Source organism: Prosopis cineraria, unplaced genomic scaffold (genome assembly GCF_029017545.1).
Source record: "Prosopis cineraria cultivar Desert tree isolate PC_DT_omini unplaced genomic scaffold, ASM2901754v1 PC13, whole genome shotgun sequence".
NCBI classification, from domain to species: domain Eukaryota; kingdom Viridiplantae; phylum Streptophyta; class Magnoliopsida; order Fabales; family Fabaceae; genus Prosopis; species Prosopis cineraria.
In genome coordinates, this window is record NW_026555344.1 from 8,658,520 (window position 1) to 8,723,033 (window position 64,514).

Consider the following 64,514-nt stretch of genomic DNA (forward strand, 5'->3'; position numbering starts at 1 on the left):
CACATAATACTGATTGAAACAAATAATTGAAGCAAGGCAACAGGCGACAATTATATTATGTCATAAAAAAAATGAAAAGAAAGGAAAAGCGAAAAGCGAACATCTGCTTTGCTTTGCTTAGAGTAACACCAATTATTTGTAGTTAATCATTAGTAACTTAACTTAAAAATTCTCATTTAATATAAACATAAGTAAGTACTTCCACACGATCATAATTAGAGTAGATCCATGCATTTACACGGAATCCAAAATAAAAAATATTATTTAAAAAAAATTACACTCAGCGCTCTCTAAAAAAAATTAATTATAAATAAGGATTGATATGAAACAGATTATTATTAAAGTAAGAATATGACTTATTTTTTTCTTGAATAAAATTTATTGTTGAGTATTATTTGTAATGAATTTTCTTAAGAGGAGGTTGAATGTAATTCTCTCTCATTTAAAAGTAGCGTGACTTCATGTAATTTATATATATATATATATATACACGTATTGATAATGTTGGTCAAAAAATATATTAATATTGATAATGATATTTATTGTTGGGGCTGTTTGGAAAAAGAAAGAAGTTTTAAGTTGTTTTTGTCCTTCCATCAAGTTTAGAGTTTTTTTTGAATGTTTTTTAAGCAAAGATGGACTTCTTGTATTTTAAATTGTTGAAGTCTATATCATTATTGATTAAAGACTACATTATAGTGGTGAGTTAGGTTTAAATGCTGCAATTTTTACTATTTTTTAAGGAGAACGATGATAACGTCTTTGAAAAATAGTTTATTGTATAAAAAAAAAAAGAATTTACATGATTGTTAAGTTCTTGATAAAATTGTTTACAAAATAAAATTTCTAAAAAAATTATCATAGTCAAGTCTTAAATTCAATTAGTTGAAAACAGAAATTTCAATTATAAATTAAGATTTACATTTAGAATTTAAATATCTAATTTATAATTAAAATTTATGAATTTGCAATTATTTGAATTTATATTTACAAGTTATTTTTTTAAAAATTTATTAGGGACCTAACTGTTATTAAATTTTTCTTTTTAAATTTAAGTATATTTTTTATATTTTTCTATATATTTTAATTCAATAGTATTTCAATCCAATATCATTATATTTTGGTATAATTTTTCTTATTTTTCAAACTTTGTATAACAATAAGTATACTGATAAAAGAATTGCCTTCCACAGTTTGCCTCATAGTAAAACCTTTGACATTGATGAGTTCCATAAGGGAGCAGGCGCAGGAACGAACTCTATGAGTGGAAGCCAATTTACTCACCACAAATTTAACTCTAAGTATCGTTTGATATGATACATGAGACTGTAATAAAATATGAAAGCAGAGATTGATATAGAAATGAAGATGGAAACGTTGATTAAAAATATGTTTAGCATGATTATGAGAATCTAATTTAGTTTTTAATCAATATATACATTTAAAATGTGTAAACACTAAAATACCTTTCAAATTCAACAATTCAGATCTACTTTGTTGAGGAAGGTAAGTCACAAAATCAAACGAGACTAAAGAATAGATAAAGTTAGTGGCTTGAACGAAGGATACTATCGTCAATGGAGAAAAAGAGGAATCATGCGCCCTCAGCAATAAAGGTTGCTGTAGCTAAGAAGCTCGCATGGTGATTGGTGGGAAGTTTGTCGGCGAGAATCTTAAAAGTTTACAGATAACTATAAATGAGAGAGAAAGGTGTTGGTCAAAAAAGAGAGAAAGGGGGTAAAAATAGAGAGTGAAACACAAAATTAAACTCTAAATTCTATATCCATACACCTTAGGACTTAAGCCCTCTTTAATATGTAGGTATAAAGTTTGAGGGATTAAAATTAAGATTGGAATTGTAATGCGTATTGGACCTGAGATTGAGATTTTAAAAATATATTTTATATGAAGTAATATTTGAATAGAATACTTATATTAATTTTTTTTAATAATCTATCAAAAATAAACAAAATACCATAATGCCCTTTAGCATTAATTTAAAAAAAATGCACAATCGATGATGAAGATGAACAACTGTACAGTTAAGGGGAGGAAGAAGATTTTATTGAACTCCTCCATTCCTCTTTCCAATACTTTCATTCATTTCACAGTTCAGGGCAAGATCAAGTTTCTCGAGCTCTACACTTTGAATCGAAGCTGATTCTTGAGGAGACAAATAACATGTTGGAGCTTCTTGATAGTGGATGCGGGGGAGTTGGAAGAGAGGGCAATGGAAGAGGAGGAAGGACAAAGTTTTGACCAAAGCCACACATGCTATCGCCCATTTTAGGAACTTGAAACCTCGAGTTTTAACCTCATCATCTATGTAAGTGTTGCTGCAATTCCGCCTCATATTATCTCATTTGATTGTCCACACGCTCTAGTTCAAATGGATTGCAGATCTTAAACACGAGATAATGGTTAAAGATGGCAATTGTACATATAAGATAGAAGGGCGTGAGGACCTACTAACTTGAGACACGAGGGAGACAATGCTGGCATTGGTGGTAGATAAGGATTGAATGTTACCATTAGTAAAAGATAGTGTCCTTCTCGACAACAGATGTGGAGATTGGAGACTACTCAACGAGGGAGGGGCATGGAGTGAAAGGCAATTTGTCTATAACTTTTTAATATTGAGATTGATTTTTCAATACCAAGAGGAGGTGGTACAGGGTATTCCCACCTAAATGGAATTGGACTCCAAAAAAAATTTGTCACTCTCACTTACCAAATATAAAAGCTTAATATTACTCAATTTCACTTGCTCAATCTTACATATCAAATATATTTTTAAAATTTTGGCTTGTAGGAATTATACTACTACTAGTAGTAGAAGTAGTAATAATAAAAGAAATTTTAGTTTAGGTTAAATAACTATTTTCATGGAAAGAGGATGTGGCAACGAATGTAGAGAGAGATGGGACGCCACTTGTATCCTTAAAATCCAAGTCGACCATCCCACACAAAGACGTTTCATGAAAAGGCATAAGAAAACAGAGCACAAACCGCAACCGATTTCATTCATTTCGTTCCTTGTCTTCTTATAACTTCTTATTTCATTTTAGTAAGCAAAACCCAACCCAAACTCCTTCTTCTTCTTCTTCTTCTTCTTCTTCAACCAATTATCTACTATTTCCTTGCTTCTCCCTTTCCCCATTTTCCTTGGAAATTTCTTTTCCCTTTCTCTTCATTATCCTTCCACCCCACTTTTTCCCGTGACTTTCATTTCTCTCACTCTCTCTCTCTATATAAACGGCTATTCATCTTTTGGTCAACACAAGTCTTTCTTTCTGAGTCTTCTCACATGGCTTCTATTTCCCATGGTCTTGTTCTCACCACCGCCATGCTCGTCTCCAGCACCGTTCTCTATCTTGGTTTCCTCAGGCAGAAGACTTTCCCTCTTCCCAACCTTCACGGTATTTCCAATTCTGATTCCCATCACCCAAAGAACAAAGCTCTCCGCTCTTGCTTATGCTCAGGTTACTTCTCACTCTCCCTGTTTTTTTCTTTTTCGTTTTCCTTTCCGATGCTTCTTCTCGTCACTCGCCTGAGAAAGTTTTGTTTTGTTCGTTTTTGTTTGTGGGTTTTTCAGAGGAAAGGAAGAGGGAAATCAAGAAGAAGCAAAAGAGGGTGAAATTCGCGGATAATGTGAAGGAAGACGCCGGAACCGAGACGGAGAAGAAGGATCTCCGGGGAAAACAGAGGAAGAAAAACAGAGCATCAAGTAGCTGCAGATATGAAATCCCAGAAATCCGAGAAATGCCAGAGAACCGAATCGCTCTGTACAACGGGATTCTGAGAGATCGAGTGCACAGGCTGGAGCACTCTTGCTGATGGAGTCGTCATAGCCGTTACTGACTTCATCGGCGAAGATCGAGGAGAGAGAAAAAGAACAGGAAACCGGTAGAGACGAAGACGACGACTTGACGTGTCCGTGTGTGAAGCGTTTTCTGCAGTTGGGTTTAATTTAAGAATTAATTAATTACTTTGTGTGTTTGTGGAGAGGGAGGAATGAAAAATCTGAAAGAGAATCGTGTGGCTGTAAACAAATAAGAGAGAAGAAGCTTTTTCCAAGTCGAGGATTTTCTTGGAGTTGTCGAGCACAGTTTTGTATATCTTTCAATTTGTTTGTGTTTGTAATTACTGTTCCTCCACGACGTGACACCAGTTTTATTCTCACATTTCTTCGCTCCTAGTCTTTTCTTTACCCCCCTAATTAGATGTTCTTATTGTAAACGATCCTGTTTTTGATGGGATTCGGACATGAGATGTGAACAAATTATTAATCAATGTCCGTATTTATTGAGAAAAAGATCATTATATCCTTAAAATTGTTAAAAAATATTATATAGGAATTTAAATAATAAAAAATAAACAGAGGATAAAATTAAAAAAACAATAATTATTCTAATTTTGTTTTATACTCAAAAATAAAATAAAAATTCAAACTCTGCTTTACATCAAGATGAGTATGCAAATCTAAATTCTGTTAAAAAGATATCTTTATTGTTCTGAAATCTGAGGTCAATACACAATAATGGGCTGATCATACGATGACACTGCAACAGCGTATATTATTTATAATATGTATTAGTTACTCCATTCAATCCCTAGGATCCTTTTATAACGGCCTTGAATGTTTGTCAGGCTAATAGTCTTACATGTTTTGTCTAAATTATTTGTTTTTTTACTTTAATTTTTATTACTAATTATAAAACCTTTTAATTAATTAAATAAACTTATTTAAATAATGATTTTATTTAAGGTAATTTGAAAATTTTACAAGAAATAATTAATTTTATTTAATATTTTTAATTTACGTAATGTTGTTAATAGGTGGTTATCAAAATTATGATTATCAAAGGAAATATACAATATGTTTTTTTTGATTTATATTTGCTTATGTCTAAAACACAAGGTTTGATAATTACTATTTTTTGTTTTTTTTTAAACTGAGATCGAAATTTTAGTGGTGAGGGTAATCAATTTTTTTTTTGTTAATATACAATTTAGACCTAAAATTATAGGGTTAGGGGTAATTTAAATCTAAATTTTAAAAAGGTGTATTATGAATCCTAAACGATTAAAATTGAGGCAATTTCATCTTCACCATTAACTTTCAACAAATGTCTCCAAATGAATCTAATGAATGTTTGTTGAAAATTAACAGTTGAGGCAAAATTGCCTCAACTTTAATTATTTGGAATTTAAAATATAACTTTTTTAGAAATTTAAGATTCAAATTACCCCTAAACCTATAATTTAGGGTTCAAATTACATATTAATTTTTTGATAATATTACAAATTCCCCAGGATATAAGAAGAAGGAATAAAAAAAAGGTAAATAATAATAATGATGATGATGAAACTATATAAAAGAAGGATATAAATTATAATAATGAGTAAAATAGTTTTTTATGAAGATTATGTTGAGTATGAATGAGATCGTGTCAAGTTGATTATTTTTGTTCTTGTTAGGTGGGGTTTTGATAGGCCATCAGAGGGAGCAATATGAACATAACATAATCTTTCACTATAAATGTACTTTCATATTTTTTCCTGTTTGTTCTTTAACGTAATGGAATCTCATAATAATATCAGTGAAAAATACATTATCATTCTTTATTAGGAAAAAATCTAGAATAGATTCCTCTTCATATACTTCTTTTATCTCTTTATTTATTTTTCTGTTTCATAAATTTTCATATTCACCAATCAATTCAAATAAAAAAACTTACACAATCATTTAAAATTTTTTTTAAAAGTGATATAACATGCAAAATATACTTTTTTTTGTTACTATTGAATTATTATTAATTAAAGTGCATTTTTTAAAATATAAAAGAGTTAATATGTAATTTAGACCATCAATAATAGATCTAGGAATAATTTAAACCTTAAACTTTTAAAAGTATATTTTGAACCTTAAATAATTACAGTTGAGGCATTTCGCCTCTACCGTTAACTTTCAACAAACTTTTGTTAAATTGGAGCTTAAAGTATAATTTTTTTAAATAAATTTGACGGATGTTTGTTGAAAATTAATAGTGGGAGCGAAATTACCTCAATTGTAATTGTTTAAGATTTAAAGTACATCTTTTAAAATATAGAATTCAAATCACCCCTGAACTTATAATTCAGGCTCCAAATTATATATTAATTCTTTTTTTTCCTTCAATAAAGTCAAACAAACAAGTATTTACATTAAGACAAAAGAAATAAAACTGAGTAAAGTCATTCAGGAATTTTGTGGACTTGCATCAAGTAATAGTCTTGTCATTAAATGAAAGGACCAGAGTAGTTATCTCTTAGATTAAAGTGTTCGGCAAATTGCAACCAATATACTTAGCTTAGGTCATTTTAAACATGAATATTTTGAGAGTATAGTAATTATTAAGTATAGTAAGAGTCTAACTATTAAATACCTAGGATAATGATGATGCACCTGAAATTTTATTGATAGTGATTTCACGCATTTTGCAAATATTTTAACGATTCATTTATTACACATAGTGAATTTCAACACTTATTTTTACCCAAAACTATTTGATTCAATGACATAAATCTTTTTCTTTGATATAAGGAGCCGTGAGTTGTATTCCCTGTAGGCCCAAAATTAAGTAAAGGAATCATGTTAAGTGGGTTTATGTAGGTTAATTAAGTATTATGTGCTTGTGTTGTTAGTTGTGTGCTGAGTAGATGAGTGATATGTCCCTCACTCCAGTTTTTTTTTTTTTTTTAAGAAAATAGATTTTCTTGTTTTTTATTTTAATATACATACCAAATGAATCAAATCAATATTTCATTTATTTTTACGTAACATACTAAACATATTTTACATTCACTCCCACACTTTCATTTCATCAAAAATTCCTCTAGAACACTAAACGGGGTTCAAGAGACATTCCATATTGCAAAGATTGAGGCCAAATCAAAACGAGATGATCCGAAAATAAATACAAACATATGAATTGCAAAATTTAATGACCTATTCACTAACTCTCTCGGCAACAAATTTTGTATCCAATATGGGTTTTGAGTCTCACACAAAATATGATAAATGAATTTTATTATTTATGACTTATAAATAATATAACTATAAAAACAAAAAAAGAGGAGAGGATAGACTTGAAAAATGAACGGCCAGAATTATATGAACTCAAACTTAAAAGTTTTTTTAACTCTAAAATTGACAATTTTTTAAAGTTTAATATTTATTGATTACATTTAAAGTAGGGTTTCGAAAGCCCGTTTTTATTTTTTTATTTTTTTAAATTAAGTCTATTAACATTACAATATTACATATCTATGCTCTAAAATATAAATTAAAATGTTTTAAAATCTAAAATAAATAATATAATTTCTAATTTTGAAGTACAAATACATATTTTAAAATCTAAATTTAATCCAAAGATATAAAATACCCCAACTTTCCATGTTTCAAAATAAGTACAAGTTTAAGTGTGTAATTGAGTTTAACCCCATTAATTTTTCCAGGCTTAAATAGGACAAACTCAGAAGCCTTTCATACTAAAGTATCTTAACTTCCAAAATCCGAGCCTTTAAAAGACAAAAGCTTAACCAGGTAGTCCCACCAGTACGGCCTGTCTTGGAGAGAATGGAAGTCAAGCGAACGGTGAAGAGACGTAGAAGAATTTGCAGCCGACAATGAAGTCCGTGAAGGACTGAAAGGGTGGGGAAGAGCATGAAGGCACCACATGGGAAGAAGGAAAGCGAGATAGATACAAGAATCAAAGAAGAAAAATGGATCACACAAACCCTTATAAAGGCACCAATTGTGCGAGTACAACGATGAATACTTTGAAGATTCATGGAACTAGGACTGACCCAAGTCTGTCTCAAGCCAATCTTATTACATTACCTAACATTCACTTGATTCCTCACCACTAATCTCTTATCTCTTCAGTACACATTGCAGATATTTCATCCTTCACTTCCACATCTTCACGTGATCGCTCCCTGCAACTCTGGAGCTTGCATGTTCCACAAGTTCTCTAACGCGTTGCTGTCTTTATATGTACGATTAGGTTCAACTAACGCGGTTCTCAGGTGAATGTAAAAGAAACAAAAAGATGAGGCCAGGACTATTTGTTGAATGGTTCTGAGTGGCGTTGCCATGATTTCAAATCTCTAACACCGACCAAAAGACAATCAATAGTTAAGGATTTGATTCTTAATTTATAAAGTTGTAGATTTGAATTTCACCGACAATATAAAGATTTTATTGGTGAGTGATTTGTAAGTGCTCTTCAAAGTAGAGGTATTTACGTGTATATGTAAATAAAGGTAAAGAGCAAATTTGTTTTAAACTATAAATTCAGGAGCTTATGGAATCTTAAACTTATATTTGGTGCACTGTTTTTCTTTAATTTTTGAAAAATATGCAATTTAATCATTACCATTAATAAAAGTTAACTTTGATTGTTAGTTGATTTGAAAAAAAAAACCTCAAAATTATAAAAAAAATAAAAAATCATCAATAGAATTTTTTTAGTTTTATCTGTAATTTTTGGGTCATTTATTATAATATTTTTTTATTATTTTTTATAATTTTTAAAGTTATTGTCTAGTTAACTAATAATAAAAGTTAACTCTTGTTTACAGTAGGGTTATATTGCATCATTTTCAAAAATTAAAGAGAATATTGCATTATCCCAAACACACATGAACCTATAGTTTATGAATCAATTTATTCTTTTATCAAATATACAACACCTTGAAGACTGTATGGACCCACCTTCCTAAATTTTTTATTATGCACTAGTATCATTCTTCTAAAAATATTTTGTTTGAAATATGATTAAGATATCATGTTGTAAAGAAATAGTCTATTTTACCAGAGCCAACTCTCATCCATAAATACTAGATTTTTTGGGTGTATTGATGTGCTCTCCAATTGGGTGCAAGGTTACACATAACACTGTACCTGCCTACTAACTAGCAGAGATCATGGATTTGTTAGTATAATGAAACAAAAAGTACATCAACTAATATCTACACAATCCAATTCAAAATGGTGGTTGAATTCAGTCTTGAATGTTGAGTGAACCTTACTTATTAATGAGAATATAAATAAAAATCATAGTAATATTAATTTTGTTTTCTATAATTTGAGAGTAACAAATATTTCCCTGCACAACCGTCCTTGCAACATTTTATTTAAGGATCTAACAACGCATATGCAGGAACAAACTATCATCACAATCCCCAAACACCCATTTATTTGGGCGCAAAACGAAAACATGCACTTTCCTTTTTTTTTTTTTTGGTATTTTGTTTAATTTGAACCAAAATACCCATTCCCACTTGTATAATTTACACATTCACCCATTAAAATTTCGATCTGTTAAGCAGATACTATACATTGAATTTATATAGTTCCTCAACAGATTAGATTGGATTATATTAAAGATTGTGTGGTTTAGGAAGAGCATACATTATAGACGCCCTGTAAATATTAAACCCAATACAACTCTCAATAAATTCAAGTTTCATATTACTTTGTAAACTTCATCAGTAGAAGAATATCTCCAAAGGGGAGGAAAAGCACGGATGAACAAATCCATTTAAATATCTCAAAGGAATTTTCAATCAAATAAATTAAGGCAGCGTGAGAATGAAGACAGAGAAAGAATATGATAAATCAAGTACTGTTTAAACTATGGCAAACACAAAAGCTTGCTGCCATTCAAAATTCTTCAGAACTATCGTACAACAAACATGTTAGTGAGGAACTCCTAAGCTAAACCAAACTGAGTAACCAAAACTGGGGCCTGCAACACAAAGCTAGAATCAAGGTTTATGCTCCTCTTTCTCATATATTGACAAAAAGAAGGTATCTCAGGGTCAGTCTCACAATCACTTATGCTTATCATTCATCTTCACCAACTGCAACTAAGATCCGTGCTTGCTTTTCTCATCTTCGTAACCTGATGCCCTTCCTTTCCTTCCTATGAAATACGGCTCAGGTACAGTGTTTTCGTTATCAATATTCAGACCTTGATAAGATCTTGCAGCGAAAAACTCAGCTCCTGATTTAGCATCCCTTTTAATTAGAGAACTACAGTGATCCCGCAACTGCAATGCCTTCTCTGTAGCATGAACTAAAGCAAGGGCTTCTCTATCTTCCTCGGCGTTTTCTGATTAAGTCAGTTTAAATGATCAATAGTTAAATGGGATATGGATAATCTTTTTTGGGAAGTAAGAACAGGCAAAGACAACTAGATCAAAACCACACTTGCTTAATGATAAGTTATCAGCATTATAAGAGAAAAAATTATCAACAAAATCATTAACCATTATCATTCAGTTACAAGAAAAAAGCAAGGAATAGAAAGCGAGACACTACCGTGGCCATAGATATCTTCCACATATCCACCCTGCAGGAATGAAAACCGTGCTTCTTCCTGGTTCTTAGCTTCCACTTGAGGCAAATGTATTAGATCACGAAATTCCATTACATAGGATCCTGTCCATTGACTTCCCCTGGGAACATAAAATTACTTTAGCATAAAACTTGAGGAAAGCAGATCACAGTCGTCAAGCTTCTAATAACAGGCACATCACTTGTATGAGACGTTCAAGTATGGATATCAATAAAGATGGACACTAGATTCTAATAATTTATTCTATCTATAGTGCATGCGTGACTACATAAATCAAGATTTTTTGACATAGGGATATTTTGGTATCGTATTTTCCATTTAAAGAAAAAAATCTGTAGCATTTTATTACTCAAGCACAGAACCATCCCTTTTGACAATAGAGATGGACCTGAGAACTTGTTCTCGGCGAACAAGATGTCTTGTACGAAAATCTATAATATCTGAGAATTCAGCATCATAAAAAACATTAAATGGGTTTGAGTCTCAATCAGTTCATAAAAAGATAAACTACAGGAAGCTTGCTATTCCTAGAAAGAAAAATTTGTCATTTTCCAATTAGCATAGTTAAGAATTAAAAGATAAAATAGAAATGGTGTTGGTGAGGCTGCTAGAACGAAAGCAATGATTGGAATGGATGCCAGCACCCAAAAAAAAAAAAAAGTGTAATTGACAAGTCAATTTGACATATAACATGATAGGGTACCTGCTGAAAGCTATTGTTGCTTCAAATGGAGTAATAACTGGGGCTAGGTACTCTTTGCTATCCAGGAGAGCAGTTTGGGCACAGGAGACATAAACGAAAACATCACACTGAAGAAAATCAAACTGTTAATAATAGATACTTTTTTCAGTAATAAAAAAGCTATGCTTGAAGTCTCAAATGAACCAAACATCACCTCAGGAAAGTTAGCAAGTTTAGCTGGGTTTGGTCTTCCCATGACCAAAGTATAGGCCTTCTTTCCTGCACTGGTAATGAGTTCTTTCATCTGGTGTATCATGTGAAGATAACCAGCTGCATCAGTAGTTTCAAATCAAACCTCATTTTTGGTAGAATATACTAGTTTTTATACGCAAATACTTGAAACACATGATTTTTGTTAGTCATGTCATTGAAAAAGAGAGAGAAAATACGCAAGCGGTAAGAAGAATGAGAAGACTGATTGCAAAGCAAAAGAATCTAAAAAATGCTGGCACCAAAATAAAAGGAATACAGTCCAGTATAGCTAATACCATTACTTCAGCCAGTAAAGCATGGAAAAAGAAGTGAAGCATTTATAAATGGAAAACTAGTCAAGAAACTAGTACCAGTTTCAATACATAAAAAAGCAAGAAATGCAGTTTCAACAGTGTGCATTTTCAGAATTTAGTGAAAAGCTGAGGGTCATCGGTATTATTAAAGCATTCAGGAATTGGTTCGTCATGAAATGAAAATGAGCATATAGATGCTAATATCGACCATAACAAAGTATTAGCAATGAGTAAAGTAATGTGCAGCACACAAATTGACGAGCACACCTAAATAATGGATGCAACAATACAAGTTTTCATAAACTAATAGTGCTTTGGCAATATCCTTGAAAGGAAAACCAAAGTTCTAACAGTAAAACATACCAACACCAAGAGTTCCCACCAAAATCCCAATGATATTTGCATCTTTAGCCCTCTCAACTAAATAATATCTGCATAAATCATCATTCCAATTGGTCAACACTAGACTTAATTAACTAAGTATTATTTAAAATATGAGATGATTGTAGGTAAGGACAGCGTTTGATGTTGGGATATGTACCTACGTTTAAGAATCCTCCTCTGTTGAGACAAGTCAGTCATGAGTCGGTTCTCAGTTGCATCATATCTGACTACAACAACCAGTATCACAATTAAACCAATGATTCACTTAGAATCTATAGCAGAAAAGTGAATCTGGATTTACATTTAAGAAATACTAGGTAGACACCATGAACAAAGATTTTGCAATATTAAGCATAAGATTAGATATTATAGTGTTAGATTAGTGCATGAATATCATGAGAGAGAGCATGGATAAAGAAAGCCAGAGAAACACAAGAACATGAATTAGAGGACTTTTGATATAGGGTAAATTACCAACCTGTTTCACAGGCATTGAATGTGAGCACAACATTTGCAAATGCTGAATTATCAAGCCCAATCCAAAAGATCAAGAAGTCATCCATGCTTTTTCCCTCGGGTAATTTCCAAACCAATCCTCCGATGCTATACATAGGTCCACTAGTCTCATTAGAACTGCCATTATTGGTCAAACCATTAGCTGCTTCCTGCAGCCCATTTAAGTTTCTGAAATCTTTTGATGGAAACATAAATGAAGATGGAACATCAGCAAAATGAACTTCTGATTTCAACTCAGATCTACTTGACATTAATGCTTCTAATGTTGCTGATTTAATGTGTTCCATTGAATATGAGTATTCCAGCCCAAAAAGAACCTGCAATTGAGATGGAAATCAGACCAAATGATAGATAAACATTACAGGATAGCTATTTACATAATAAATATCATGCTTCATTTTCTACTCATTACAAATCCAATTACTCTTTCTTACAAAAAAATGCGATCGCATAAATATTTGATAATTGGTTATACCATGATAGGCTTGCTACACGAAAGAGCATATTTTGAGAGACTTTCAACACAGTTAGCTATGCTGATAGAAGCCTTCCCAAAAACAAAGAAAGCTGGTAGAGTTGTTGTCCTGCAAAGATCAAAGAGGACTTTAAGTCTTGAATAGGACCCAAAGAGAACAATGAAATTGAAAGGCATGCATCTCCCATTTCGCAGAATATAAAATGTAACATCCTAAATATTAGCATAGGTAACTAGGGTTTACCATCACCAGATGGGAAAATCAGATACATCTTGATAATAATTTATGCAGAAAGATACAGGATGCATAGCATTAACAAATCAAGGCAAAACCAAAGCTCGAATTGTCTACCTATGGAAATTTTGCAGAGATTATCAGGAGCACTTACGGGCTAAAACATGTCTGTCCATAATGAATGACACAATCAGCATTGATGTGTAACGCTGCAACTTCATCAACACAGCAACTACCATATGTTGTGTCTGCCATCACATACAACGCTGCCTCTGTCAAATCCACACTTCCTGTGACATCGTTTTCTCTAAGTGATTGAAGGCGTTGGTTTAATGCTGCAACCACTTTTGTTGAATCTTTTAGGAGGTTATCTGGAAACTGAGAAATTAATAAAGGAAGGTCAGTATAGCTGCAGAACAAGCAGATTATTTTTACAATTGGGTTTTTCAAAACAATTCTTTCCAGTGATATGTTTGATTGGGGGCATGTTTTTCCATTACTACTTGAGTAATATAAAGATTTGAACTTTTATCACAAGAAGGAACAAACTCTGAAGTAGTAGGCCTTACTTGCAAAGCAACTCTGGGGAAGTTGCGGCTGTGAATGAAGGCCGCAGTGGCGGAAATATCGTAGCTTGATTCAAAGTCCATGGCTTAACGCGACAAGCGATGAAGAAACACGCGCTGTCCTGGACTCGATGTTGAACACACAGAGAAGAACCAGATCAATGGAATTACGAAACTCAGAACTTTAGCGCCAACCTACAGCCGTGAAATTTCTGTGGCGCCGCACGTTGAAAAACTTAAAACTTGAATGCTTTGTGCCCACCCACAGACTAAAATTTTTGCTGCGATCAAAATCCTTTCTACTCGCAAACATGGAGACCGAAAACCGTTCCGTTTTGGGGCTGCAAGGAGGGAAAAAACAAAAAAATCAATAATCTACCCCGTTAATGGTTAATTAATACTTAATTGAAAAGTTAATTGCCATCAATTTAATTTTTCTAATTAAGATGAAAACTAAAATTAAAATTATTCAAATTAAATCAATGTATCTTTTAAATTTAAGTTGATAGATTTGTTTATTATTGCTTGAGTCTTAAGTAGTGTTTGGAATTTTTTTTTTAAATGGAATGGAATGTTCCGTCCCAATCCATCCAATTCTATTTTATTGATAACAATTTCTTTTCACTTTATCTTGTATTCTCAAACATGCCTTTAAAGCATTTTTTTAAGGGTCAATTTTGTTTCTAAATTATACATTAAAATTCACAAATAATTTTAAAACTTAACTTAATGTTAATTTTGTTTTTCAACTCTAAAAAATTTGCCGATTGTGCCATTGATGTCAACTTGTACCCTTTTTTAGTTTTGTGGGTCCCATATTTAAATTTTTAATTTTTTTATTATAAATATTATATAGTGAGTCCAATTTTAATATATTTTATAATATAAACACACGCGCTCTCTCTCTCTCTCTTTCTTTGCCTCATTGATTTGCTCCCTCTCACCCCACTCTCTCCCTCGTCTCTCTCTTACCCTGCTCTCCCTATCTCCTTCATTCTCTATTTTCTTCGAGTCCATGCATGATGCAACCTATTTATACATGTGAAGGAAGCTCTAGAGAGATGTTGAAGGTGAAGGCATTGCCAACGATCATTCTAATCTCTACCCTCTCTCCTTCATTTTACTTTGAGAAGAAACTGCTTCTATAATAATCCATTTTTGTTTTGGCTTAGCGTTAACATCGATGGCAACGACCCTCTCTTTACCACCATCATTCAACTCAAAAATGAAATGAATGGTCTTGTAAGTTCTTTGATGGTGGCTCATCTCAAAACAAGTTTTTGAAAAGGCATATATGTGCGAGAAAGATGAAAGAAAGCAAAAGATGGAGGCTTTGCTTTATGGAAACTAGAGAGAGATGTTAATGGGATCATTGATGGTGACCGAAGAAATTGAAAATACACATCAAGAATGTGAGATGGAATGATGGAGATTGAGTTAGCAGAGCTTACTCTGTTTTAGATTGTGAAACAGAGCATGCTCCATCTCCTTCATCACTACATTTTCTACATGGTCCCTCGAGCCTAGTCCTCTCTCTATCTCCAATTCTACCTCTCATTCTCTAGTCACCTCACCAATGTGTTATAAAACTAGAACCAATAAGAAATTGAAATGAAAGAAATGAAGAACACAAGAGAAAATTGAAGAAAAAGTAGGAGTGATTCTTATTCATTTTTGGTTATTACAAATGTGTATACATCACCTCTATTTATGGGAACCCAATAATGAAGACTAACCACAAGAGTTACAAATATATAAAGAAGAGAATTAAATGATGTAATTGTTCAATAAAGGTTATATAAAATAAATACTAGAAATCTTTCAATTAGGGTCATGGGATATAATGTCATTTGATATGGATGAAATGTAAAAAGTTGGGTGTTATGAACATCTACACCTAATTATTGTATTCATAACAGTATAGAAGTTACAGGTTAGCATGAGGTTGGCTCTTTTTTTCTTTTCTTTTTTTTTCCCTTGCTCAAACCACCAACTCCGGCCCCCCAAAAAATAAAAAAAAAACAAAAAAACAAAAGTCTAGCCTTATCAAAAATAAGGGAAAAATGCGTTAGGCTCTTCTTTTAACATCTTATAAGTAATGGGTGATCGATGCAAATATTTTTTTGTAATTGTATATAATTCTACATTAATCCTTTTCTTTTTAAAATCCAGGTATAATAGAAATTTCATACTCTTGAATTTCCCTCAATTATTAATTATTAATTTAGTCTATCAAATTTAATTTTTATTGATTATATTATTTAAGTTTACATCGATTAGTGATTTAATTTTTATTATTTAAAGAGAAAGTAACATCATTAATTTACTTATACAAATAACGGATAAGTTGGCATCCATGTATATTAATAAAAAAGAATTCCAATTATTTAAATAAAAAAGAAACAACTCATAAATTTAAAAAAAACAGTGTATAGGAAAATAAAGGTAAATAAATAAAACATGAACATTAAGGATGGGAAAGAAGAACATAAAAAAAAAAGAAGAAGCTAATTTTTGTTTATTTGGCCAAACATACATGTTGAGTCATCAATATACTTTACTATTAGATTAATTTCAAGGTCAATTTGTGTTTCAAAATTTTAAAAAACTAACATGATAATTTAAACAAAATATAAAATATTATATTGATAAAAATTAAACTTATGAAATTAAATTGACAACAACGCGAGGCATTAAACTAAATGTTTATATTATCGCTAAATATAACATCTATTTTAGGTGTATTGTTGAACTTGGTCAAAGCGGATTTGGTGTGAATTTTTGTTTTATAGTTTTGTTGGAGTTATATAATATAGTAAAATATGGGCATATAATTATGACCAGTGAGGTATATTAATATCAGGTGCTCCTTTCTTCTTTTTTGATAAATAAGAAACAAACAAAACAAACATCAAATGAAAACTAAACTCCTCCATGAATGAAGGAATAGAGTCACCAGCCACTACGTGAAGACCCAGGGGAGAGATAAGGCACGTTTCGCTAAGGAATCAGCTTCTGAGTTGAACTCCCTTCCAATGCATCTCATATCAACCTGCCAATCTTTTTGAAGTATTTGTTGAATTTTTCAGCAATAAGCTCTCGATCTTCATGAAGGTCGTAATTATTGGCTCTTAATAGAGACAGTGCTTCATGACAATCACTATAGATTCTTACATGCTCCTTTCTTCTTAATGAACTAAATGAGGAAAGGAAAATATTATATAAAAGCAATTGCCAAGTTGTGATGTGTTAGTTTTGTTGAAGAGTTGTGATGGGTTAGTTACTTAGTCACATGAATAATTAAAAAATTATGTGATTTGCAGAAATCAGGTCCAATTGGTCCAGATTAAACAAATGGAACTGAAATGTTTCGATTGACTTTAATTTATATATAATTTTCTATTAGATTAGAGGCACAACAAAGGATTTTAAAAAAACTAGAATCTTTTTGGCCTAAAAAAAAAACTAGACTTTGACTTTTGCGATGTATGTGACTTTTTTTTTTTTTTACTTGTACATAGATACTGTAAAAACTTGCTTGAACTATTTTCAAGTATTTATTAGAATCTTTAACCATTTGAAGGGTAAGTATAAAATAAAAAAAATGAAATTTTAAAATAAGTTATTTTGTGTAATTGTAATATGATACTTTATGTCAATTTAAATTTAAATAAAAATTTATTCTATTTTAAAATTGTTTTACCCAACTATATTAAAGGTACAAATAATAATTTATTTTTTACTTTAAAATATGTTTCTCCCATAATAGATTTAAAAAAGCAACACTTAAATTTGTGCTTTTCCTCCAATTGATGTGACGGAAACTTTAAAATTATGTTGAAGAAATTTTTTTTATTAAGTTCTATCTCATAATTAATTGAAGAAGAAAATTTATTCTACAACAAATATTATTAGATTTATCATTATTTGCTCTGTCTAAATTTCTAAGCAATATTTTTATTTTATAATGTATTACCCTGATGCATACTAAAAATTATAAATATTTTTTTAAATTTAGCGTATCATGCAAAATAAAATTAGCTTACTTTCTTTAAGAAATTTTTTGTCAATGCATCATGAGAAACATAAAACATGTATCATAATGAATTAAACAATATAATTTATGTCATAATGATATTTATAACTCATAATTATGGCCAAAAGTAAAAAATAAATATGAATAATGATTTTAAATTGAGCAAGTAGAAATATTAATATTATAGTACTATTATTAATCATATATATATATATAAACGTGCCTATAATGATAAAAATAATGACCAAGAGAAGTTTAGGATTAGGAGGTGTGCAATGAAAAAAAAAAATCATCAATCTCAAAGGATTAAATTTGAAGTACGTGATGTTGGATATAATGATTTGTGACATTATGTGTTAGTTTAAGTTTTGATGATGATAAATATAAAGAATTTAACTATACTTATGCTTAATGCTTTCTTATATATAGGTTTTTAACTATGACTATGGAATAAGTGTTTTAAAGTGTATTTACTTATAATGTTTCATATTTTATGAGATTTGAAAAAATAATTTGTGTGCGTTAAAGTTATTTTATACTGTTATAATTTTTCTTATCTTGAATTGATTCTATATTCAAAGTGTTCATATATTATCTTACATAATTTGAATATATGCATATTGATACTTGGACTAATAATGTTGTTCATGGCATATCATTTAAGGTTGTCTAATGTAAAGATGAGAGTAAACATGAAGAGGAACAAAGTTAAAGTTATTATTGGCATACTACACTCATGATTGAAAAACATAAAGAGAAGGATGATCCAATATGAGCTTAAAAAGAATGAAAACATCATATAAGCTTAGATTACCTTGAAAGCCTTAGACTTGATAGCTATAATATCATTAGGCTAGAAGTTTGATAGCTATAAATATCATTAGGTTAGAAGTCTTTGTGTTAAACTCAGTGATTTAGATATAAAGTATTGACTCAAGATATCTTAAATCAAAAATACATTTTAACTCTTAAGATAAAAAGTGAGATATAGTTTTCTATAATCATGATTTTCATCTTTCATCACATATATCTCACAAAGGTTGAAATGTTTTGATTACTAATTCCATAAATTTTTTTAAATTTGTTCTATTTACTTAAAATAGATTTAAGTTAAAAAATTCATGAACACTTGAAGTCAAAGCTTTGAAACATGAATTGTGTAGAAAATTAGTTTTGACCTTTTACCATGTTTCATATCATATCTCTTACTTCAAAGAAAATTTTAATGTAAAATATATCTCATTTGAAAATAAACTCCAACAGCTTTTCAATAATAGTTTATTTGTTCAAAATGGAGTTTTTTCTTAGAAAGATATGAACTTTAGAAGTTGAGTGTTGAGATATTGATTCTGCACAGATCTTAGTCTTGACCTTCATACACTTTTTTAATCATGTCTCAAAATATATGTTCAATTTGAATGTGAAACTTATTCATTGAAAACTAAACTTCAATATCTTTTCAAAGATATATAATTTATCAAATTGAGAGTTGTATTGAGTGAATTAGAATATTATGAAGTTGTGTTCAGTGGAGTTGCTAAACCACGCGTGAGAGCAGCAATCAATCACGCATAATTTAGCACCAGTGCTCAAACTTGTGTGAGAGCACTTCTGGACCACACATGAAAATGCATCCAAAAGCTCATTGTTGCATTAAATAAGCTCTATGTGCTAAACCATACGTGATTCTACCTGTCCTACACGACAATAACCTTTAGGAGCTTTAAATAAGCTCTATAAATCAAATCACGTGTGATATGTCATTTTTGCTTGAGAAACCTCCAAAGCACGCGTGAATTAGCACTTGACACTCACAAGAAAATGCACTAATAGTTATGTTCATTGTGTAATGTTTCCAAACGGTCATTTGATATCTCTAACACATATTTCACTCCATAAGTTATAAATTCAACATTCCAAACTGATTTTAATATGAGATCAGCCTTAGAAACTATTGAGTTGTGAAATTTATGATCATATTACTTTTGTTATATAAAAAGCATCATTTTTGAGCCAATATCATTTATATCTTTATCTTTTAAGTATTAGAGCTTCATTGTACTCATTATTATTCTTAAAAAAGTTTCAATTGAGTAATTTACATATTTAAAACCTTTGTAAATGTGAGGGAGAGATTTTCCTTATAATCAATAGAGGTTGTTCTCTTGTAAAAAAAAGCTCACTAGTAAAGTAAGTTATTGTAAAGGCTTACAAGTGCTTTAATTAAATTTGTGGATGTATTGAGGTGACAAACACCCACTCAAGCTTGTGTTATAGTAAAGAAATCTCAAATAGTTACTTGGAGACTGGATATAGGCTCAAGAAGAGGAGTTGGACTAGATAAATTATTGTTTGCAATCTCTCTTCCCTTAACTTTTTATATTTTCAGCAACCTTAGTAAATGCTACTCTCTCTATTAAAAAATGTAAGGCATTTTTAATCAAATTTTACCCCTTAATAAAGTAATTATCCCAACTAACCCTATCTTTTTTATATTTACCTTTATTAAACACCCTACAATAAATATAAAGTCATTATCAATAGGGGTACTTTTGAAAAAAGGCAATGATTATACTTTGAAAGACTAAAAATGCCTTACATTTTTGAATAGAGAGAGTATGTTTTGGTGTATGAAATTGAATTTGATATTTTTATTTGCTCTTACTCAAACTTGCACTTAGAAATGCTTTTAAACATTCATACACATATTGAAATTGTGAAAACAACTTTTGCATTCTTACATACATAGTTTTGAACTCAAATTTTTCAAAATCTTCTTTCACAGTTTTGTTGAAAAGGATTTAAAAAAAATTAAAATTTTCTCAAACATCCAATTCACCTATCTCTTGAGGGTTTTTGCCATATCTAACACATGATTGCAATGTTTTCAGTAGGTTTTTAAGTTGTGGTATACTTGTTTATATTACTAATAAATTTGTTACCTCAAGTATATTAAAAATATCCACAATAACTTATTTTATTTTTACATATATTATTATCTAACTTGTTACTTCTGTGTAAACAATTTGAATATATCCTATGATGCGTTATTCTCACATAAATTAAAATTTAAATAACAATATATTCTACTTTATATTTTTTTTTTTTAAAATAAAACTATATTTCATAAGTTAAAATTTGAAGTTTATGTATTATTGTATATAAATTAAAAATAAATAACTCGTTATATTTTGAATTTTTTCCTACATATATATTAAAAACATAAATAACATCGGATTTAAACTCTCTAAATTGAGATATGTAAATTTTATTGATTTTTTTAAATATTTTTATTTTTTTATAAAATATAAAATTTGTCTCTTTCTTTCTTAAAAGGAAAGCGCCGCATATTTACATATTTTAAATTTAAAGAATTTAAATCCTAAAAAATTATATATAAAAATTTGTTACCCATGTATATTAAAAATATAAAATATGTTTATACATATTATTCTGATATAAATTAAAATATTAAAAATAAAGCATTTATCTTATAATTTGTTATTTATTACACCCTCAAATTTACAAACTGATTTTTCACAAATTAATAATTCAACAAATCATTTTTTTTCTCATTGAACTCTTATCATACCCTTATCATGGTAGAAAAATTTCTACATGATACATCCAAGACAATATACCACAGGTCTTAAAATATCTTAAAAAACAATTAGAACCATGAGGGACAGACAGGATCCTCATGGCATGATATTCAAATTGGGTCATGAATCAAGAGGGACAAACACAATTCTCATGGTCATAAAATGTATTTAATGAAAAGAATTAGAGTTTACATGTTGTCAAAATAAGAAATGTCCTAGGTTGGTACAAGATACATTGAGAGAGGCAACGTAAAAGATCTCATACACCAAAGAACTCTCTCCTGTAAAAATATTAACCATGGGGAATGAGACTTAAAAGTGCTAGTAATCAAAAATTAATATGTAATGATGCATGTGGATGTAACTAATCATGCGATTTTTAAGTGGCCACACAAAAACATTTAATCGAACAATATTTCCAAACAAATCGAACAAGTATTTAATTGCATGACTGCACCTTACATCCTTCTTTTGCCATGCTCGGACGCCAAATCACCCGGCCAAAGGTGAGTTGGACCAAGCGACACACCACTCATTGGGTCCAATGAGGGCTTACCACGTGGTAATAATTAACTGAACAGAAATTCCCATTAACACCATACATTAAAATACTTTGACAAGTCATGCATCATTCAAATATCCAAACAGGAATATATCCGAACAATAATATCTCATCATGATAAACAAAAATAAATTTTTAACCTACTTGACAATAATTTCAAACAAGTATATACAGTATTTATTTTTAATAATTCATAATTTTTTCAAACAACAAAACAACACATAACTATTCACAAACACACCCATCACAACACATTAATAATGGTTACCTTGTGTCTTGAATAACAAGTTCCCCTTCACAACTCCTTTTTCACCACTATTTTTGTCAACACAATCTACATAGTTATTTCATAATACTATATATTAATTTTACATTAAAATAAATAACTCTAATTTAAAGAGTTAGAAAGTCTTAGATCTATAATCCATATTAACACTAATTTAAGATTTATGCCTCATTTAACTTCTTAAATTCTTTTCTAAAATTCTCGTACCCTAATAAAGTATTTTTAAGCCTCAAATCACTTCTAGTATCACAATTTCATCCTTCTATATTCTAAAAATTCATCTAAAAATAAATTAAAAATTTCAAAATTATCCTGAAGCCTCAAATCACTTTTCTATAACCTCAAAAATACCTATTCATACTTAAATAAATATTTAATAATCAGGGGTTCATCCCTACATCTCAGATTCAATATAAATTCAACCATATAGATCTAGAGTTTAACTCAAAAATTCTTAAACATGAGTTTCAACCTCAAAAAAATATTCTATAATATTTATTATATCCCTATAAGCTTTAACCTATATTTTTAATCCATCATATCATCATATTAACTATCCTATAGAAAAATTCTAATCAGAATATTTACTCTATTCTACAAAATAATCATATCACTAGGAAGCTAATATTATTTAGAAAATAACTATAAAATTAATTTTGTACTTAAATAATTTTTTAAATGCTAATCTAAACAGAAAAGTTGGAACATACCTGAAGAAAAGAAAAATAATCCCCTTACGAGAAGACGCCGAGCAACGTGAGAGGAAGAGAGAAAAATAATATAAAAATGAGATTTTAGGTCCCACAATTATATTAAAAAAAACTATAGGTCTAAATTTAATTATTCAAACATTTGAGCCATTACTTGCAATTTTCAAAAATTGCACCTTGGGCCATTAGTTACAATTTTTACAAATTGCAAAAATATTTCTTTTTGCTTCCTACTGTGTCTCCTCGCCTGTGCCTCCTCCTTTTATATGTGAGGAGGCACCTCACCTTCCACATCAATTTGATGTGGGACTTTTACAGTGCCCTTTTTTTTTTCTTTTCTTTCTTTTTTTTAACTCACACACACATAATTTTTTTTATTTTAAATTTTAAAATTATATCTTAAAAAAATATTTCTAATATAATTTTAAACCTAAGTTTTTAATTCATAATTAAATTTCTAACCATATTATTATTTTTGCATAATCTCAAATAATACAAATTCCTATTATTATCATTTTTTTTAAAAAATCAGGATGTTACATTATTTAACTTTATATTTTATTGTACAATTTATTATTTTATACTTGTACAAAATACAAGCAAAAAATAATATATTTTAGATTAAAATGTATAAAACTCATAAACTTTAAAATAGGTGCATATGACACTCTCATATTTAAAAATTTAAAATTAACCCCTCAATCTTTAATTTTATTTTTTAAAACCCTACTATTAATTATATTATTTTTTTTAAAGGGTTAAAATGTCATTTAACTAAAAATATTATTAAACAAAATATTACTTCTCTGCTTAAAAATATAAGACTTTTTTAACTGAATCTCACTCTCAATAAAGTAATTATCTACTTTTCAATTAACTCTGTCTTTTTATATTTACCCTTATTAAACACCCTATAATAAATATAAAGTCATTATTAATAGGGATACTTTTGAAAAAAGGTAATGATTACATCTCAAAAGACTAAAAATATTTTACATTTTTTAACATCCAACTCTTTAAAAAATGTCTTATATTTTTGAATGGAAGGAGTATATTGTAGAACTATGTGTACTCAATTTATTATATTTTTTATGTAGTTGAGGAACTGATAGTAAAAAAAATGTTATTATGATTGTATAAAATGTTAAATATTTACATTTATATTATTTTTATCTATTTTTTTAATTAATGGTACATAGTTTTATTGTTTTAAATGATCAATTTTTATTTATATTTTTAGGTTAGATTAATATAATGCACATGGCTAAAATATTTAAAATTTTAAATATTACTAGGTTAGATTAATTTATCTTTTAGTATAAGAAAACTATGAACTATTGATAACAAAAAATGGATAAAATTAATTCAAAATTCAATATTTAAAATTTTATACGGTGATAATAATATTTTTTTTTGCTATCAATGCCTCAACTTTCTAAAAAATATAAGAAATTGATTAGCCATAGTTCTGCAATATAATGTTTTGTTTAATAGCATTTTTTTAATTAAATGGCATTTTAGCCCTTATGAAAAAGCAATATAATTAACAGTGTAGACTTTAAAAAATAAAATTAAATATTAAGAGGCTAATTTTAAACTTTTAAAAGTGAGGGAGTCATATATAATTGCTTTTAAGTTCAAAATTTTTTTATGCATTTTATGTTATTAATTTTCTTTACCATGAACCCCACATTTTTATGCTTCAACTACTTTTAATCTTATATGTGCTATTAATTTTTTACCATGAACCTCACATTGATTTTTTGGATTAATGAGCATTTTGAACCCTAAAGTATTACGTGAAAAGAGCACTAGATCTTGAACTCCAAACTTGTGCAAAATAAATCCTAAACTTCTAAATTTATAACAAATTATCCCCATCATTAACTCACTATTAACACCATTACTAGTCATTTAGTGGAGCCCAGTCAGAATGTTAACATGGTAGTCTCTTGTTGATGTGTCATTTATTAATGATCACCACAGATCCTAAATTATTATGTGAGTAGCATTTTGAACCTTGAACTTTGAGATTAAGAGCAAATTACCCTACTATTTATGTGTAGACTTAGGGGTGTGCAAAATCAAAGTGAGCCAAATTGAGTTTGATCTATTCAATTAGATTTATTCAGTTTAAATGGTCGGTTCAATTTTTTTTACAAAAAGTTCAATTTAAATGGTTCAGTTCGATCTGAGTATTACAAAACCGAACAAACTAAAATTATATATTTTATAAAATATTATTTATAAGTATTATATATATTTATAAATAATATAATTAATTTATATTTTTAATGGTTATTTTTATTTTTACTGATATTTAGGGGATAAGAAATTCAAGTAGCCCAATCCTAAACTCTAGCTCCATCTATTCCCTCTACTTTAGCGCTTTACCTCAACTTAGGAGGGCTTCAAGAGTTCAAACTTCGTCCCTTTATCTCCAGTCACCCACTCAGGTCCCTTTCTCCGTTGTCTCTGTGGTGCGCTCAACTCTCCCTTCTTAATTGTCTTTGTCCCTTTAGCTCAAGGAGACGACTTCTCCATCTCTGTTTTCTTTTTCCTGTTTGTGCCTTGGACAACAACTCAGCAAGATATGTTTGTTCGTGTAGCTTTTAATGTATTGTTCACGTCCCTCTTCTCTATTTGATTTATTTTGATCTCTACTCTTTTGGTTCAAATGTTTACTCATAGTGTTCAAATGTTTACTCATGGTGAAACTGTTTAAGGAGACAACCAAAATAAGTAACTGAATTGAACTATTAAACTTTGGAAATTTTAGTTTAGTTTATCTACATACTTCTGTTTGGTTCAGTGTAAATTATTGCTATTTCTTGGTCCGTCGGTTTCCTCAAAATATGACTAAATTGAACCATTGAAACTGATGCTTACTCTTAAGTAGATCGTTGATTATTATGTGGACCAAATTAGTCTTAGCGTGATCTATCGTTGTGAACACATCGTTGGTCGTGGTGAATGATCGATGATTTTGTGAGTTTCCCCCTTTTTTTGCAATATTTTTCAAACAATTAGTATCTTATGCATCCATATACTTTATAACTCTAATTTAGTCTTATTTTAAATAATTTTTATTTATTTAATAAAAAAAACTTGGAATCCTATTTCTAAAAAAATACAAGTATAAGAGGATTTTACAAATGATGGATGCAAAAGCTGATAATTTCATCAATGAATTTTAAACCCAAATTAATCAGTTAATTAAAATCCTATGAGATCCATGTGATATTTTAACAACAAAACATGATATTAATTTTACTGATACATATTGATGGATAGTAACCATGAACAGTAACCATGCTTTTTTTTTTAAAAAAATAATCCTTGTGAGACCCATAACAGAAAAGGTAGATGTAAGACCTATAATTTAATTTTATCAGCTTAAATAATAAACTATTTTGTTGAATATGTAATATTTATAAAATAATATGCAAAATACTTTTTATATCATTATTACTGTTCATTCAACTGTAGATGAACAATAACAATGATATGCTTTACATATATATATATATATATATATATAATTTAATTAATATATAATAAAAATTTATATAGATTGGATATTTATCAAAAAATTACTTGACTTGTTAATTGTAAACTAGTATTTTACCCCACGTGATGCACAAATGTTAAATAAAGAACAAAAAAATTAATATTTTTTAAATATATATATAATTTTAAAAAAATTATTTTTTATTTGTCATTTTTATATGAAATGCAAGAGGAGTGAAATGATAGGGAGGGGAGCACTGGCTCATATAAAAATGTTATTGTGACTCATGAACAATTTCAAACTTACGCGCTACTCACACGACACAAATGAAAGTGCATAGAGGAAAATACAAAGGAACATATACCCAATTAACAAAAAGTTTTTTTTATAGGAAAACAATTGCAACTATGGACAATACAAATGGATATCTGAAAGGGAAGTACCTCCAGTTAAAAATAGATATTTAGAATATTTTTACCTTCAATATGTTCTTCCTTTATCCATATTTTGCACAACAAAATTAGTAGTAATGATTTGAAATAACAATTTAACTTCATTGCAACGAAATGAAGTTATGATTTCGAGATTAGCACTAAACTTGTATTCTAACAGCATAAATGAGAAAACAGAACCAATCCAATCTCCACTTTATCATTGCTAGCTTTCACTTTATAGTCCAATCCAAGCTTTTATTTCTATCTCATATATTGCATAGAAACTACAGAGATACCTCATACTATTTAGTGTTAAAAAAAATGAACAATATATGCATATAGTCTAACTAAACTGGTAAAGTAAATTTTGAGTTTAAGATATATATTGAGTTTAAGATATTAAGTTTACACATTTAGTCTGGACACCAGACACAACTTTAGTACATATCAATTTTATTTGTATTCATGAAGAAGCTTTGGTTTGTACATAAAAAATTCAAAAGTCACCTATCCTCAAGTAGCTAGGATGTTCAAAAGTACAGCAAATGTGACTCTGAGCCAAAAGTCAACCATCCTCAAGTAGCTGGGATATTTAAAAGTACGGCAAATGCCAAAGCTTCATTGCTTCAAAAGATAGATTCTTAGTTGACATTTACTCTTCTATTTCAATCTTGATTTTTTGGCTTCCTTTAGCATCCATGAGTGAGAGCGTGGTATTGGCTAAGAGAAGTGTTTTGGTGGGTTGAGTGTTGGCTTCCTCCTTTTTAATATCCAAAATAAAGTTAGTGCTCGGTGCAGTTTCCGTATTCATGGTTTGGGCTTTGATCATAATGCTGGTTGTAAATGAAGGGTTGGGGAATAATGGCTTGGTTTAGTAGACATATGGTGTAAGTTCCTTAGAAGACACTTCCCATTATATTTATAATGATAACAGATGGAGAGCAGGATGTTTAAATTTGAATTGTTTACAGGGAAAAGTAGAAGACTCAAGTCATATCCGGACAAAAAATATTTGTTTTATTGGCTGAATTGAGTTTTCAAGTGAAATAATGATTTAGTTAAAAAAATACTTTATTTTCCCCCTCTCATTTAATTAATTGATGGTGTTTTTATTAATGTTTTTGAAACTGGATTCTCTATTTATCTTTTAATATAATGCAGTGGCAATTTAAGCTTGAAAGAAGGTTTGAGAGATTTGCTTTTTAGGTTTCGAGTGATTTTGATGGAACCCTATTGTTCAACACATAAAAAAAATACAGAAGTAAAATAATAGAACAACCAACATATCAAGGAAAATGCTAAGGTTTGATAATAATAGTTTTAAAAGACTAAATCAATATTACAAAGACACTTTACTGATTTAGAACAAACCCTATTCCCTACAGTAGCCAAAATATTCAACAAAACAATAGCAATGCAATGCTGTCAAGCATGTCCTCTGGTTTTCAAGAGCTAGTGTCTCCTCTCACTCACTATCAAAACATGACATGCCCTTCAAAAGACACAATTGACTACTATAATCCCAAAAATACCTTGCACAATCCTTAACATCATTTTCTACTAAGACAGACCTAATCTTTCAAGCACACACTAAGTCTGAATAGCTTTCCTCTTACAGTTAAGAATAGCAAAGTCAACATTCAACCCTTCCTAAAGGTGTTGCTCCTTTTTCTTGTATTTTCCCTCCTTAATTTGAATTTGACGATATCTAGATTTAAGGTCCAACTTTTGAAAACACCATAGCTTCTTCCAATTCATCAAGCAACTCATTAATGTCATCAATTGGAAATTTAGCTAGCACTATAATCTTGTTCAAGGCTCTATAGTCTATACAAAACCTCCAACTCCCATCTTTTTTCTTTATTAGTAAAATCAAACTTGACTAAAGGCTGTTGCTTGGTTGAATAATTTCAGTCTTTAGCATGTCCTTCACCATATTCTTGATTTCATTCTTTTGTAGATGAGGGTATTGTTATGGCCGTATATTCAGTGGTTGCTCTCCCAGTTTGATCTTAATAGCATGATCTTTTGCTCTTAGAAGGGGTAATCTTTCAGGAACTTAGCATACTGATAGTAAATTTTGCAGCAATCTTTCCACCTCTGAAATCATTTGCATTGCCTTTCCTTTGTCTCTTACCATTCTATCAAACTCTATCAAAAATCCTTCTCCCTTCTTTGTCACTAACTTGACTAAGGACTTCAAAGTAGCCTAACTTTTTGATAGTATGGGATCTCCTTGTAAACACACTCGTTGACCCTTCTCATTAATCTTCATGGTTAGTAGACTCCAATTTACTCTCACATCGCCTATTGATTTTAGCCCTTCCATCCTTAATATAACATCTATTACATTTAAAGGAAAATGGTAGAAAGTGTGGATTATATTGAGGCCTCAAACCTTTAGGTGGAGATCCTTGCAATGTTGCTTCTTCTTCAAAGAGTATTCGTCTTCCACTGTGATTGTATATTCAGCTATCTCATCTTTTGGAAGCTCTAATTTACTATGCATTCTTCAAGATAAAATTATGGGTGGCATCACTATCTATCAAAATCACGATCTCTTCTTCTTTGATTTTTCCCTTTACTTTCATGGTGTAATTGTCTCCAAGCCTAGCAATGGAATTTAGAAAGAGTCCCATTTGTATGGCTACCTCTTCCTCTGTAATATTCTCATCTTCATGCCCCTGCTTAGGTTTATCACTGTCGACTTCCTTAGTTGAGCCCATCTCTATGAGTAACATTTAGAAGTGTTTGTTTTGGTAGTGGTGATTATGATCGAATTTATCTCTGCATTTAAAGCAAAGACCTAACTCCCTTCGATGAGCAATTTCTACATCAGATAATCTTTGAGTTGCTCTTGATTTTCTCATGGTTGAACTTCTAGAAGCATTGCTGCTAGCCTTCAAGTCATACATTCACATTTCTAGACATTTTGTAGAGTCAGGCGGTGCATTTGTAGTATATGTGGGCTTACTAATTTCTAAAATGTGGGTTACCTTAGATAAATAGGATTGGGTCGAAACAAGTTTTGGCCCATTTTGTAATCTCTGAATTCAAGTAGCCTACAAACTTCTTTCTTCCTCCAGTAATTAGTTTTGTTCCTCAACACATAGGGTAGTATCGAACACCTCTAACAAAGATAAGGTGTTCGACAATTTTAGTTCATCTTTTATTTTTGTTTTCAATCCAGTCTTGAATGTGCCTATTAAGTATTCCTCTAATGCCTCCTTTAACGGCGCCGATAACCTCTCAAAATCTTTTACATATTCCAAAACTGTCTGCTTTTGTTTCACTGAGAATAACAATTCATACTCCCCCCTCGATGAGAAGAGTGGAAACGGTGCTGCAACTCTCATTTTAATTTGACCTAGTCTCACAGAGGAGTTCTTTGTTCAACCCATTGGTACCGATTTAAAGCTTTTCCTTTAAGGCAAACCACCGTGGCTTTTAACTTTTCTTGACCAGTTGTGGCATTGATAAAGAAATATCTTTCTACTAATGATTTAAAAACCAGATCAAACCAGATGGTCGGACTGTCGATCGGTTAGGTTAATGGTTCGATCAAGCTAAAAAAACCATTTAAGGAGTTGGGCCAAATCAAGCTGCTTTAAACTGGAGGTTAGATTTGGAACTAAAATCAAGTCGGGAACCTGTTTAGGTTTTCAAAAATTGGATTGTTCAAAAAATGCCCCTTTTTTTATTTTTTTGTCAATTTTTTTTTAGAAAATGACTTTTTTTGATCGTTTAATATTATATTATATCATGTGGCTTATCAAATCATTATAAACTTAAAATATTTAGTTTTATTTTTAAGTTAAGTAGCAATTTTATATTTATTTCTTAAATTTAAATTATTATATACATATATAATTTTTTAATTTAATTATTACATCATCGGTTTGACCATTAGTTAAACCCAGTTGAACAATGCAAACCATGAATCGCTAACCTTTTTGGTTCAAAATCTGGTCTAGTTATGAAAACATTTCTTTCTACTCAAAAGAGCCACCCCAATGAGTCTTTACCAATAAAAACATGTAGTTCTAATTTTCTATACTTTCTTGTCTCCTTCTCATCGTGTGCATGATTACTTAAAGCTTCTTCGTGTTCACTTGACTCTTATTTTGGGGTACACATCTCGACCATATTTTTTGTGTGTTTGCTCTAAGGTCTTATTCACCTTCTGCACCATTTCTTTAAAAGAGTTCATCTCTTTAGTTAACCCACCAATGGTCTCCCTCAACTCTTGTATTTTTGGTTCAATAAATTGCACGTGCTCACTTGTTGGGTTGATCAAAATAGTCTTAAGACCTTATTACTCTGATACTAAATGATGAAACCTTGCTATTCAACACACATAAAAAATACAAAAATAAAACAATAGAATAACCAACAGATCAAGCGAAATGCTGAAGTTTGATAATAATAGTTCTAGAAGACTAAATCAATGTTACAAAGATACTTTACTAATTTAGAACAAACCTATTCCCTACAACAACCAAAATATCCAATAGAGTAGTAACAATGTAATGCTATCAAGCACGCCCTTTGGTTTTCGAGAGCTAGTCTGTCCTCTCACTCACTATCAAAACAAGACATGCCCTTCAAAAGACACAACAATCTATTATTATCCCAAAGTACCTTGCACAGTCCCCAACATCATTTTTTGCTAAGACAGAGCTAACCCTTCAAGCCCATACTAAGTCTGAATAGCTTTCCTTATACGGTAAAGAATAGCAAAGTCAACATTCAGGCCCTCCTAAAGGTGTTGTTCCTTTTTCTTGTATTTTTCTATTTCTCCTCTTATAGGTTTGTAGCTTCCTATTTCTCCTTGTATAGGTTTACGCAGTAAAAGAGATTCCATTAGATTATTTTTTTTAAACATATTCTTTGTTTTTAGCTTGAAAGACAGGACCCACTCTTTTCCAGTTTAGGATGTTAGTCGTGATGAATTCAACAACTTGATGCGAGGTAGCAGGTCAAGACGTCGTTGTCAACATTCCTCTATTGAGCTAGGAGGGTTTTCACTTGACCAAATGCCAAATGATATCTTATTTATAGTAGGTTACTTGGTTTCTACATCTTCTTTTTAGGATTACAAAGCTTTTTGACATACTTATAGAGTTTTGGAGAATCTCAGAAGATATTGTGTATCAATGCTTGCGAATTGAACGTATGCCAAGGGTGAACTTTTGTCAAAGTCATTACATCATTAAAGTTGAACGAAAATGTGTTTAAGTTGGTAATTATGATGCTCTTTATAGGATGGGTGTTAAGTAGTCTTTTTTTCAGTGAGTATGGTAGGGAAGTTGTGTTTTATATGTTATTTTGTTCTGTTAGAGCTAGGCATGGTCAGGCCATGTATGCTTTTGGATTGTTGGTTCTTGATAATGGTAATAGATATAAAGATGATCCATGATGTGAGATAGTGTTCAAATGGCTAAGAACGTTTCGACAAGAATGACAAAGATGTGATTTTAGTGTGCTTTTAGTTAAGATTGCTTGGTATGGTGGTCCGGGTTTCAAAGAACTAAAAACGTGCCATTCTTTGTAATAGATATATGTGTCCGAATGCATGAAGAATAAGGAATGGCATAGGAGTATTTTTGGAAGAAGATGATGATGAAGAACATGATCTGTTGATGTGTGAACTATGTAGATGGGATTATGAACTATTATGGATGCATTGCAAACTAAGGTTGTGCCCCTGGTAGTGGTAATAGCTTAAGATATTAGTTAGTAAGGGAAAGTTGAAGTGTTTTATGGTTGTTACTATGTCCCATCGAAGCTGTTTAAGGTCTTCTGTTTTGTATATGTGCATATGACGATACATGAAGTATCTTTGCTGGTTTTGTAGTGATATATATATATGTATGTATGTATGTATGTATGTATGTATGTGTGAAGTAACTTGGGATCCTATTTAAAAAAAAAATTCAAGTATAAGAGGATTTTATTAATGATGGATACAAAAGTCAATGATTTTATCAATGAATTTTAAATTTAAATTAACTGATTAATTAAAATCCTATGAGACCTACATGATATTTTAACAACAAAATGTGATATTAATTTTAGTGATACATATCGACGGATAGTAACTATGGGCAGTAATCATGAATACAAACCATGAACCATAACCATGATTTTTTTTTAAAAAAAATATCCTTGTGAGATCCATAACAAAAACAGTAGATGTAAGACCCATAATTTAATTTTAGTGGCTTACATAGTATACTATTTTTTTTTTGAATATGTAAGATTTATAAAATAATATACAAAATCATTTTGCTGTTCATTCAACTGTAGAGGAACAGTAATAATGATGTGCTTTACACACATATGTAATTTAATTAATGTTAATATAAATTTAAATAGATGGGATGCTTATTAAAAAATTATTTAACTTGTTAATTGTAAATACTTACTTACCAGAAGTGGTTAAATATTGAATTGTTTTTAAGTATTTTAATGACTTACTTTATTGTTCAACTATTTCAATTTTCAGCACTGTCCTATCAAATCGAAATGACAGTCAAGGTTGGAACCTCAGCTCACCATAGAAATGTATAGTTTAACAACTTTTTTGATATAAAAAAATTAAAATATTTAAGATTGACTCATTGACCCCTAAATGTTACTATAGATAATGTTGGAAATTTTTTTTAATTATACTAACATTTTTCCTTCTTTCTGAGAGGGAAATTGGCTGGACAATCATATATTGGCTTTGGCTAGGAAGGTCCAAATTGGGAAATTAAATGGAAATTTCATCTTCATCACCGAATTCGCATTGCGTGTTCGAACATGAACACCCCACTAAATACTCCATGTCTCAACAGTTCAACTTGCACCGAATATTATTTTTTAATCATTTTTATTATTATAAATTTATAAAAAAAATTACTTTTTCTATTATATATATATATATACACACACACTTGCCATATCATCCACTTTCCCTTCCGTTATTCTTTGTTCTTCTGCTGGGAACGAATTTAAGGAAGAAGGGGAATCCGAATCGCCGTCCCGTTGGTGTCTTGCGCATCAGAAGGGACGCTATCGGTTTCGGGAATCAAATCTCCAAGGTACTGCATCGATCTAATCCCCTCTTTCCTTTTGTTTGTTCGGTTTTGTTTCTTCAAATCTTCACCATTTTCTTTTGTTTTCTTCCGTCTTATCATTCAAATTTCTGGGTTTTCAGCATTACTTTCCGATTTTTCTTCCTGGAATCGATTTTCGCCCCCTTCGATTCCTTGCAAAGTCCTTGTGGCAGATCTGATCAGGCTCTTGGGTATTTCAGACACTGCATGCATGGGGTATGTCTTCTGATTTCATTCATAAATGATGGGGTTAAGCTTCTTTTCATTGTTGGTTTTAATTATAGTGGTACAATTCCGAATTCTATGGATTTTTATGCTTTCCTTGAAAATTGATCAAGTTATCAGGATGGATTAAGGATCCATATACCACCATCCTTCCAATTATGAAAATTAGATAAACTTAGCTAGACCTGATTGTTGGCTGGCTAACAAAGATGGGCACTTCATGAAAATGGCCGTTTGTGACTTTGTGTTTGACGCACACGTAGAACAGTTGTATTCGACTTTAGACACACGGGACACTTTTAATTAAAGATTTTAAATTTTGTTCTATATCCATTGGTCTATGTCAGTGTCTATGTTTCCTAGCCGGTTGGGCATCTTGCTCTATCGTACATGGCAAGTTGTTGGGTGGGTCGAACCATTTAAAAAATTGACAGAAGTCAGGCATCCAGCTCATGATCAGCTCCAACCGCCTCCAACCATTATGATGTTGCGAGTGATTGGATTTTTTTTTTGGATAAGTTTGGTCATCATCTGAGGTTTTAAATCATTTGGTCCTAGTAGGCTTTTATGTTATTATCACTTAGGTGGAAACAAAGTCTGTGCCTGCAGTGTGTAATAAGCTGTTAATGATCATCCTGGTCAAATAATAGTTCTAAAGGATGGGCATATTTGTCTGAGTGCTTGGCTCCCATGCTTAAGGACCACAGTAGGAATATACCCGTGAAGGAGAACATGTTCATGTGTCGTATTGTTTGCTTGAGAAATAAGTTGTAGACTCTGCATAATTCGGCTGCCCAACACTTTCAATTGATGTGTGTTTAAACCAAATTATTGACTGGTGATTAGATCGTCGTGTCTAAATATATGGTAAACTTTTTAGAAAATCCTTTGATTATGTTGTGATTCATAACAGAATTTAATGTTATTGTAACAGAGCAGTGGTTGTGTTGGATGCTATAAGAAGCCCACACTAATTACACTGGAACCTAAAGAAGTTTCAAAACAAGGCCAGGCTGTGAGGAAACGTAGTACGTCCAACGATTTCTGGACCACTAGCACGCATGATATGGACAATAGTGCTGTACAATCACAGGGAAGCATCTCATCAATCAGTGTAACAAATCAAGCCCCAGATCCTCATGGTAGTTCTGGCAAAACAAGCAACTCCACTGAATTTGTAAATCACGGTATTTTCCTATTGCTCATATTTTTCAAGGACATTAAGCATGAAACATCCTTTTCTTCTGTGTGTTTATTGACTTCTTTTCTGACAAGACTGAGCTAACAGAAGATGGTTGCCTGTGCTACTTTGCTCATGCATGTTTATTTGCTTTTTTTTTTTTTTTGGGGGGGGGGAGGTTAAGATTATGTCTCTGTAATATAAATACGTTTGGCTGCAGCCAAGTTATTCAAGGTAGGTTGAATGACCTGGTGATTTAAATATAGATTTTTCTTGTTTGTTCTAACTTAATCCAGGTGCCTTGGTTGCTTTGATTTAAAAATTGTTTTTTTTTTCTTGGTTTGGATAGCCTTTTTCCCTAGAGTAGCAGAGTCTTCTAGGTTACTGGCCGGGTTTAGTGGCAAGAATTTTATTCCGTCAATTTATCTCGGGTTGGCTGTTTATGTTCCTATATTAAGTTGTAATCCACGAAATTTTGTAAGTGAGGTGGTGCCTTGACTGATTTGCAATTTAACTTGGAAGCTAACTTATAAAACTTAATTAAGCACTGCAAAGTAAAAGCAAGAAAAAAATCACTTTGAATCTGTGGTTGCAGGTCTTATTCTCTGGAATCAGACTAGGCAACAGTGGGTAGGAAATAAAAAACCACAAATTCAGTCACAGCAGCTGCGAGAACCTAAACTAAGGTAACTTGAGTTGTTGGACTAGTTTCACTGGCAGCTTCCCCCCCCCCCCGCCTTGATCTTTAATCATTATGTTTTGGGAGCTGGGGTGGGGGTGGTGACTTGGTGTATCAACTTGCATCGGTTCATGCTATGATTGATGCTGCTTGAAAAATGAGAAGGAATCAAGTTTAAACTTGCATTGGAATGTCCTCTCAAAACAGTTGAATAGAAATAGATTTTAATTTTGACTGTAAATCTATTCGTCAATGAGTTTTCTTCTTGTCTTAAAACGTTTGCACAAAGTTTATAACAGGGGATCTTGAGGTTTTGTCATTGTGTATAATCTGTTCGATATAAATCAGGAAATAAAAAGGAGAAAGAAAAGAAAGGAAAAGAGGGAATAAATATTCCACCACCTTTCCTTTACGAGCTCATGGCTGAATGATCATGTAGCTTCAAAGTGTTCTCTTGAGAGGAGGAAAAGAGAGAAATGGCTCTTTTAAACTGGAAGCCTTGGCATATAACTATACAATTGATTGCAGCCTTGGTTATAAGGTGTTTAGCACATTTTTGAAATGTTAGCACTTTTATGCTCTGGAATACGCGGCATGATTCAAATGTGGGTAAATAGGATAGAATATGTGGCTTATGAACGATGCTTGTTTCAGTGAATATTTATGGAAATGTGTTTCTTGTATTTTGTCAGCACTTATTGTCTGTCCCTTGGCATATGGCTTTGCAGTTGGGATGCAACATATGAAAGTTTACTTGGGAGCAGCAAACCATTCCATCGGCCTATCCCTCTTCCTGTAAGCATCAAACTTCTGAATTATCATGTGGATCAAGATAAGAGAGTTTATCTGAGTGGCTTGTGGCATGTTGATAATATTGACAGGAAATGGTAGATTTTCTAGTGGACATCTGGGAACAGGAGGGCCTATACGACTGAATCACATGTCTGCTCACTCTGCTGTTTGATTTTAAATCCCTAAAACAATTAATTTTAGTTGTTGCTTCTATGATGATGATAGGAATGGGAAGATTGAGCTCACTGCATTTTGTACATCAATTGTAATGTTATCTGCCCCCTGTTATCTTTCAGTGATGAGGAATCTAATCATTTTCTCTTTGCTGCAACTTTGTAAGTGATGCCAATTGGTTGATCTTTAGTGATTAAAAGAGCCAGTTTTGAGGGGTTGAGAAAAACCTTGTTTTTCATGCTAGTAGGTTAGTGTTGCAGTTACTCTCCAAAACAACTTCCAATTTCTTCACTACTATGGGCCTTTAGGGTCTTTTTTTGGGCCACCTCACTAATTTTGGGTTATTTACTATCACTTCATTAAATGCTTACCAGGGTTTGATATCAACCAATGTTCTAACTGAACTGAGCATTCAACGGATCGGGATGTTAGTTTCATTGAACCAGGGTTGGACAGTTATTGGACCGTAATTAGACCAGTCTCAATTAAAATATATAGTTTTAAAGAATATGAATGAAAAAAAAATATTTATCCTTTTTTAATAAATCTTTAAATAGTTATTCATATCCTTATCATATTTTATATTTATAATCAATCCCACTAACATTATAGTTAACCTTATAATAAAATTATTTATTGTCCATTAAAAACAATCAAATCATCAAATGTATCACATTAATTGATTAATCAAATCAATACAAGCTTTTATTATTAGTTAAAATTACCATCAATCATGATGTACAGACACACACGCAACATTAAATAAAAACCAATCGCAAGATAAATGAAGGCATAAAATAACAGTTTTGGGTTATTGAAATTTTTTTGGATAGCTGTCATTGAATTTTCAAATATTGTAAAATAAGATTTTTTTTAAAAAAAAAAGAAAAATTGAAAACCATTTTTCTAGTACTTTTAGCTGTCCGCTTTTTGGTCGGTTATGGCATTCCCGACACCGGTTCTAGGTCAAGCCGGACGGTTTGATTTTAACAAGCTTGGTCACAATTATTATAAGTTTTTGGTGATTACAAATTTGGTGTTGTCAAGAAAAATAACGGCCTGTTATAATTTTGGGAGGAAATGATGGTGCAACGCAAGTTGTAAAATTTTACAATCATTTATACTGTAGTCAAATTATGTCCGAGGAAAGCACTATATTTGTCGTATAAAAGTATTATTTTATTTTTAATCATATGGTAAAACATCAAACAATTAATTACTATTGCTAATTACTAATTTTCCTAAAACATGTATTATAAAAAATTAATTAATTATTAATTAATAAGAAGTAAATTTAAAATAAGTAAATTTAATTAATAGAAATTGGATCTAACAGAAAAAATTAATTCTTTATAACATAATGAATCAATATTGGAATCTTTAAAAAAAAAATGATGTCTTCATTTCGTGTTTAATGGATCATACCTGTGTTCAATAAAAAAAAAATAGTCTAATCCCCTTTGGAACACACTCCTCTGTTCGGCCCATAATGCCTGAGAAGCACCAAGAAGTCTCGGGTGCTCTTATGAAATTCCATAAACATTTGCTTTTTAATGTGCCTTTTCCTACAAATCCTAGAACCTCTTGGAGACTTCTCAAAGCATCCATCTCTATTCTCTAACCACGTCTTTATTTAAAGCTGTCTCACTTCATCCCATCATCATCATCCACATCATAACCAACGACAAAACATCTCCTTTCAATCTCCAAGGAAAAAGTCCAATGGCTTTGGCTCGTTTCGCTCTGAAACAACTGCAGCGGAGGGTGGGATCTGCTTCTGCTTCTTCCACTGCGGAAACTAGGCCAGTAATCGGTGCTGCCCAGAACCTCGTAACCAGAAGCTTTTCTACTGAGAAAGCGAAATCTGATCAAACCACGGAGGTGACTGTGTCTGAAGGCAAGAAGCCGAGGTTATTTCCTAGGAGACAACGAAGAAGATGGCCATGGAGGAACGATGACAGAGACTTCCCGCCTGCCCTTAGTGGTACCTTCTTCTCTCTGCACCATTTACTCACAGTATATATTGATGTATCTCGTTAAGTTGACAAGAGATCATAAATTCACAATCTTCTGATGATGATCTTGTTTCAGAGTTCTTCCCATCTGGGCTAGGGAATGCACTGATGCAAGCGACAGAGAACATCAACAGACTATTCGAGAACATGAACATAACACCATGGTCATTGAGTGGGCGTGTGAAGGAGAGAGACGATCACTACAAGCTGAAGTATGAGATGCCAGGGATTCCCAGAGAGAACGTGAAGATCACCATTGATGATGGAGTTCTGAACATAAAGGGAGAGCACAGGGAAGAGAAACAAGAAGAGGAAGAAGACGAGTACTGGGCATCAAGCAGCTATGGGTACTACAACACGAGCCTGGTCCTGCCTGATGATGCCAAGACTGATGAAGTCAAAGCTGAGTTGAAGGATGGTGTGCTCACTGTTACGATCCCCAGAACTGAGAAGCCCAAGAAGGATGTGAAGCATGTGTCTGTTCAGTGATGAAGGATTAACTTGAGCTGCTGAATCTTTGTTCACTGTGTGAATAACCTGCGTTGTGTTTGCGTCGTGTCAACAGATAACCTGTCTTCTTTCTTGTGAAGATGAATCGAAGTTTCTGGTTTATTTCTTATTTTCACCTTAGAAGAGCTCTCTCAGATACAAATTTTTGTCCTTAAAATCTCACGTTTCACTTGTCAATTGTCATAATCCCTCACAACTGCTGGTTGCTCAGTGCTTTTTTTCGTCACCCCTTTCTATCCGTAGTTAGAAATGTTCGGGAAGTGGATTGAGGGCCAACGGCCCAGCCCAACTATCCGAGTGTTGTTAGTGTGACTACATGGGTCAAATTTAAATATTGTTAGGGTAATTAGAGATAATTTTTTAATGAATTTTTTTTTTTTAAATTCACGTATACTCGAATTTGGAATTTTGTACTTGACTATTCATGATTAAAAAATATTTGTTTTTTAAATTTACGTATACTCGAATTTGGAATTTTGTACTTGACTATTCATGTCCCTCTCATCAACTCTCTCATCAGAACTATCGACTATTTGTAGCTTGTTTTTAAGATTTTTGTTTTTTTGCAGATTTTTTCTAAAATTTTGTTTGAAGTACTGTTAAGTATTATATATAAATATTTTTTTCAGTGAAAATTTAAAATTTTGATGTTATGAGGGATTACTTTCTTCTACTAAACGCAATTCTGTTTGTTGGCATGTTTTTGTTGCCTCTTCCCGAAAGTTTTTTTTTTTTTTTTTTTTATAAAAGTGGGGGCAAAGCCCAAGTCAATAAAATTAGACTAAGTCAGGGGATTTAAATCCCATACAATCCTTTAAAAGCACGTCCCTTAGAAATAAAGGAACTGAGTCAAATAGAGATGAGTTAGAAATTTCGGCCTTTGCTAAGGAATCTGCCACCATATTTCATTCACGCGGGACAAAATTGACCACTACATTCCAGCTAAACTTGAGTAGATTCTTGATTTCCAAAAGGACTAAGCTTCCTCTAGTCTGGGGTTCAGGATAAACATTAATTGATTTCACCAAAATTTTTGAGTCAGATTCAACTATGATGTTTTTAAATCCCATATCCCAAGCCAGTTGAAGACTCTTCATAACTGCCCATTTCTCTGCTTCAAAAGAGTAGCACTGACCAAGGTTCTCTGAAAAACCCACAATCCAAATGCCATTGCAGTCTCTGAGCACTCCCCCACATCCAGCTTTTTTGGATGTTAGATTGACAGCACCATCAGTATTGAATTTCACCCACCATTGTGGAGGGGGTTTCCATTTGATAGATATCCTGGCGATCTCATGATCCTTAGAAGTAGCATCCTCACTCATGACAAAATATTTCCAGTTCTGGAGGATATTTGCTATGGGATTAGCAGGCTTTTGAAATCCTTCCAGAAAGGTAAAGCAATTTCGCCACTGTCACAGCTTCCAAATTGTTACACCCCAAATAAGGTTCCAACTAGGAGAGACTCTCGAGAAGGAACCCTTAAGATTTAGTTCAAACCAGTTTTTCAAGAAGCCCAAGAAGGATGTGAAGCATGTGTCTGTTCAGTGATAAAGGGTTAACTTGAGCCGCTGAATCTTTATTCACTGTATGAATAACCTGCGTTGTGTTTGTGTCGTGTCAACAGATAACCTGTCTCTTTCTTGTGACGATGAATCAAAGTTTCTGGTTTATTTCTTATTTTCACCTTAGAGGAGCTCCCTCAGATACAAATTTTTGTCCTTAAAATCTCGCGTTTCACTTGTCATAATCTCTCACAACTGCTGGTTGTTCAGTGCTTGTTTTCGTCACCCCTTTCTATCCGTAGTTAGAGATGTTCGGGGAGTGGATTGAGGGCCAGCGGCCCAGCCCAACTATCCAAGTGGTCTTTGTGTGACAACATGGGTCAAATTTAAATATTGTTAGGGTAATTGGAAATTATTTTTAATTTTTTTTTTAATTCACGTATACTCGAATTTGGAATCAACTATCTCATCAGAACTATCGGCTATTTGTAGCTTTTTTTTTTTTGCTTTTGTTTTTTCACAGATTCTTTTTATTAGGAAAAATTTTGTTTGAGGTACTGTTATATTTTTTTCAGTGAGAATTTAAAATTTTGATCTGTTATGTTATGAGGGGTTATTTTCTTTTATTAAAAGCAATTCTGTTTGTTAGCTTGTGTTTGCTACCTCTTCCTCATGGAAGTTGAAAATGCATGGAGACAAACTAAGTAGGCCAAATGTGGGCCCATTTCCATTTTTGGGGAGAGAAGTGGGCCTGTGCGAGGGCCCAAATAAGGAGAAGGGAAGAAGGGAATGAAAAGACGAAAGAGAGACTGACAAGAAACAGAGATGACGAAACAAAAAAGAAAGGAACAGTAACGTGCGGGCGCGAAGGAGACGAGAAAGGGCAACGTCCTATCATCTTCTTTTACTCCTTCCGTGCAGAAATCTACCCTCCTTTCTCTTCCTTCTCAAAACTGGACCCCACCTCTTCAACCTGAATCATTATTTTTGAGCTTTCCTTGAATATAATATTCTCGTAGGAGAAGAGAAATTCTTGAATTATTCTTATACTATTCAATAAAAATATATTATATCAAATGATTATAAGTATAAATTATTTTTATATGATATAAAAAATATAAAATACAAAAAATTAAAGATATATTATATTTTAAAAATAAGTTTATTAAAAAATATGTCTAATTTTATTTAATTAAATTAATATAATTTTACCATACAAAACATTAATGACATGACACATCAAGTTGATTTAAGAATTTCTAGTTTTATGATTAGTGGGCGAAGAGCATGGATAATCTAATATAACAATTAAATATAAATAAAAAGGTCTAAATCTTGCTAGAAGGTAATCTCTTATGTGAGATTCCCTCAATTAATTTTAGTGATCTTCTTTATGTATATTTCCTCCTTCAGTGTTTCAAATATTTTTCACAGAAAAATTGTTAAATTGTTTCACCTAGTTAAAAACATTTCAATATTTTAGCTATATTCTCATTAATTAAAAAAAATTCAAAATATCTTATCGAAATTACAAAAATTTATTAAAATTATGAAAATCAAAATCAAAATTTGTAGTTTGAATTAATTTTTATTTTAAAAAGACTCTTTATATAAAGAACTGGATCTATGAGTGAAATACATGATAAATACTTGATTTTTTTTATCATTATTCATAGTTTATTTATGTAAAAGCTTGTATTTTGTTGCCAAACTTGGTGGATTGGAAGTGTTTTTTTATTGAAAAAATAATAATATGTCTGAAACTTGATCAAAAGATTAAATCATGGCTTACTTCTAGGAATTCACTTCTCAAACATTATTGCTATTATTTGAATATATTTCCAGATTCTTTCCCACTGTTCTTTTATCACTAAACTAGTTTCTCATAAAAAAATTAATACATGAGGTTTTGTTTTTGATCTTAAAAATTAATGCATCGCCAGTTCATAATTTCACTTGTAGACAAGAGATTATTTAACATAAAAACATGCGAAAATGATGAAACTCTTCCATTCTTATCACATTAGCAAACTTTAAGAATAGGTTTCACATGAAAGGAACTCTCATTTATACCATATGCTAATTTGAAGTTAAGAAGAAATATGACACTTAGTTTAATTAATAAGGAGTTGTACTAACTTCATTTGAGGTCTTAAATTTGAGTTTTAAAAATACAATAGCATTCGAGGTGTGCTATTCATTTAAAAAAAAAAATCATGTTTCAACTTAATTCAAATTAATTCGGACTTTCCTTAAAATTCTTTCATCAATTGTGTGGGACTGGTGTAAAATATGTGGGCCCTGTGTGCAAATATATATATATATATATATATGTATATGTATATCATATGCTAGTTGGAAAGAGACTTAAATATCAGATTTTGGTCATCATAAAGTCATGATAATGAAGCTTTCATCTCATGCATCCCTATCAAATGACAGGGGTAAAATTACTGACTGAAAAGAAACTTTATGACTCACCTGAAAGTCTCTTAAACCACAAAACAGGGCCCCGTCTCCGAAGGTCTCTCACACAACACAATGCACACACATGGATTCTTCTTCTTGAGGGTCAACCCAACAATTTGGCTGATCAGGGAACGAGTAAATACAAAAGCAAGAGGGTAATTTGGTATACCCAATGTTCATTTTCTTCACTGTCTTCACTGTTCCATTTCCCCAGTTCACCATTTCCCCAAAAACACTTCACTTTTGATTGGTGAGTGAAGCCCATGGAATCTGCTCTCTGTCTCTCCTCCAGGAAACATCACTCTCTACTTAACACTTCTTTTGCACTCTCACCCATCACTCTTCAAACCTCAGTTCATACCTCAAACAAACAAGCTAAGCCCTCCTTTCACTACTGTTTCCTCCTCCCTTTTTCATCACTTCTCATCTTATTATTGCCTTCACTTCACTGTGACTTACATCACTTTCCCATGGCTTCACCTTGTAGCAGTAGCAGATCTAGAACCTGCCTTCTTCATGGAATCCAAGTTTCAATCACTGTGGCTTTCATCTTTTCCCTCACACTTCTACTTCTTCTACCTGCCAAATCAGGTAAAAGTTACATCTATCTGAATCAGTTACTTCTGGTCTTGGCCTTTTCATTTCTGTGCCGTCTCAAATAATCTAATCTAAGCCTCATGGTTCTTGTTCCTTCATTTCTGTCACTGTTGAGGTGGATCAGGGTTGTTGCAGGGCACAGAGAGGGATGTAGAGGAAAGTGGTAAGGTGATAGGGTCTAAGCCACCTAGTTGTGTGAATAAATGCATGAAGTGTAGGCCGTGCTTGGCTACACTGGTGGCTCCTGATCACCAGAGGAAGAAGGAGGAGGGTTTCAAAGTGTCGTCTCGTGGGGAAGATGATGATACCTACTATTTGCTTTCATGGAAATGTAGCTGTGGGAATAAGCTGTTTCATCCTTGATTCAATCATCTCTGTCTCTCTCTCTCTGTCTCTCTCTCTCGTTATCATTAATTCTCATTTACAGAACTAGAGAAAGCAGAGTGGACGCTTAGTGTAGTTGGAGTTTCTGGCATTTTTCAGCAGTAAATACAGAGAGGCCTTAATGTTATTAGTTAATATATATCAATGTTGTTAACTTTAACAAGACACTGTTCTTTATTTTTCTTTCTCGTTGTTGCAATCTCGCCGACATAAATAGAAGATTATCAATTACTTGTTTTGGAATGATATCGTTGATGCGAATTATTTGAAAATGAAAATAGAAAATAACCCCCCCCAGTTATCTTGACCTTGTCATGAAACAGAATAAAAACGTTTTCCGTGGTATTGTATTAACAAAAAAAAAACGCTTTTTTTAATTATTGTTAAATTAACATAGTTTCAAAAAAAATCATGCCTGATAAGAAGTTGATACGTTTTAATTATATTATTATAATGATTAAAATTAAAACTACTATTGTTGCATGAACTGGAAATACCTCCATGATTATTTTTCTTGAGCTACTTTTATCCACATTCTTATGTGTTACATAGACTAAATTGAATTCATGTTTTGATAGATGAATTTGAATTTAGATTTATGATAAGTGCATATTTTATAATTAAATAGGTATATATTTTAGTTTAGATTTGATTATATTTATTAAGATTTTATATTTATTTAATTAATATTTATATATTTTTCCTTCATCAGTTAATTATAAGATAAAGAAGAAATTCTCTGCAAATTCTATTCATATATCTTCTTTCATTTTTGTATACAGGGAATATTACAAAAGATATTGAAGGATAGAGGAAAATCATATAAAGAAAAAATATATTGAAGAGGCACACATAAGAGGGAGCATGAGAATTATTTTAAAAAGAAGATAATAGTTTAAATGACATCAAATTTAAAATAATATTATGAAATTTTAAAAAGATCAGAAAATATTAATAGCAAAATATTATAAATAAAAGCTCATAATCTTATTCAAAGATATTTAAATTTTTATTTAAATATATCAAGAATTTCTTTTAAAATGTTTGGAATTCATAGAAGTACTTTAAAAGCTGAAAATGAGATCATTAAAAAAAATTTATAAATCATAATCATTTTTTACTTTTTAATTTTCTCTATGATTATTTTTTAAAATTATAGATTTTAAAATAGTATTATTTAATTTTAGAGTTAAAATTTAAATTTATCCTCATATTTTTTTTTATAAAAGTGTTGGACATTTTAAACTTTTAATTAGGACAATGGTTTTTTTGAAGTATTTTTTTCAAGTTTAAAAATGTAATCTGCTAATGTGACAACTCATGGGGTCTACGTGTGGTTCTGACTTGGTTTTAAAGCTGGATAGTCTGACTCTTTTGACCTGCCACTAGGAAGACACTGTCGATGTCACAGCATACAATGCCACACACACACACACACAGTCACAGACAATGAAGGTTAGAGGCTTGGATGACGAGGTCGACAACAATAAGTAAAAGCAAAGAGTGAATTGAGGAGACAGAGGAAGACCAAGAAAGATAATACTGGAACTTAAAGGAGTGGTGGAGTTTGGATTTTCCACCTAAAAGCTGAGACCAGGGAACCATCGTAGCAGAACTAGTGAATGAATGAAGGGAACTAGAGAGGTGGACCAGTGATGTGGATGACTGAAGCAGTGAACAAGTGACTGTGTGATGCCAAGACAATAACTTGATGAGCATAGGCCAGGTCGAGGAAAGAAAGGAGACGAGGTCAGATTTTTTAGAGCCATTGAGGTCACAGTCACAGACACAGACACTGGAATCTTCAGCAGAGGAAAAGAGAATGGAAGTTGCCGCGGCACAAACACTGAGCCGTAAGCACGAGATGAGGTCACATACTCACACTACAATACATAGTGCCACACACACATAGAGTCATGGACGATGAAGGCCGGAGGCTCAAAGGATGAGGTCGACAACGATGAGTGAAGCGAAGAATGAATTGAGGAGGCAAAAGAAGACTGCGAAAGACAGGACTAGAACTAGAGAGGAGTGGTGGAGCCTAAACCCTTCTTCTACTGCTTTCTGTTAACAACGAGGAAGATTCAGCCATTCTCGAGACCTTAAGTGATTGCCGCTGCAACTTGAGGGGGAAGCAAGGCAAGGAAGACCATGAAGTAACGGTGATGACGATAAAGAAGAGAGAGGCATGTATATGGTCAAAAGAGTCAAACTAGCCAGATTTGAAGCCAACTGAGAACCCCACGTGGGCCCCATGAGTTACTAGATAACAGCGGATTTCACTCCTAGGTAATGGAAGGACATTTTTTACCTTAAATAATACTTTAAAAAAATTACTTTATTTAAGAGTATAGAGTATTCAATATTTCTATAAAAAAAATACAATGATAAATTTAGACATTAATCTTTAATTTTATTATATATTTTTAAATTATTCATTTTTAATAGAAATGTAGCTCAATTAAAAAACTAGTTTTTTATTTATTTTGTTTTGACTCTTTGCTTATATATATATATATATTTTCAATTATATTTATGTTTCTTGTTTTTTATGTTGATTTAATGGTTGGCCAACATTTAATTAAATTTGTAGGTAATTTTGATAAACTAGGAGGTGAAGAAAAAACCTAAATCTTGAGAAATAGACATCAATAAATATGATAAGGATAATTTTAAAAATTTATGGTGACTTAAACTATAACTTTACAGTTTAATTAGTTGTTTAGGTATCGTAGGAATGAATTTAATACTAATTTAAAAGTGAATAATAATTTAAAAGAATATTAGGACACTTTAAAAATATTTATCACTATAATTGATTAAATAGTCAATTCAAAAGATAGAAACTAGCAATCTATAAGATGAATTTTAAACTCCAATACTTCAAGTGATTGTATTTTTATCATTATTATTTTCTTGATTTATTCTTGTTATTTATATTCTTATCAAATAATTTGTTTTATGTTTTTTCTTAAACTATTAATTATTTAACTTAATAAAAGCGTAACTTCTCTGTGGGTTCGACACCTACAATACTTAAGGTAATTTATTACTGTGATCTTGTACACTTGCAAAAATATTTAATTTAAAATTTTGTATTTACTATTCATATATTTAAAATTATTTACTTGGGTAATATGAACAAGAATTAATGGTCAATTTTTCCATTTAACTTTACTCAAAAAGTCACTAAAAATTCTAAACTCAACTATGGGTCAATTTTATTTGTCAACTTTAAATATTCCCTCATTCCTCATCCTATCATTTTCTCATTGTTAGTTCACCATTAGTTAGCCCTGCATTATATTTTTAATTTTTTTATGATAAAATATTTAAGTTGAGGGTGCCTTGACGTTTTGAATAAAAGTTGAAGAGTAAAAATAACCTTTAACTAGATAAAAATATTAAAAAAATAGTATGACCCACTAATAACTAGTGGATATTAAGTGTTTTTTTGCATTAGGGTAATGAAGGAGGAAATCTTTAATCTTTAGGGACAAAATTGACTTATAATTGAGTTTAGGGTCTCTGACAACTCTTCAAAAAAAATTGAGGAGTAAAAAAAAAAAACCCTTAACCCTATAAAAAATAAATCTATGGGTTGTCGTACTTATGTGATATGTCTTCAGGTAGTGTAGCATATAATTGTTGGGATTTGAAATAATTAAGATAGAGTAAGTATTTAAAATTCTAAAAAAATGTAAAAGAATATTTTTAAATATAAACTTTTATGTTTTCAAATAATGGATTTAGTTTAAAGTACAAATTTAAATGGGAGAATTTCAATTAAGGATTATGTGATTTAATTATTAGCAGGTATCAAAAAAATTTGAAACTTTAGTTCAATCTCAGAGGATTGAAGTGAAAATAATTTCAGTAAGGAAAAGATTAAAGTACCTTTCACTTGTTTATTTTATCTGAGATTCAAAATTATTAGTTATTAATTTTTTTAATTTACTAATATGAGTTGTAAATTATATCAGTTTGTCAGACAAGCAACAAGTCAGTAATTTACAATTTGATATTAGTAAATTAACAAGTAAAGTTAGTAAATTAACAACTGATTTTGCTACTTGTGGTTGAATAATTAATGTTCAACTCATGTATAAATATTAACAAGTTAAATTATGTAATTTACCACTCACATTGATAAATTAATAAGTAAAATAAAAAAAATTAATAATTAATAATTTTGTATTTCAAATAAAATTAATAAGTTAATAGTATTTTAATTTTTTTATTATAATTTTTTTTTTGGGTGCAAGTGGAGCATATGTCAAACATAAAGTCCTTAGGATCATACCAGAAATGGGCAATTATCCCAACCCGAAGAGAGGACAATAATGGGTCAATCGGACCTATTCGGGTTGACAGTTAACCAACAAATACCTAAAGAAACTGTAACGCAAGTGAGCCGTATGCAAATTTGCTTCAATCGTTTGCTCTTCAAATGGCTCTGCTAGCCTCCACCTCCACCACCACATCCAGTCTCCGTCTCTACTTCATCTCCTTCTACGCTTTTTCTAATTCCTCCAATTCTTCCTCCTTCCCATTCCCTTCTCGTCCTCTGTTTCGACCTCTTTCTTGTCATTCCAGCGTCGGTTGTCCCGGCCGGTGTCACGCCGCCAGCCTCGGCCCTCCTCCTCCCCCCCGAACCGACCCACCTCCCGGAAATGATCCTCGTCAGCTTCAAGGTTAGGAATATCGCGCCTTTTTTTAAATTTCAATATCAGTTTTAGGTGTTTAATTGCATTGATTTGCATTTTTTTTTTTGGGTAGTTTTCAAGTTCTGGCTTTCAATTAATGTGGTATGAAGTGTACGACCGTGGTTTTAGGTTATTCGAAATTTTGCGATTATTTTGTGATTGGAATTTGCTTTCGGTTCAAACTGAAAGAGATAAGGCGATGTTTTAGGTCCATTAGTTAATTTGAACACTTTGGGAAAATTTGTCTTCTTTAAATGGAGATACAGTAATTGAGGTTTTTAAGACTTAAGTTATCTCTTTTGGAGGTGTGATTTGACTCGGTCAGTATGATGTGTTCAAGTAAAAGATTTCTATCTCCTTCTGATTTTTCTAAATGACTTTGGTGGAGAAACTTTCCTCTTTAAGCGTATGGGAAATTGAGATGACTGGTAATTTATTTGACTTTTTTCATGGTGTTTGCTCCTTTTTATGAATTCCTTGTTCAGAACAATGGAGACAACCGCTTTGTCACTATTCATTTCGGAGATTACAAGAGCACTTAAATAGTTGTTAGAATTTGAAACTAGCACGCAATTTCCATAATTACAATCTAACTATATCAGGTTATAACCAGGTTTATCCGAAGACTGCATTTAATTTTCTTCCTTTGATGTAACTTCAGAATTTTCTGTCATACTTGCCAATTGCTTGGTTTCTTTTCTTCAGATATCAGGTTTAATAGTTGAGCATACGGTAGGTCAGATGTTGGCTATAAGATATTTGTTATATATGAAACTTTGGTTCAAAAAGAGATGGTAAAATTATTTAATTAAATCAAATCTGGTGATACCTTGCAGTTTTAACGGCGAACACCTGTTCTTTATTATATTAAAATGCAAGAATTATTGACACAAAATCACTTTTATTCCCCCCTGTAAAATTTGTTTGAAATGAACTTTTGTTTGGTGTTCATTGAGTTATATTATATGTAGACTTAATTTCATATCACTTATATAAGGTATGTCTGTTTTGGCAACTGCAAAATGTGTATTTGTTCTTAAGGTGTTTTGGTGTTTCTTCCATCACATGATGAGCTTTTTGATGCGTCACTCTGTGAATAAATCATGCATTGCTGGATTTGCCTAGCCTTGCCTTGCAACGTTTCATACATGTTAATAGTGTCAGTAGTGTTTTTGTATGTTCTGTAATATTTGAGTTTATCAGGTATCATATGTCCAACTTCAATTACTCATGATTTGCTTGTTTCTTCTTCTATAGCTAGGTGAAGCTTGCAGTACTAACAGTATTCCTTTGTTTTTTTTTTTTTTTTTAAAGAAGCAGGCATGGCTACATCTTGGTCCAAAATTAAAGATAGAGTACAGATCTTCTTTGCTGTTCTTTTCTGGATGTCTTTATTCTTTTGGTCGTCAGCATGGGATGGGAGGAATGGACCAAAGAAAGGATCAAGACGTAGAAGATAACATGCCGAGCATTTCACTTGTATATACATAGCAAACTATAGCTTAGGGGATAGAATCAGAATATACAGTGATGGAAAAGAGCATTTAAATGGGTGGAGAAAAGAATGTTCCTGATCCTGAGGCTCCATTATTTCTTTGCTTGAAAGCTTTTTCATGCTTTAGCTGATCCAGTTTCTTTCTGAATTGGCCAGTTGTGTAACAGACAGGGCGATTCTTTAACTAGCGTTCAAATGAATTTGAGCTTCCAGAATCAGGGCTGTATTTTAGGGTCACCCACGTTGAGAGATCTTGGGAATCATCGGTTAATCTCTAATGTCCTTGCTTTTTGGAACGGTAAAACATGTCTGCAGATCCTTATAGTTTTCATCAATTTTTAATCTGGTCCTTGTAGTTTTATTTGTTAGAATTGAACCGTTATACTTTCACCCGTTTAACACATTAATCCTTCCCATCACTACACTGCTAATATGTTTTAACACCGTCAAGTCAAGGTTCTTAGTCTGACCCATCAACATCTTCCATGGTGGCAGCCCCGGCAACAACCATTTCTGCATCTTCACCTATGAAACGACGTTGCTTGTTTGCTTTCTGAAATTTCTTCCATCCCCATTGCACCATTGACTTCAGCTACACGTATCGAGAGAATTACCAGCTAAGCGTTGCCGTTTTCACTTTGTTTCCTATTTTATTCTATTTCCTTAAAATTTCTACAGGGTGTTCTTTACAGTTTCTCTACCATTAAAATTCTGCCAAGGTACCTAATTTGCACGATGCCTTCTACAGTTGCAGTCATGAAACAAGAAAAGTGAACAATGTCCTTTTTTGGTTAACAAATTGGGAAAGAAAACAATGAAAAAACTTGTTTTTTTGGACATGGGCTCTTTTTAACATATCGTCGAGACGTCGGGGGATTTCCGAAGGTAGAAGAAGAAGTAGTAGTAAGCGACAATGGCGTCAGACTCTGAGGATTCGTATAGTAATAACAGCAGCCATGACCAACAGAAGTTTGGCAAGCTTAGATTCAAAGCTTCACTCTATCAACGCCTCCTCTGACTTCAATGAATTACAAAATGGCCAAGAGAAGAAAGGAAATTCCCCACTAGAGCCGGTAATTCGGGCCGAGCCTGACGGGCTAGCCCGAATTAGCCCGATAAATTTTAGGGCCGGGCTTTAAAAAAGAGATTTTTTTTATGTTCGGGCCTATTCGGGCCAAGCCCGATTAGGGTTCGGGCTTGGCCCGAATACCCGAATAATTTTTTTATTTTTAAAAATATATAATATATAATAAATATTAATTAATTCTTTAATTTTTAGGTTATTTTATACTAAAATATCATATATTTGAGTCCTAAACATCATTTAAGTATTAAAAATGTATATTTTATATTTTTTTATAAAATAAAATAATTAATTTTAAAGTAAAAAAATTAATTAAAAAATTTTAAAAATAAAATTCGGGTATTCGGGCCGCCCGAAGCCCGAAGGAATTCGGGCCGGGCTTAGTCATTCGGGCTTTTTAAAAAACGGGCCTGTTCGGGTTCGGGCCTATTTGGGCCGGGCTTATTCAGGCCGAGCTCGAATAGGTCCGGCCCGCCCGAATTTCCAATGCTATTCCCCATAGATGGTTGGCGAGGACATAGATGGGGTTCTTGCCGGAACTGCTACCAGAGACACTGATGGGTCAGAACCATACTTAGAGTGTGTTTAAATTAAACAATTTACAATTGAAGTTAACATCTAATTGAAGTTAGTAAATTGAAATTAAAAAAAATGACGTGATTTATATTTAGATATTTTTTAAAAAAAATTAGTTGAACAAATTAAAATTTATTTGAATGATTTAATTTATAAGTTAGTTGAAATGAATAATAACATAAATAAATATGAGTTTTGTTATATAATTTAATATTTTTAAGAAAAAATTATTAAGTTTAAAATTACAATTTTTAAAAATTAAATTACAAATACAAAATACATTAATAAGTCAAATATCTTAATTTTTAAAAAGCTAAAATTAAACAATAAAATTTGAAATATTCAAAAGAGCTAAAATAAATTCATAAATTATAAAATATTCAATTTATATAATCTACAATTTAATTTTAGTATACAAATCTTATTTCATTTTAATCTTATTATATTTTTCCCCTCTATTTAATGTTTCACAAATAAAGTTATATTAAATGGAGTGTATTTTAATTAAATAATGAAACAAGATTTTAATTGTTTTTCTTCCTTTACTTTGTCTTAGTTTATAAATTATAATTAAATATTAAGTAATAAAACCCAGTACAATCATCTTCTTCCTCCTCAAAGTTGAGTGCCATGCATATACACTCAAAAATATACATAGTATCACAGTGAGCACCTTCTTCCTTTTGCTCCTCTTTTCCTCTAAGCCGTTTGTTTTTTTTCTTATCTTGCAGAGTCTTTGCAAACCCTTTCAACTTCATCTCCCTTCTATACTCCTTCCCTCCCTTTGCTTTTCCCTCTCCCCACCACTAGCATCATCTCCCTCTCCCACCACCGTGCATTTGTCATCTCCCTCTCTACTTCAATGAATGAAGGAAAGCAAAGCAGACACGATGATCCTCGACTTCCATGGACAACAATTATGGCTAGCACTGATATGGTTAGTGGCAACAATGTTGGAGATAACTGTTGGTGCTTATTAAAGTGAAGAATGCGCGGGGTAAAGTGAGAGAATATGGACCGGAAGAGGAATCTGACAATAAATGCCCAACCAACATTCATAATGTGCGTCAAAAAAGCTTCCCCATTTGACTTTGCAATCAATGCTCGTTCAAAATTTTTTTCATCCAAACATGTTTTAATGAGTTTTTTTTATTTCAACTGAGGTTGGACTTTCTCTAACCTCAATTAACAAGTAATCCAAACATGTACTTAATAATGTTAAAGTATTTTATTGATTTAATGATAGGAAGGATTAATGTGTTTAATTGGTAAAAATATAAGGGTTCAATTCTAACAAATAAAATTATAGGAATCTAATTAAAAATTAATATAAACCCTGCTGATGTATTTTTCTTTTTGGAATTTGTAAGAGCCTTGGAAAATAAAATGCATGGTGTGAAGTGAGCAACCTTATCTTTCCTATGGACTGAAAGTAAGGGGTTTGATGATTGGAATTTGGAGGCATTATTGTGTTGGACGTAAGTTAAATAGTATTAAATTAATCTGTCAACTGTGCAGGTGTATTTCCCCTGAACTTTACACATGAGATATCTTGCTGGCTACTACCACGTTTCACAATCTTTTTTTTTTTCCTTTCCACTGTTAGATTAGACCCAATACGGTCTCTAGGTTGGCACAGCATGTTTAGAATTAATAATTTAAATAGATCAAGCTTATTAAAACTAAATATTTTAACTATATTTATTTAGATCAGACTTAAAATTTATAAATATATAAAAAAATTTATATATTTAAATTTAACCCTAACTTCTTAAGCTTTTGGGCTTATTCTAATTGGTCCAATTAAATATTATTTTATTTTTTATTTAATTTTAATTTTTATTTTATTTTATTAATAATAAAAAAGAATTTGAAAATTTAAATTAAGCCCATTTGAATTCGGCTTGGCTCAAATTTTTTTGAGTTTATTCGAGCAGCTCAAATAAGCTTAAAATAAAAAAAATTAAACTATCAAACCCAATATTAAGATTTTTTAAATTTATTTAAGCTGATTTATTAAGTTTGGTTCAAATTACTGACTTAAATGTCATGATGCGAGGATATAATTATCAGTCTCACAATATAACTTTTATTCGACGGTGCTGGTATTTTCACCAAACTCATTAGTGCATATAGACTACTGAGGGCCGATTGGAGCAAGTGGGTTAGTAATAGCGTTCTTTTAATTACTTGATGCCACTTCAAGAGGCGTCCAATGTGATGATTGACGAAGACGACAAGTTTTGTTGGTTTCTCTGACCTCTCTGCCAAAAGAGAAGGCAAAGAAAATAAGAAAGTATTTTCTATGGGCGTGTCCCACTGTCTGTAATGAAAAAATATCAATGCATCACTGGGGGGAGTGCCGCAGAATTATCTATCTGAGTTGAGAGGTTGGTGCTTTGGATTTTTCTTGCCTTGGTTTTCAAAAGCGAGATCTTCAGAATAATTGTGATATTCCATCTTAAAGGTTGTCTTTTTATTGGTGGACATGTTCTGGGTCCTATATTTTCTACTGTTGTCTATTTGTCTTGTCTTGGCCGTCTTTTTATAACCTTGATTGCTTCTTGGATGGTTAAGAAAAGCTCAAGCTGCCATGACATGGTCCTGTCAACTAGAAGCTAGTAAAGTAATTGTGATCGATCTTCCGCTCCATGATTAAAATGAACCGGTTATGTGGATTAACCTTTTGCTGTACATATCTCTTGTACCAGTATATTGTGAACTGATACTATTTATCTAACTCGTATTTCCATTAACATGTTATTGTAACCACCGTATTTTTCTTCATTAATAATGAAAGCCGGAAAATTACCTTTAAAAGGTGTTGACCCTAGAGATAAAAAATAGGCAAGTCTGACCGATATGATCTTATCTCTTAAGAGTTTAAGCTCATGGGCTTGGTTATTCTAAAATTCATTATTTTTTTTTTAAACTTTACTCTTATTCAAAAGGCTTAAGTTGGGCCTGTAAACTTGTTCTTACTTTTTTTTTGATTTTTTAAAATTAAAATATTTTATATTTTTTAAGATATAAGTTATAATATTCAAATATTTAAAATAAATAAATAGAAGTTCGTATATTAAAATATAAATGTATATTGTAAATTTCAAATTTAATTTAAAAATTGAAAAATATTTTATTTTTTAGAAATAAAAATAAAACGAACTTAAAAAGGCCGCCCAAACTTAAATCCCTCTTTTAGGGCTTATTAAAGCAAGTTTTAAAGCCTGATTTTAAAAATATTATTTTTTTAAATTTAAACTCTTATCAAAATAAATTTAAATAGATAGTTCATCAAGTTTAATCTTTATTCTTGATTCTAATTGACCTATAATTTATTAGCCTTAATTTGGAGTCTGAAAGTGCTAAGGCAAAAAGGGGTGTCACTTTCTGTTACTTGCCCACATGCCATATCATACCAACTCGTGGCCGTTCATTTTTTTCTTAACTCAAAATCTTTACAAGTTTATGACTTTTTTGGTTTATTACGGCTTGCTTAATTTCAATCTATGTGCGACTTTTTGATTTGTTTCTATTGACACTTTATCCCAATAATTGGTTCGGTGAGCTTCTACACTTTAGATCTTATTATGAGCTTTTGTTCAAAATCTCTCTCTCTCTCTATATATACGCGCACACATACATCTCTGTTATTCTATACGATCTCTGCTTTTCCTAAACTTATCTTTCTCTGCACTGGGGAAGCAAGCTCTTGTATTCTGCAAGTGCTTTCTTTTTCATATTTTGTGTCACCATCTTGTGTTTCTAAACTGCAAAACATGCTACTTGGAAGCTCCTCAGCGCCAATTCATAGCTCATGGCTACATCATTATTCCAAAGATTGCTCCTTTCCTGAGTCAGAACCCATTCTCTATCTTCCTTGGACGAGATCAGTTTCACTGACCAACTCAAAAGATGCAACGCAATCCTGTACCTCCGACATAGACTTTCTCAACCCATCAAAGCTTAACGGCAAAAGTCGCTTACCACATCTACGTTGTATGATCTCGCAAAAGAATGAACAGGACTTTGAGGTGAAAGAAAGTGATGATGAAGCAAAAAACCCATTTGAAAAAACTTACTCTCAAATTCTACTGAGCTCTGGTTTGGGTAACAGAATGGTGAAGCATGAAGAGGAAGTAGAAATGATGGGCGATGGAAAGGGAGGCAGTGGATGTGGTGGACATGGAAGTAGATGCGATATCTGTACTGGTGGGGGTGATAGTATGGATGCTTATTATCAGAAGATGATATTAACTAACCCCAATAATGCTCTTTTGCTTGGAAATTATGCCAAGTTCTTGAAAGAGGTACAATAATTAGTATATATTTAACTTAATGATCATGGAATGTTAATTTTTTTGTTGTTGGGATTTTTCTGATTTTTAAAATGTAAATAGGTGGTTGGAGATTATGAGCAAGCAAAGGAGTATCTTGAAAGGGCTGTGTTGGCGAATCCAGGAGATGGCAGTCTTCTGTCTCTCTATGCAGAATTGATATGGCAAACGGAGAAGGACTCAGATCGAGCTGAAGTCTATTATGATCAAGCTGTTCAAAGTGCCCCTCATGATTGGTGAAAAATGATCCTTCATTTTATGTTCATCATTTTTTTTTTTGGAAGTAAGGTTTGGCAAATAAAAAAATGTGTTTTTCTATAAAAAGAAATGAGATAAGTGCATTTTTTTTTAAAAAACATTTATCTAACTACTAAATAATGTATATAAGTGGGTATCTTTTCTTGAACCTTGATTTGCTGCATTACAAAAGATTAGTTTTTTTCACTAGAACTAACCTTGTTGGAATTATGATCATCATTTTATTGATAATCTAATCTACAATTATTGAATTAAGCTTTCCGTAAAGACTTGGCTTTGTTTCTTCCTAGTTTATGAAACTAATGCGGAGGGCCTAATCATTTGCAGTTATGTGCTTGCTTCTTACGCTAAATTCCTGTGGGATGCTGAAGAAGACGAGGAAGCCAAAGAGTGGAGCCATAAATCTGATCAGAGGCATACATATACTCTAACTGCAAAATAAGAGAAGTCATCTTTTCAATTCGTAGTGTTCCTGAAAGTTTTGCAATTTGTATATCTTTAGCGTTTGAAATCGTGCTGTGAATAAAGAGCTGCCTTTTTGTTTTTATTACTTTTTTTCCCACATTAATTTTAGAGTGGGTAATTTGGATGAGCTATACTCAATTCAAGTCGGACTTATTTAAATTAAATTTAAAATTTTTAAACTTATAAAAAATTTATATAATCAAATTCGATTCTAACACTCTGAGGCTTTAGGTTTATTTAGGTTAATTCGAATATTGAAATTGCTAATTTTTTTTCACTTTTCTTAGAAAAAAAAATTTCAATTTTTATTTTTAAATTAATTATTTTAAGTATTATAAAAAAAATATAAAATATGCATTTTAAAAAAATTGTAGGTTTTTAAAATTTAAAATCAATATTAAATGAATTTTAAATATTTTAAAGATATTTTATATATTAAAAAGAATAAAAATATTAATATTTTTTAATTTTTTAAGTAAATATATATAATACTGTACTCATACATATATTTTGTTAGTATAAAAGCTAAGAATTAAAGAATTAATTAATATTTGATTTATCTGACGTATTTTAAAAAAAATGTAAAATGTTATTCATGTATTTGGGTTAAGTGTAAATATAATTGAGTTTGCTTGAATTTTTTTAGACTTATTTAGACCGCTCAAGTAGATCTAAATATTAAAAATGTATAATTTTGTTAAGGCTGATCCCAATTTTTTTTTTAATTTATTTGGACGGGCTCCACCATCATAATTAACTGTCATTCCAATGGAATATTGCAATAATATGGGCTCAAATAATCCCCACACACGTGTGTGAATGGTTTTTTCTACAGTAGAGGGGCAAAGTCAAGCAAAAGAGATTGAAGTTATACTATCTTCGTTTAAATTATAAAATATTTTTAAAAAAATTTAATATCTCAAAATATAAAATATTTTTACAAAAATAAAGTTTTGTTGATATTGATTTTTAATATTATGTTTTTTATATATTTTCTTTTTTTAAAATTTTTTTATAAATAAAATATTAAATTAAGAATATTTTTAAGAGTTTATAATTTTTTCTAAAACAATAAAATTATAAAGTGTATTTGATAAATTTTATTAATATATTTAATTTTGTTTGAAAATATTTTATAATTTGAGATGAAAAAAATAATAAAAAAAATTATTTATAATCAAGTAATCAATACTCGTTTCTTAATAGTATTACATACATCATATTGGATAGGTAAACAAAAAAGAGAAAATGATAATAAAATTTTTTTAAAATATATAAATAATAATTTGATTCTTCAAAATATCATAATTCCTCTAAAGTTTTAGGGACTTTTTTGACATTAATAAATTTATATAAATTATTAAATTGCTCTAGTTGAAAATAAATTATTCACAATTATTTTTCTTACATTCGCAAATTTTTATTTTATATTCATAACAATGCAATAGCAAATCACAACTTTATATGTTAAATTTTTATTTACTATTGCATTATTAAGAATATAAGAAGAAAATTTAAAAATCATTAATTTTCAATAAGGATAATTTAATAATTTATATAAATTCATTAATAATAGAAAAGTCTTTAGAAACTTCAAAAAAATTATAACATTTTGAGGGATCAAATTATCATTTATACATTTCAAATAAATTTTATTTATCATTTTCTCAATAAAAAATGTTCATGATATTAGTGTTGTCATCAGTATATGGTTAAAATCTGAAAATTTTTGTTATATCATATTAAAAATATATAAGAATAAGAAAATATTAATTGAACAAACTAATTTTGAAATACAGTAATTTATTAATAGAAAAGAGCCTCTAGTCATTTATTACAAATAACACTTAAACATCATCATTATATTATAAGGGGGGAAAATAATCAACAGAGAGACAAGGATAGTAAATCAAACCAAGTGTAATGCATTAGTTAGGATAAGAGATTATTTTATTGGCAACAAAATTATAATAAAGAAAATATTTTATTTCTAATAATATAGTAATAATATCTATATGTTGATAAAAGCAAATAATGAAGCTGCCTAAGTCCAAGTCCATATATCAATTGAATATCAATATCAATTGTCCTGCTATCCATCCGAATTGTTTATTACTTTACACACACACACACACACACACAGAGACACGCACAAATATATATATATATATATATATCACCAAAATGTAATTCATGCAGCCTGTGGGTGATTTGCGAGGTTGCTTAGAAGAAGTTTAAGAACCCAGTTTACCCAGTGACCTATGAGGACAAGAAAAGTATTTGGTGAGTCGCTTACTTCTAGTAGGTTTCTAGAGACAAAAGTAAACGAAAACACAACACTAGACTTTGAAACAAAACAACAAAAAGTGAACTTTAAGATCCAGAGGCAAAAGGGGTCAGGAAAGGAAGAATCTATTCTCTAAGTCCTACAAAAGCATCCTCTTTCAAACACACCATCTTTGTCTCCAGGTTAAGAATCTTTCCTCAAATATTTCCTCTCCTTTTTAGTTTTCTTCTTTCGAGCAAGGCCAAGAATCTTAATGGGTTCTAATGGCATGCCTGCAGGAAAGGTATTGCATCATCACATGGATTGTTTATGGATTGCCCTTCACTAATAATGACGTTACCCATTTTACTGAATTACATAATGTGGCCTCCTTCCCCACATTCTTTCCATCATTGGAATGCATGCCTCTTCATTTCTAAATAATAATAATGCTCAATAATTCCCAAATGGTCTTCTCTTCTTCTCTCTCTTGCCTTCTTCTTCTTCTCACCTTCTCTGTATTAACTTCCCATGGTATATCATCATCCACTGAGATGTTTGTCTTTTTTAGTCTTGAAAAGTTTAAACATATCTCAGTTATTGGCATGAAAACAGACAGCTTTTTGCTTGGAATATTTTTTATTAGTGTAAATGTGTTTCTCTAAACCAGCTTGTGTTTTTTCTTTGTTTGGGCTTGTTTGAAATGCAGTTATGGGGGATAAGTTCTTTACAGGAACATATGGAGTGAACTATGGTAGGATAGCAGATAATCTGCCTTCACCTCACAGTGTGGTTACACTGCTTAAAGCTGCAAAGATCAATAACATCAGAATATATGATGCTGATCAGAGTGTTCTCACGGCCTTCAAAGGGTCTGGGATTGCGATTGTGGTTGGACTTCCAAATGAATTCTTGAAAGAGATCAGTGTAGGGGAAGATCAAGCCATAACTTGGATCAAAGACAACGTTCAGCCATTTCTTCCAGGAACTAAAATCAGAGGGATTGCTGTGGGAAATGAAATCCTGGGAGGAGCAGATTTGGAGCTCTGGGAAGTCCTTCTTCCTGCAGCGAGAAATGTCTACAATGCCCTTGATAGGCTTAATTTAGCGGATGACATTCAGGTTTCAAGTCCGCATTCTGAGGCTGTTTTTGCCAATTCCTTCCCTCCATCTTCCTGCACTTTCAGAGAAGACATTGTCCCATTCATGAAGCCTCTCTTGCAGTTCTTCTCACAGATTGGCACTCCTTTCTTCATAAATGCATACCCTTTTCTGGCCTATAAGAATGATCCTGAACATATTGACATTAACTATGCTCTCTTCAAGAAAAGCCCAGGGATTTATGATGCAAAGACAAAGCTTCACTATGATAACATGTTTGAGGCCATGGTTGATGCAGCCTATGCTGCTTTGGAGAAGGCTGGGTTTGAGAAGATGGAGGTTATTGTGTCTGAGACAGGTTGGGCTTCTCGTGGGGACGCGAATGAAGCCGGAGCCACAGTGGAGAATGCCAGGACTTACAATTATCATCTGAGAAAGAGGCTTCTGAAGAAGAAAGGGACTCCTTATAGGCCAAAGATCAAGGCAAGGGCTTATGTGTTTGCTTTGTTTAATGAAAACTTGAAACCTGGTCCAACATCAGAAAGAAACTTCGGATTGTTTAAGGCTGATGGAAGCATTGCCTATAACATTGGCTTCACTGGCCTAAAGGCTTCTTCAGCAACCTCTTCTCTTCTTTCCTTCAAGGTATGGAATACATATACCATGAAAATATCAATTCATGAGTATACTTTGCTTCATATTTCTTAAAAGTCATTAACTATTTGTAACCACTCTTCACATCTCTGTTTGCCCTATATACCTATTATACTCCGTTGCAGGGGAAGCTTAATAAACCAATATGGTGAATGTTGCACCATATGTTCATTATTAGGTGTTATCTGATATAATTAGTAGCAGACACAATCACAAGTTTCCTGCTTTAAGATACCTGTTTCATTTTTTTGGGGGGGGGGTGTTTATCGCTGTTGGTCAATGTTTCTGACATGTATTTTGCCTTGCAGGGAATTGGATGTTCTTACATGTTGGCTATAACAACTAGTGTTGCTGTTCTTCTTTTAGTGTTATAATTATTGAGTCAGAGATTGAAGACACAAAGCTCACTGTCTAATGGACTTTTATTCTTTTCAATTAACCCTCGTCACAGAAATGTACCCTTGATTAGGCATTCCTCGTTATAGTTGATGATCCAATCTTCTTGTTTCTTTATTTTTCCCACCTCACATTTGAGCAGTGTAATATTTAATCATGTCTATTTAATCTATGATTCTTCTCAATGCCATAGCTTTCTAAATTAACATGATGGAAATTCAACTCATCAAAAGAGTTAAATTACGATGCAAATGATAGGAACATGTTTTTTTCTTACCGAAAAGGAATTTGCAATAAAAACATACAATAAAGTATTAACGAACAAATTAGTTCTATTTCTTTAATAATGGCACAATATTATGAGAAGAAGGGAGATAAATACATAATGTGGAGCCTGCTTATTTAGGTCACTCCATATATCTTTTTTTTTTTTTTATAGCACCATATTGCTGTAACAGAAAATCATGATTTCTAATAAATCAAATTCGTCAACAAATGGAGAAAATGAAAGTTGAGAATTATTAGTACACAAAATAAGTATGCATAGAAATTCACAGCTTTTGAGCAAACAGAAAAATCTACAACGTGAGAAAAACGAGGTTGCAGTGCAATTGGGTTTGGGAAGTCTGTGTTGACTTTGGGTAAATTAAGAAGGCTGAGGCTGGAGGGGAGTGATTTTCCACAATTCCAGCGCCTTGCAACCGAAAAGGCTAGAGTTCAGAGAACACCGGTGAACGTCGTTGAACTTTCTCTCCTGGGTCCCACGTGCAGACTTTGGCCCACGCTTGTGATGTGATTAAGATTTAAGACAATGCCGAACGATGCCCCCATCCTCGCGTTAAATTAGCCGAATTTTCAAAATTCTTTAATTTTAATTTGATATAATATTCCATCCTGCAATGAAATTCTCTTATTGATTTGAAATATTGTTTTTTTTTAGAATTTTCTGGAAAATATTTTTAAAATTGAGAAAATACTTGAGAAAAACTTGATGTAACTAACAAATGCGCGGGGAGAAAGTATGAATTGAAGTCTCAGTGTAGGAAGGGACGGGAGAAGAAAACGTAGTGGTTTGACTCGGCTGGTGAGAAAGGAAAGGGCGACCCAGGAGGACAGGACGACCCGCATTCAACACAACACGGACCACTTGAGTCCTCCCTTTCCTACCGTGTTGAATATTCACCCTCTTCTCTTATTTATACCCTCCATGGTCCCCTTCCACTCATTCATTCTTCATCAACCTTCTCATTCTCATTCTTATACACACACACAATACTTGTTCTTCATATATCTCCATTCCATAACCATGGCCAATACTGCCTTTCCCTTGCCGCTTTATTTCTTCCTTTTCTTCTTCTCCGTTGCGCCACAGCCGCCGTCCATGTCGTCGGAGACTCCACCGGATGGAGGATCCCGATAATGCCCAATTCTACACTACCTGGGTCTCCGATAAAACCTTTCGACTCAACGATACTCTCTGTACGTCTATAATTTATTTCCCATTTATTTATTAATTAATTCAAACCCTTCTCTTTTTTTATTTCTAGACTAAATATCCACCCCCCCTTGCTTTTACTTTTGGTAGCGTTCCAATTCGCTACAGGTCAAACACGACGTCGTCAAAGTGCCGAAAGCATTTACGATTCTTGCAGTGAAAAAAGTAACACGCTGAAGGTCACCACCGGCCCGTATAGCTACACCCTCAATGAAACCGGAAGCCACTACTTCATTTGCAGCTTTGGCCAGCACTGCCAGGCGGCCAGAAAATTAGCCGTCGTCGTCTCCGATGCTTCGTCTCCGACATCGTCGCCTTCTCCGACGTCGTCCACCCCCCAACCTCCTCCTCCTCCTAGTTCTGCAGCTTCTCGTGCCTTTGCTGGATTCATCTTCATCGTCGCTTCCGTTGCCTTAGGGAATCTCATCCTCTAGGTAGAAAACTATTACGATGGTACGTGATTTGAGAAAGTGTGTGGAGAGCATGAAGAGAATTGACAGTTCAGTTCATAATCAGTTTATTGTACGGTGAAAGTTTTTGGTAGTGTTTGGTGTTGCTATTCATCCATCTCCATTGCTTTGTATTATTGATGTCAGGTCCAGAATAAAATTTGATTTTAGGTAATTTTAATTTTATTATCTTGCTATTATATTCTCCACGAGAATTAATTGGATTTATTAGCGAAGAGAAGCCAAGAAAGTTGACTCAGGCGAAGACAGAAATGACACTTCATTCCATTCGTTCCATTGATTGCAGAGATTGACGCCACCTTCCGCAATGAAAATTCGAAATGTCTATCAATAACTTTTTGGGTAATATTTTTTTTTTAATTTGTAAGACATTTGTAAAAAAAAATATTTTAAAATGTAAGATATTTTAAAATATTTTTTTTATTTTATATTTTTTAATATTTTTTTTATAAAAAAGCATTAATTAAACAGAATTTTAAAAATTTTAGTTTGTCTAAAAAAATGAGATTGTAAATCATGCTCTTTCTGTTTTAATTATCAAATACTTTTTAAAAAAATTTCACTCATCAATAAATCTCATTAAATATATTTAATTTTATTTTTT

At 31.6% G+C, this 64,514-nt stretch overlaps 9 protein-coding genes across 13 annotated transcripts; 8 read left to right on the forward strand and 1 right to left on the reverse strand.

Moving 5' to 3' along the window:
- Positions 1 to 3,036: 3,036 nt before the first annotated feature.
- LOC129291375 (uncharacterized) lies at positions 3,037 to 4,182 on the forward strand. Of its 2 annotated transcripts, XR_008588669.1 has the most exons (3): positions 3,037 to 3,482; positions 3,596 to 3,953; positions 3,989 to 4,182. XR_008588669.1 is itself a non-coding variant. In XM_054928680.1 (2 exons), the coding sequence occupies exons 1-2, from the start codon at positions 3,308 to 3,310 to the stop codon at positions 3,835 to 3,837; spliced, it is 417 nt and encodes a 138-aa protein (XP_054784655.1). In that variant the 5' UTR covers positions 3,037 to 3,307; the 3' UTR covers positions 3,838 to 4,182. The 2 variants fall into 2 exon arrangements, 1 of the variants encoding a protein (XP_054784655.1); XM_054928680.1 differs by having other exon boundaries at positions 3,596 to 4,182.
- A 5,478-nt stretch (positions 4,183 to 9,660) lies between these two features.
- Positions 9,661 to 14,166, reverse strand: LOC129290412 (uncharacterized). Its single transcript, XM_054927171.1, has 10 exons — positions 13,837 to 14,166; positions 13,422 to 13,645; positions 13,033 to 13,141; positions 12,520 to 12,874; positions 12,199 to 12,268; positions 12,021 to 12,088; positions 11,306 to 11,421; positions 11,113 to 11,219; positions 10,373 to 10,509; positions 9,661 to 10,163 (listed from the first exon to the last, which is right to left on the reverse strand). The coding sequence occupies exons 1-10, from the start codon at positions 13,915 to 13,917 to the stop codon at positions 9,919 to 9,921; spliced, it is 1,512 nt and encodes a 503-aa protein (XP_054783146.1). The 5' UTR covers positions 13,918 to 14,166; the 3' UTR covers positions 9,661 to 9,918.
- A 19,748-nt stretch (positions 14,167 to 33,914) lies between these two features.
- LOC129290240 (uncharacterized) lies at positions 33,915 to 37,353 on the forward strand. 3 transcript variants are annotated; one of them, XM_054926958.1, is made up of 6 exons: positions 33,915 to 34,062; positions 34,179 to 34,293; positions 35,237 to 35,489; positions 36,078 to 36,168; positions 36,854 to 36,956; positions 37,043 to 37,353. In XM_054926958.1, exons 2-6 carry the CDS (start codon positions 34,285 to 34,287, stop codon positions 37,094 to 37,096), a joined length of 510 nt encoding a protein of 169 aa, XP_054782933.1. In that variant the 5' UTR covers positions 33,915 to 34,062; positions 34,179 to 34,284; the 3' UTR covers positions 37,097 to 37,353. The 3 variants fall into 3 exon arrangements, with proteins under 3 accessions (XP_054782933.1, XP_054782935.1, XP_054782934.1); XM_054926960.1 differs by having other exon boundaries at positions 36,890 to 36,956; XM_054926959.1 differs by having other exon boundaries at positions 35,242 to 35,489.
- A 1,415-nt stretch (positions 37,354 to 38,768) lies between these two features.
- Positions 38,769 to 40,035, forward strand: LOC129291752 (26.5 kDa heat shock protein, mitochondrial-like). The gene is made up of 2 exons (XM_054929274.1): positions 38,769 to 39,111; positions 39,219 to 40,035. The coding sequence occupies exons 1-2, from the start codon at positions 38,850 to 38,852 to the stop codon at positions 39,629 to 39,631; spliced, it is 675 nt and encodes a 224-aa protein (XP_054785249.1). The 5' UTR covers positions 38,769 to 38,849; the 3' UTR covers positions 39,632 to 40,035.
- Positions 40,036 to 44,000: 3,965 nt separating this feature from the next.
- LOC129290434 (EPIDERMAL PATTERNING FACTOR-like protein 8) lies at positions 44,001 to 44,706 on the forward strand. The gene is made up of 2 exons (XM_054927196.1): positions 44,001 to 44,217; positions 44,348 to 44,706. The coding sequence occupies exons 1-2, from the start codon at positions 44,097 to 44,099 to the stop codon at positions 44,584 to 44,586; spliced, it is 360 nt and encodes a 119-aa protein (XP_054783171.1). The 5' UTR covers positions 44,001 to 44,096; the 3' UTR covers positions 44,587 to 44,706.
- A 4,299-nt stretch (positions 44,707 to 49,005) lies between these two features.
- On the forward strand, positions 49,006 to 51,026 carry LOC129291621 (uncharacterized). The gene is made up of 2 exons (XM_054929085.1): positions 49,006 to 49,301; positions 50,628 to 51,026. Exons 1-2 carry the CDS (start codon positions 49,058 to 49,060, stop codon positions 50,771 to 50,773), a joined length of 390 nt encoding a protein of 129 aa, XP_054785060.1. The 5' UTR covers positions 49,006 to 49,057; the 3' UTR covers positions 50,774 to 51,026.
- Positions 51,027 to 56,123: 5,097 nt separating this feature from the next.
- Positions 56,124 to 57,610, forward strand: LOC129291812 (uncharacterized). Its single transcript, XM_054929338.1, has 3 exons — positions 56,124 to 56,778; positions 56,869 to 57,041; positions 57,391 to 57,610. Exons 1-3 carry the CDS (start codon positions 56,248 to 56,250, stop codon positions 57,503 to 57,505), a joined length of 819 nt encoding a protein of 272 aa, XP_054785313.1. The 5' UTR covers positions 56,124 to 56,247; the 3' UTR covers positions 57,506 to 57,610.
- Positions 57,611 to 60,166: 2,556 nt separating this feature from the next.
- Positions 60,167 to 62,130, forward strand: LOC129291788 (glucan endo-1,3-beta-glucosidase 11-like). Of its 2 annotated transcripts, none has more exons than XM_054929314.1 (3): positions 60,167 to 60,328; positions 60,504 to 61,540; positions 61,858 to 62,130. In XM_054929314.1, exons 1-3 carry the CDS (start codon positions 60,244 to 60,246, stop codon positions 61,921 to 61,923), a joined length of 1,188 nt encoding a protein of 395 aa, XP_054785289.1. In that variant the 5' UTR covers positions 60,167 to 60,243; the 3' UTR covers positions 61,924 to 62,130. The 2 variants fall into 2 exon arrangements, with proteins under 2 accessions (XP_054785289.1, XP_054785290.1); XM_054929315.1 differs by having other exon boundaries at positions 60,209 to 60,264.
- Positions 62,131 to 63,237: 1,107 nt separating this feature from the next.
- On the forward strand, positions 63,238 to 63,956 carry LOC129290512 (umecyanin-like). Its single transcript, XM_054927297.1, has 2 exons — positions 63,238 to 63,424; positions 63,531 to 63,956. Exons 1-2 carry the CDS (start codon positions 63,349 to 63,351, stop codon positions 63,872 to 63,874), a joined length of 420 nt encoding a protein of 139 aa, XP_054783272.1. The 5' UTR covers positions 63,238 to 63,348; the 3' UTR covers positions 63,875 to 63,956.
- The last annotated feature ends 558 nt before the right edge of the window (positions 63,957 to 64,514 follow it).

What these genes read in the sequence shown, in the direction of transcription:
- LOC129291621 (XM_054929085.1), top strand. Translation starts at nt 49,058, where the DNA reads ATGGCTCTGCTAGCCTCCACCTCCACCACCACATCCAGTCTCCGTCTC. An exon ending in TGATCCTCGTCAGCTTCAAG is followed by an intron (nt 49,302 to 50,627) that starts GTTAGGAATATC and finishes TTTTTTTTAAAG; the next exon opens with AAGCAGGCATGGCTACATCT.
- LOC129290412 (XM_054927171.1), bottom strand. Translation starts at nt 13,917, where the DNA reads ATGGACTTTGAATCAAGCTACGATATTTCCGCCACTGCGGCCTTCATT. An exon ending in ATTCAATGCCTGTGAAACAG is followed by an intron (nt 12,269 to 12,519) that starts GTTGGTAATTTA and finishes TGGTTGTTGTAG; the next exon opens with TCAGATATGATGCAACTGAG. An exon ending in AACTTGCTAACTTTCCTGAG is followed by an intron (nt 11,220 to 11,305) that starts GTGATGTTTGGT and finishes GATTTTCTTCAG; the next exon opens with TGTGATGTTTTCGTTTATGT.
- LOC129291752 (XM_054929274.1), top strand. Translation starts at nt 38,850, where the DNA reads ATGGCTTTGGCTCGTTTCGCTCTGAAACAACTGCAGCGGAGGGTGGGA. An exon ending in CTTCCCGCCTGCCCTTAGTG is followed by an intron (nt 39,112 to 39,218) that starts GTACCTTCTTCT and finishes ATCTTGTTTCAG; the next exon opens with AGTTCTTCCCATCTGGGCTA.
- LOC129291812 (XM_054929338.1), top strand. Translation starts at nt 56,248, where the DNA reads ATGCTACTTGGAAGCTCCTCAGCGCCAATTCATAGCTCATGGCTACAT. An exon ending in ATGCCAAGTTCTTGAAAGAG is followed by an intron (nt 56,779 to 56,868) that starts GTACAATAATTA and finishes AAATGTAAATAG; the next exon opens with GTGGTTGGAGATTATGAGCA. An exon ending in CAAAGTGCCCCTCATGATTG is followed by an intron (nt 57,042 to 57,390) that starts GTGAAAAATGAT and finishes AATCATTTGCAG; the next exon opens with TTATGTGCTTGCTTCTTACG.
- LOC129290512 (XM_054927297.1), top strand. Translation starts at nt 63,349, where the DNA reads ATGGAGGATCCCGATAATGCCCAATTCTACACTACCTGGGTCTCCGAT. An exon ending in TCGACTCAACGATACTCTCT is followed by an intron (nt 63,425 to 63,530) that starts GTACGTCTATAA and finishes TACTTTTGGTAG; the next exon opens with CGTTCCAATTCGCTACAGGT.
- LOC129290240 (XM_054926958.1), top strand. An exon ending in CACTGAATTTGTAAATCACG is followed by an intron (nt 35,490 to 36,077) that starts GTATTTTCCTAT and finishes CTGTGGTTGCAG; the next exon opens with GTCTTATTCTCTGGAATCAG. An exon ending in ATCGGCCTATCCCTCTTCCT is followed by an intron (nt 36,957 to 37,042) that starts GTAAGCATCAAA and finishes TAATATTGACAG; the next exon opens with GAAATGGTAGATTTTCTAGT.
- LOC129291375 (XM_054928680.1), top strand. Translation starts at nt 3,308, where the DNA reads ATGGCTTCTATTTCCCATGGTCTTGTTCTCACCACCGCCATGCTCGTC. An exon ending in CCGCTCTTGCTTATGCTCAG is followed by an intron (nt 3,483 to 3,595) that starts GTTACTTCTCAC and finishes TGGGTTTTTCAG; the next exon opens with AGGAAAGGAAGAGGGAAATC.
- LOC129290434 (XM_054927196.1), top strand. Translation starts at nt 44,097, where the DNA reads ATGGCTTCACCTTGTAGCAGTAGCAGATCTAGAACCTGCCTTCTTCAT. An exon ending in TCTTCTACCTGCCAAATCAG is followed by an intron (nt 44,218 to 44,347) that starts GTAAAAGTTACA and finishes GAGGTGGATCAG; the next exon opens with GGTTGTTGCAGGGCACAGAG.
- LOC129291788 (XM_054929314.1), top strand. Translation starts at nt 60,244, where the DNA reads ATGCTCAATAATTCCCAAATGGTCTTCTCTTCTTCTCTCTCTTGCCTT. An exon ending in CTCTGTATTAACTTCCCATG is followed by an intron (nt 60,329 to 60,503) that starts GTATATCATCAT and finishes TTTGAAATGCAG; the next exon opens with TTATGGGGGATAAGTTCTTT. An exon ending in CTTCTCTTCTTTCCTTCAAG is followed by an intron (nt 61,541 to 61,857) that starts GTATGGAATACA and finishes TTTGCCTTGCAG; the next exon opens with GGAATTGGATGTTCTTACAT.